Below are 72,089 nucleotides of genomic sequence, written 5' to 3' on the forward strand. Positions count from 1 at the left end.
GAATATTGTCCGGGTCGTGGTATATGTGCGTGCCCAGATATGGGAGGCACCTATCTTCCCAGGTCACCCCCTCCGCCGACTGCGGGCCAGTTCTGCCCTTTTTTGCAGGAAACAGGCTGCCCAGTTTACTTTTAACCCTGCGATTCTGCTAAGGTCTGGTAGTAGATTTTTTGCCCCCACAAGCGCAGCCCCCGAATCAGCTAGAAATAAGAGTAGGTCGACAGCATATAGCGCAATGTGGTGAATCTGTCCGTGCACATTAAGTCCCCGGTAGTCCTGACCAGTCCGGGCCCTCGTCGTCAGGGACTCCACCGCCAGGACAAACAGCAGGGGGGAGAGTGGACACTCCTGTTGCGTCCCTTTTCTCACTTGGCAAACGTCCGATATAATTTTTCCAGTTCTAACCCTGGCTGTGGAGTCAACGTACAGCAACGCTGTTCAACGCACAAATTCAGTTCCCAGTCCAAAGCGCCGCATCACTTGAAATAGATAGGACCATTCCAGGCTATCAAAGGCCTTCTCTATATCAACTGCAAAGATTGTCTCTACACTGTAGGTGTCTGCTTCTAAAATCCGCAGAAGTCGCCAAATGTTGCGCGCTGTGTTTCTGGTGGGAATGAACCCAGACTGGTCTGTGTGTACCAGGGTGGTCATGTGGGGGAGCAGGCGCGTAGCCAAAATCCTACAAAGGATTTTGTAATCTAGGTTGAGAGTGGGCGGTAGGCCGTCTTGTCCCACGGCGGCTTCCCCGGTTTAAGCAGCAGTATGATGATCGCTTCTCTAGTGGTGGCAGGTAGGTAGCCAACCTGTTTGGCATCATTATACAGCTGCACCAGCGTGGGGGCTAGTATATCAAGGTATGTCGAATAGAATTCAATTGGGAGGCCGTCTGTGCCCGGGGTTTTTCTCCGGGCCATGGCCTTTACAGCCCCCCTCACTTCTCCAAGCTCGATAGTGCATCCTAAGTCGTCTGCAGTGCTTTCATCTAGCGTCAGCAATTCTACGTCCCACATAAAGTCTAATAAGTCCACTTCCGTGTCAGTGATGTCATCAGTGATGTCATTTGAGATGTCATCAGTGATGTCATGAGTGATGTCACTGACCATGTCATGAGTGATGTAATATGTGATGTCATCAGCAGTGGATTGCGGGCGCGCGAGTTATAGTTAGCTGAACTAACTATAACGGGGGAATTTCATTGGTTTTGTCCGAGTGAAATGTCCAGCTAACTATAACGTGTGTGAAACCTATGTTTTTTTCAGTGAATTTGCAAGGTTTTTTAAATGCTAATTCCTAACTATAACGTGTGTGAAACCTATGGTTTTTTCAGTGAATTTGCATGTTTTTTTAAATGCTAATTCCTAACTATAACGTGTGTGAAACCTATGGTTTTTTCAGTGAATTTCGAAGGTTTTTTAAATGCTAATTTATGAATGTAGTATTATTTTTTTTATTTATTTATTTTACAATATGCTACCTATGTATATAATTATAGATTTACTGTATCCTGCAATATGGAATAGCTCACCTTTTTAAATTTTTTTTAGATATAGTTGAACAGCATAGTTAATATCTTCTAGAAACCTCTAAACATTATTTTTTAAGAATTTTTGACCGTGCGTGCTCCGTACGCTTACCGTGCGCGTTCGGTATGGTACGCGTACGGTGCGCGCACGGGGCTTGCATGCATATGTGCTCCGTGTGCGCATGCATACGTGATTTACGTGCTCCTTTCGCGCATGCGCAGGTGCTCCTTTCGCGCATGCACGCGTGCTCCGTACGTGCATGCGCACGTGCGTCGTACGCGCGTGCTCCTTATGCGCATGCGCGCGTCTTACGTACGCGCATGCGTGCTTGTACCATGCGCGCACCGTAAGCGCACGGTGCACGCACGGTAAGTCATGTGATCAAGAAACAACACTTTTTATTGGTTTATAGTAGTTTCAGTTCCAGAAACTTCCAACACCACACCCATTCCCCTCATTATTACTTCTGATTCCCTGGGAGAAGGAGCTGAGCAGCTTTTCTAGTACTTCAGTACTTCAGAATGGCAGAGCAGCACAACGGCTCTTTTTAGAGCCACCTAACATCTAAACACTTATTTTTTTAATTTTATTCTATTTTTATTGTTTTTTTCCCCGCCGTGCGTGCACGGTGCGCGCACGGTGCACGCACCGTAGGATTCACACGCATCTCCAGAGTTACGATTTCTCTTAAACCTGGAGATGTGTCTAATTCTTTGAGTGTTGCGTGGGAACACCCACAACAACACCCATGGAACGCCCCTTCAACGCACAGTGCTGCGTGTGAAGTGGCTGTATTTATGTGGAAAGGAAAAGTCACGCAGGGTGGGTTTTCCTCTCCTTGTAAATATGGAGGAGCTCCCTGCGCCACCAGTACGTTATGAAAAGTGACATAGTGGTGGCGCAGGGGCCTTGTTAATTTTCCCCAGAGATGTTAAGCAAATTAAGGGTAAGACAGACAAAGGGAGAGAGACAGAAACACAGACAGAGAGCACGGAACTGAGAAGGAGTAAGGCAGTTAGAATGACTGAGACACATGGAAACAGGGAGAGATACATGGTTGAAAAAGTAGTGATGGAGGCAGTAAACCTAGGGGAGTAGTATAGAAGTAGTGAGAGAGTTACGAAAGAGCAGTAAAGGAAGAAGAGAGAGAGAAGGGGAATGAGAAAAGCAGAGTGAGAAGTGAAGAAAAGGGAGCATGAAAGTGAAGGGGTGAGAAATACAGATATTTCTAACTTACCTGACTAACAAAATAAATAAATTATAAATAAAAGGGTTTTTTTAATTGCTAGAAAAAAGAATTACATTTCCCAAATTTTCTTTCTCGATCTGAAAAAAAAGAAAAAAAGTAGTAATATTTAACAATACATTTTAGAATACAGTACACATATTTTCATATTTAACAAAGTCATTTTTTGCCCTTTTTTTGCTGTTTCCAGAATATATTGAATTTCACTGCAAATTGTGAAATCAATTGCATTCATCACTTAACAGCGGGCAAAAAAATTAACAATCTGAAAGATTGTTTAAAAAAAGCCCTGAATCTCTACTCAGTAAAACATACCTTGATAGAAATGTAACATATATATTAAAAATATCATCTAAGAACAATAACTATTTGCAATAAATAACGTCTGTAAATTTGGTTGCTTAAGCTCATACACCAAAATAATATCTGTCAAAGAAGTCCACAATAGAAACAGTTACCTTTCCATGAGGCCAAATGGTAATTTTTAAATTCTTTTTTGGTGAAATATCCAATGGAAATCCTATAAAATCGAAATAATGGTTTCTTCAGATGCTGCAATTTGTATCTAAAATTTGGGTTTTAGAAAAATTAGGTAGGAATTTGGTAATTCTGAAGGCAAACGTTGCTTGAAAATCAATTGTGAATCATTACACAGTGTCCAGCCTTTTTCACATTTTAGATAAACTGTGTAATGACCAGAAGTTATAGAAGGTCCATCATGGAAAATTATTGCAACTGCAACAAAAGTATTTCCTGATATTGATAATTGATTTCCTGTAAACTTCTTTATTAAAGTGTCCAATTTTGTTCCATCAGCTCTACAACGTTGCATCATTAAAATTACATACTGTCCATATTTCTTTAAAAATAACGTTGATAACATTTCTGATTTACATTGAGAGCATTCCATGTTGTGATTTGCATCTTTAACTAATTTACTAAAAGTCACTGATTTACTCTCTGGTAATGTTAAATATATGAACCTTTCAGAATCAACATTAGAGCTGCATGTGTTCAAACAGTTTTCACAACTATGTTCCCATTTATAAGAGAGACCAAACTTATTTTCTATTTCTACCCCTTCATCTTCCAGTACCATAAGCATATACATTAAGAATTCCTGTGCATCTTGCTGGGCATTTTGAGTAAATTGTGTACATCCTGAACATACATCTAAAAGATTTCTAACATCAGAAGCCCTTTCTATTTTAGTTTTATCATTACTCAGCGTCTCATAAAGGAAACTCAGCAGAGAACAGAATCTTTTTTCATGATTTAGTATTATCTGCTCTTGCAAACTTTCAAGATAAAATACAACATTCAGCACTACATTAGCGTAGCAGTTGACACCAGAGCTATTTTCAAAGTGACAACTAACAACCTCTTCAACATTGTCCTTTTTCTTTTTGCTTACAATCACATCACTCTCCTTTTGTTTTCTCTTCTGTACATCCTCATTACAGATATTCTCAATTCTCCTTTTCCGACAAACAACACAGGATACTGACCTAAATGAGGAGCATAGCTTCTTCTTAATCTATTATGTTCCTTTACACAGTTTGCATCAGCAATAACTTTTGACTCATCAAAGTCTATCATGAATAAACCAGATATTTGTTTCACGCGTGACAAAGCAACATATGCCATACCTTCTTTAAACACACTAGATCCAACGTTTACAAAAGCACTATCTACAGTTAATCCTTGAAATTTGTGAATAGTTACAGCATATGCTAGAGAAAACGGACACTGCTTCCTACGTACATGTAAGTCTATCACAAGCAAGAAACAAACTGAACAACGACTAATGTCTTTAACCTCTTCAATCTGATCAAATTTTATTTTTAAAAATTCAATTCCATCTTTTTTCTGGTAATTAACAAAACCCACAACTTTACCCATAGCTCCATTCACTAAACCTTTTTCTACATCCAAATTACGTCTTAAAATTACTCGACAGTTCACACATACATAAAGATTCTTTTCTAAACCAGCTGTTTTCGATATGTTTTTCTCTAGAGAATCCAATTTAGTTGTCAATTTGCTTGTCAATATAATAGTTATTCCTTCATGTTGTATTTTATCCACAGCTTCCAGTTTTACAATCTCTACATTTTCCAATTTCAAAAGTTCTTGATTGAATATAGAGCATTCATGTAGTGTTGGCATTAAGCAGATTACAGTATTTTTTCCAGCAGTCTTCTTGTATATTTTCTCTGGAACTATTTGTTCTGTTGGAAACAAATTACATAGCAATCAACTCTGTAAAGCTTTTCTTCCATGTTCTGTGAGTAGTCCAATTCTGATATCTTTGAGAATACTTGCATAATCATCATCATTTGCTTGCCGCATATTGGTAATGAGTTCTTTGTACTGAAAGTATGTCCAAATATTCACATTACCTATACTTCCTAACGACTTTTTTGTGTGTTCATGTGTAAGAGTATGAAATACTGGTTGTCCTTTAACTGGTGTGAGCTGCAGTAGATCCCCAAAAACTATAACATGTTTTCCTCCAAATAGTATGTCATAGTTTGTCTTTAGAATTTGCTGCATTCTTAAATGCACAAAGGCAAGCATTAAGTTTGATACCATGCTTACCTCATCAATAATGAGAACTTTCATTTTTTTCAATACTCTTGAAACTTCAAAACATGCTTCCCCTGTTAGCTTGTGGTATTGTATTTTGTTCTCATGCTCTACTGGTAACATTAGCAAACGATGGAGGGTAATTCCTTTTATGTTATATGCTGCTAACCCAGTTGGAGCAGTAACAACACAAGACAAAGTTGAATCAGTTTTTTTCTGTAGGTAGCTTCTAATTACTTTAATCAAGAAACTTTTTCCAGTTCCAGCTTGTCCACTCACATACATTCTGATTGGTTCAAATGATGTGCATGAGCACTCTTTATTTTCATGTAGTAATCCATGATCAATTTGTTTTGTGACTTCCTCATAAATTTGTTGTTGTTCATCATTCAGTTGCTGTTCCAAATTTGGTAAGTTTATTAAATCTTCCTGAGCTTGATTCATAGCTGTTTCCACTTCAGTCATGGCTATTGCAGCTTAATTTTCTATGATTGGTTGTCCTAGGGGATCTTGACTGAGTGTCCCAGAACTTTGACTGTCTTGAGAACTGTCTCTAGCTACTTCAGCTGCAATTGTTGCTTCTTGTTCAATTTCTTCATTTAACATTTGTACATAAGTTGTGAAAGTACTGCATTCTATGGTATCTTTGCATGCATTAAAGGAATCTTCATAGCTTTGAAAATGTCCAAGTAATTCATCCTCTGAGCGCCATGGTTTAAACAACTGTAAAAGTGCTAAGTGGAAAAATTCCTTCTTGTCAGTAGTGTCGCAACTCAGCTTTCTGTGATTAATCAAACTTCCTTTTGTTTGTTTTACCAAACATCCTTCCTCACCAATGACTTTATATTTTCCAGTGTTGATGTCTTCTGTGGCATTCCGTTTATAAATGTAGTTCTGCAGCACTTCATAGAGACACATGTTCTCAAGATGATGACTTCTCTTTGGGTAATATGTGTCCAACATGTTTGTTCTTGAAATGTCTGTACTTTCAGGTTCGTACTCTGCTAAATATTCAATTTCTCGAATAGATTTCAGTACCCGATTTCGCATTCCTGCAAGGCCTAAACTTACCCAAATTATTCTTCTGGATTTGGAGTACAGACTTGCAGATGATAACCTATCTGAGCATTCGTAGGACCCAATTTCTCGATGCGATAACATCTTTAAACTGAAACTATATAGCTTTTTACTGACAGTCTTCTCGTGAGAAATCTCTTCCCACATTTCTTTCAATTCCGTTTTATAGTGATGTAAGATGTGACATACCGAGCAACAGCAATAGAATTGTCAGCTACATACTGAATATCCATGTTAGCATTCCACATGGATGAAATGACTGGGTTGTAGTCATTTATATATTTTGACTCTTCTTTTCTTCTTAGGTTGTTGGTATTCTTAGGCGATTTTCTTGTAATAGTATGTCGCACAGCTGACATAAAACTGTTTACTCTTCCTTTTGAAAGAACAGGTCGTGGAAATCCAAATCGACATTTTGTGTAGAATTTATCTTTACTCTTGTACTTTCGTCGACAGTATTTTCCACACCGATGACTTTGGAAACGTAAAACTTGCTCTTTTAAGTTTTTTTCTTCTGTGATTTTAGGTATAGCACATGTTGCAGATCCTTCAATGAAAGATAAAACTGCATCATCAGAATCTGTTCCAAATTTTGGGGCATCCTTGATCCACAACAGCATATGAATATGAGGAGCACCTCTTGCTTGGTACTCTTTTCTCCAAAAGAAATCCACAACTTCTCCAAGAGGTGGATTTTTTTAATTGCAGCTGAAGGACATCATAGCCTCAAATCTATGATTGAAATATCTGCAAACATTAACCGGATCCAATGAGCACAATTCTCCTGCTGTCTTGTATTGGATGTTTTCAATATTTGAATTTGCCTCTCGAAGAAAATCCAGTAAATCATCCCAAGCGTACTCTGCACAGCTTAGGGTAAGGAACCATGTAGGAGTTCCTCAATTCCATAACATACATTTCAATTCTCCATGGCGTCGATACCAATATTCATTAGTCCCACGCTGACAAGCCATTAGATTAATCAATTGAGATTCCAAATGATCATCTCGCTGTTGCACTTTGTTCAGAAAATCCTTTGCAGACACATTATGTAGATGTACTCCAGTTTTCAAAAGGTGATTTACTGCATAAGATAGTGCTGATAAGTCACTTTCAAATAAAAGATGGAACAAATAAGGAATACTTTGACGAAATCTTGGATCTTCTGCATATAATCTTGTAGTCCGATACTCAGAAGCAGGAATCTGTACTGGACGTTCATCATATCGTCCACCTTTTCCTGTAGGAAACAGCTGGGGAAAACAACGAGCTTCCAAGCTCTCCTCCTATACACTCACGGGAGTTACTTTTGCTTTTTTCATTTGAAAGAGATCAATAGTGTTTCCAATAACTTCTTTAGAATGAAGAGGATGTATGCTGAAATGTTCATAAATTTCTTCTTCTTTTGACTTATCCACTTTTTCAATTTGCCCAGTTGGTATTCCTGTGTCTGCTAGTAAATCTTCTCCATCTTCATCCATATAAATTGATTCATACAATTTATTATTTCTTTTCAAATATAAATTTGCTCTTTGTACTTTTCGTACATCCACCAGCTCCTGCCAAATTTTCTTATTCTTTGTAGGTACACCATTAACCAGAATAACTAATGGTTCAGTTTCCAAACTATCTGCATCAATTGTTTCAATATTTTTTTTCAAATCTAATGGCAAATAGACAACTCTTCCTTTTAAACCTCTTTGTAAATCTGAAGGAGGTAATTTGCCTGTTTTGGGCTCCATACGAACTATAGTCTGAAACGGATGGACACATTGAATGGGTATAGACTCATACGTATTTAAATCACTAAGGGCCATATGTAGGTAAATTACATTTACCGATTCTTAAATACCGAATTTTACCGATTCGGTATTTATGAATCGGTAAATGTAATGTAGGTAAATAATTACCGATTCGGTATATGTCGGTATTTTAGAATCGGTATTTACCGATTCGGTAATGGCAACTGGCTTCCCATTCATTCCTATGGGCCTGGAGGCCCATAGGAATGAATGGGAAGCCAGTTGCCATTACCGATTCGGTAAATACCGAATCGGTAATGGGGGAGGCATCATCATGGGTGGCAGGGTGTCACATTGATACCTTGTTGCACCCCTGATTCGTCCATGTGTGCACATGTGGCGCACATACATGCCGTAAGGGCATGTATGTCTGCCACATTGCACACTTCAAATGGAAAAAGAATGCTTTTTTCCAGGTATTCGTCATTTACCATCAACTTTTAGTTGGTGGTAAATAACGAATCCCCACACCAACGACACACTCCCCCTACATATCATTTCAGGATTCGGTATTTACTGAATCGGTAAAATTACCGATTCGGTAATTTTACCGATTCGGTAAATTACCGAATCCTGAAATATGCCCCCTACATACCAAAAGCCTAAATACCGGTCAGTAATGGGATATTTACCGAAAATCGGGCGTTACCGACCGGTATTTGCCTTCCTACATATGGCCCTAAGTTCTGCAGGAATATCAACCAATTCTAAATTATTATGTACAGCTCTAGCAGGCATTTTATTTTCTTCTAACTTGTTATAACAATATTTACAAATACGCTGATCTTCACCCAAATCAAAACAATTTTCCAGAAATAAATATGTAGCAAAATCCTTCCACTTAGAATTATTTTCTTTTTCACTTTTTTTATAGAGATCAACATTCCTTGTTTGAGTTTTATAATGGCTTCTCCGGCAACAAATACAAGTAATATTTGGTCTTTCATTAGAGATGATAGTAAATTTTGTCATTTGATCTTCAAATGTTTTACTAACTGTGGGTTCTACATTCTCTTCCACATTTTCTTCAATAACTGTGTCATTTCCTGCACTTTCTTGCTCTGGACCAAAGTAACAAAACTCAATATCCTCACAAACCTTCTTCACATCTGTTACAGATCCACGGAACAGAGCACTATTCAACTCATGTAACTTTAGTGCTGGACTTTTAGCAGAATACAATCTTCTCACAAACTTCCTCATTTCAGTATGATGAACTGCCAGCATCCTAAAATGGTGAAAAACACTTTGACAAACTTTCCTAGAAAGACAAGCCAGAGAATGTCCTTGCAAACCAGTATTCTCTCTCACTCTGCATGGATCTAGTCTTTGAAGCACCTTAATCTTCTGTTTAACCCTTTTTTTACTATATTCTCTTAGAAAGTCACAAAATTTATCAATCGATTCCTGTCGTACAGTACAAATACTACTACAATTCCAAGTGTACACTGGGGCTTTAGGATGTCTCCCCATAACCTCATCAGCTAACACTTCTTCCTCATTTCTTGGAACCATTTTCTCCTTTTCCATTACACAACCATCCTTAACTTCATATGCTCGACCACTGGTGTCAACTGCATGTAGCAAACTATTACTTTGAAGATAACTCTCTTCATTAAAAAATGGTTCAGTACTTGAACTTTGCTTCCATTCTCCTAAGAACACTTTCCAAAAGATTTTTTTTTTTCACTTCTCTTTTTCTTTTTCTTTTTGACTTCATTACATTCACTAATTTATCTAATGTACGGATCCTGTTCAAAATTAAAATGAATTGTTTCCTTTTTAATTCCAAAGCCTTTGCAACAATTGATTCAATATGTTTCTTTTTCTTATAAAATTTGGCTTTCTTCTTATATTTTTTCACATCCTTTAGCAAATTGAACATCACTCTTCTCTGAAACATTTTTCTACAAATGTTTTTAAAATCTATTTTTCTTTTTAAGTCATTCTTTCTTACTTCTGATTGTACATTAGCATTTAGTATATTCTGTCGATTGTCTTGTTGCTTTCTACTTGAAACACTATTTCCAGTGGATATATTTTTTACATTTTTTCTTTGCTTGAGGATATTTTTAAAAAAATCCTTAGTCTGCTTACCAGAAGGCTTTTTCTTTTTTCCAACATGAGGTTCTTCAACTAATTTTTGTTGTCCAGTTGTCTTCAAATATAGATGTTGTTTCTGTTCTTTTCTCTTTCTTGATTTTATAGGCATCTTTAATTTATTTCAGTCTTGTTCAGCAATACCTGAAAGAAACTAAAAAAAAAATACCTTTATGTAATTTATATATATTACTATATTTTTATGAGCTTTTCAAAACCTATCATATGAGCTATCCCTTTCCTACGACTGCAAGTCTTACACAATAAAAGCTACACAAATTAAATCTCTGACAACAATTCCTGTGTGCACACAGACTCATGGTGTGATTCTAGGCAGAAAACAATATTTGATTGGCAATTTCAAAGCACATTTACTACTGTGCTTTTGCAAGTGATAATTATTGTAACAGCCTGACACATTTTCCTTATAGTTTAGAGAGGCAGAAAAGAGCACATGTCCTAACAGCTACTTGAGAGCATGAGCATGTGGAACCTGGGTGAGTGATTAGACTACAGCAAAGGAAATGAGCCTTGGTGATGTTGAATGTGGTAGCGTTACACACTGCTATCTGAAATACCACACAGTGCTGAATAGTAAGCATGGGAGTGCAGGAGAAACAGCTGCCTGTGTGTTAAGAGCGTCCTTCTGGAGACTGTGTATTGTCAGGTGCAAGAGAGATCTGCATAGATGCTTGCAAAACTGCATGAAGGCTGCACAGATGATTCTAAGAGTACATGTGTGGTAAGGGTTAATTGGAGTTTTGAACATGTAGGATCTACCTCACCCATGGCAGGAGTGGAAGGAAAATCTACCCTGTTGTTTTCAAATGTGTTAGCATTTGCCTCTCATCTGTGAGATAGTGATTTCTGCTGAATGCTATCCATCACAGTTCAAGAAAACAAGCTGCCCCTTTCCTACGAGTGCAAGTCTTACAGAACAAGAGCAACACGAATTAAATCTCTGACAATTCCTGTGTGCACACAGACTCATGGTGTGATTCTAGGCAGAAAACGATATTTGATTGGCAATTTCAAAGCACATTTACTACTGTGGTAGAGCAAGTGATAATTACTGTAACAGCCTGACACATTTTCCTTATAGTTTAGAGAGTCAGAAAAGAGCACATGTCCTAACAGCTACTTGAGACCATGAGCATGTGGAACCTGGGTGAGTGATTAGACTTGAGCAAAGGAAATGAGCCTTGGTGATGTTGAATGTGTTAGCGTTACACACTGCTATCTGAAATATCACACAGTGCTGAATAGTAAGCATGGGAGTGCAGGACAAGCAGCTGCCTGTGTGCTAAGAGTGTGTTTCTGGAGACTGTGTATTGTCAGGTGCAAGAGAGATCTGCTTGGACGCTTGAACAACTGCATGAAGACTGCAGAGATGTATGTAAGAGTACATGTGTGGTAAGGGTTAATTGGAGTTTTGAACATGTAGGAACTACCTCACCCATTGCAGGAGTGGAAGGAAAATCTACCCTGTTGTTTTCAAATGTGTTAGCATTTGCCTCTCATTTGTGAGATATTGTTTTGTGCTGAATGCTAGCCATCACAGTTCAAGAAAACAAGCTGCCCCTTTTCTGCGAATGCAAGTCTTACAGAACCAGACCAACACAAATTAAATCTCTGACAACAATTCCTGTGTGCACACAGACTCATGGTGTGATTCTAGGCAGAAAACGATTTTTGAATGGCAATTTCAAAGCACATTTACCACTGTGGTTTTGCAAGTGATAATTACTGTAACAGCCTGACACATTTTCCTTATAGTTTAGAGAGGCAGAAAAGAGCACATGTCCTAACAGCTACTTGAGAGCATGATCATGTGGACCTGGGTGAGTGATTAGACTAGAGCAAAGGAAATGAGCCTTGGTGATGTTGAATGTGGTAGCGTCACACACTACTATCTAAAATACCACACAGTGCTGAATAGTAAGCATGGGAGTGCAGGAGAAGCAGCTGCCTGTGTGTTAAGAGCGTCCTTCTGGAGACTGTGTATTGTCAGGTGCAAGAGAGATCTGCATGGACGCTTGCAGAACTGCATGAAGACTGCAGAGATGTTTGTAAGAGTACATGTGTGGTAAGGGTTAATTGGAGTTTTGAACATGTAGGATCTACCTCACCCATGGCAGGAGTGGAAGGAAAATCTACCCTGTTGTTTTCAAATGTGTTAGCATTTGCCTCTCATTTGTGAGATATTGATTTGTGCTGAATGCTAGCCATCACAGTTCAAGAAAACAAGCTGCCCCTTTCCTGCGAATGCAAGTCTTACAGAACCAGACCAACACGAATTAAATCTCTGACAACAATTCCTGTGTGCACACAGACTCATGGTGTGATTCTAGGCAGAAAACGATTTTTGATTGGCAATTTCAACGCACATTTACCACTGTGGTTTTGCAAGTGATAATTACTGTAACAGCCTGACACATTTTCCTTATTGTTTAGAGAGGCAGAAATGAGCACATGTCCTAACAGCTACTTTAGAGCATGAGCATGTGGAACCTGGGTGAGTGATTAGAATAGAGCAAAGGAAATGAGCCTTGGTGATGTTGAATGTGGTAGCGTTACACACTACTATCTGAAATACCACACAGTGCTGAATACTTAGCATGGGAGTGCAGGAGAAGCTACTGCCTGTGTGTTAAGAGCGTCCTTCTGGAGACTGTGTATTGTCAGGTGCAAGAGAGATCCGCATGGACGCTTGCACAACTGCATGAAGACTGCAGAGATGTATGTAAGAGTACATGTGTGATACGTTTTAATTGCAGTTTGTAAGACATAGGAACTACCTCACCCATTGCAGGAGTGGAAGGAAAATCTACCCTGTTGTTTGCAAATGTGTTAGCATTTCCCTCTCATTTGTGAAATATTGATTTGTGCTGAATGCTAGCCATCACACTTCAACAAAACAAGCTGCCCCTTTCCTACGAATGCATGTCTTACAGAACCAGACCACTACGAATTAAATCTCTGACAACAATTCCTTTGTGCACACAGACTCATGGTGTGATTCTAGGCAGAAAACAATATTCCTGGGTGATACCAGTACACCTTTACTTATGGTGAAGACATACTCCATAATATCTGACAAGCTCAAGGCAGTTAAATATCTTCCAAAACATAAAATGTAAAACACAACTTTAAAACAAGAATCTCATTTCTATTTTTTATATCATAATGCACTTCATACATCCCCTCTCATATTCATAACTCACCTTTAAAAGTAGTTAGTTGAGGAAGAAATGTGGCACTCACACAGCAGATTATCAGAGCCAAAATCTCTGAACTGTACACCTCTCAGCAGAACCAGTAAATGGCAATGTTTCCCTCTCTTTTTTCACACATATACATGTTAACTTCAAATCACAGTGCTTCCCACATTTTTTCAAATGGAAACACACATTTCTATTGGTTGCAAATTCCAACCCTTTCCAAATGATCCCTACCCCCCCACATGACTTCTGCCTCCTACCATAGCAACAGGTCATGGAACACTGGTGTGAGCAGAGAGGTCAGAAGTTCAGCACACAATGTTTCTAATCCAAAGAGCAAGAGTGCTTGACTATTCAAACCTAACAGCATATCCAAAGTAATCTTCTGTGGGAACACATTTTTCTGAACCAATACAAAACATGCTTTTAAAAATTTAAACATACAGCCTAGTTTTTAGTGTAGAATGGTCTGAAACAGCCAATGAGCTCTTTTTATTTAAAAAAAAGTATGTAAGCCTCAATTTTACAACTATCTTTCTTTTCATATTGCCATTCTACTGAAAGACACCTTCTGAGTGCATCCAGATCTCCTTGAAAGATGTTCACAGTGTGGATTATAGGTCATAGCTATGTCTTCTGGAGTGAAAAGTATGCAGAAAAAAGAGGTATTTTGAAAGACCTTGCTTTGCCAAATGTAGACATTAAATGGATTGGTCAGAGAGGGTTAAAGTGGCACCAATTAATGCCTTTGGTGAAATCCTTTCTACATCTCCCACAGCCTAACCTTATAATTGTGCACTGTGGTGGAAATGACCTAGGCACTTTAACTGGGGTAGGTCCGGAAATGCTTGTTAAGGACACCTTTGTGCAATTGATGTCACTTTTTCCACAAACTACCTTTGTATATTCTAATATATGCCAAAGGCAAAAGTGGAACTGGTCCAACCAATATTGTCTGCAGATTGACAAAGCAAGAAAGCACGTCAATAAGTCTGTTTCTGCTTTCCTCAGAGACTATGGTATGGGTTCTATATACCACAACAACTTGCGTTACAACATGCAAGGCATTTATAGAGGAGACGGTGTTCATTTCACAGATGAAGGCAACAGAGTCTTCCTCTTGAACTTTAGACTCTGCATCGGTACTTACTTGTAGGTACAAAAAAACACTCAATGAACACAACGGCTCTTTTTAGAGCCAACCTACATCTAAACACTTAAAGTTGATTTTTAATTCTATTTTTCTATGTTTTTTTTGCCGCCGTGCGCGCACCGTACGCGCACCGTGCGCGCACCCCGCGATATTTTTTATTTTTATTTTTTAGACCTAAGGGGTCTTTCATGGTCCCCCTGAGAAGGCCTAGGGGGTCAGGGACTCTCTACCCTGCCCCCTTTTCACGTTCTCCACCTTTCTTTTTCCCTGTCACACACACAACACACAAAATGGCGGCCGACACTTCCTGATTTCGACCGATTCGAATGTTGACTGTCATGAATCCACCAATCAGAATTACGCTCGCGCACGTTAGGGTGCGCGCACCGTGCGCGTACGGTTCACGCACGGTGCGAGCCTATAGATATTTATGTGCTTTTAACTGCAATTTTCTCAGGAACTACTGAACAGATTGACTCCATATATGCAAAAGGCACATGCCTGACCTGAGGACTACCTCTTTGCCAAATTTCAAGTAATTCTGTTCAGCCGTTCGGGCTGTACCTTCGACTAAAGGTCCTATGGGAAAATGCATGGGGAAAACGCGTTTTGGGACCCCCCTTTTTTCTCAGCTCCCGCTTGACGAATCACCCCGAGACTTTCAGGGTAGGAGCTGAGCGGCGCGCCCCATTAGTTTTGAAAATTTCGCGAGGATTCGTCAACCGGCGCCAAAGTTATTCAAAATAGAATTTTCAGATTTCCTATGGAAACACGGTCCTAACTATAACTATCTACTGGCGACCGCCAGTAGATAATATATAATTAAACAATAAACATGCTTATTAAACAATTTAATAATTATCAATGTAATACATTGTTTATTTATTTATTACTTAATTAACAGCCCACACTATACCCACACAAACCTAGCGGCACACACTTAAATATAACTAAAATAAATAAGCATGACACAGTGTACATGATTGATAATCAAGTAACTAATTAATTAACACTTACAAATATTTGTTAATTAATTACTTAATTAACGTCCCACCCAAAGCCCCTATAAACTTAGAAACCCACAACTAAAATATAACTAAAATAAATCAATATTACATAATGTACATAATTAATTATCAGTTAAATAAGTAATAATAAATATATATTTAATTGGTAATTATTACGTAATTAACTATCCACCCTATATCTCTACAAAACCAACAGCCAATACCTAAAATGGAACTAATGTATAAAGTCATTACCCAATTTTCATAATTAATAATCAATTACATAATTATTGATACATTAATAATTCATTGTTAATTAATTATTACTTAATTTCCCACATTATATGATAAAAAATTTAATTATTACACAATTTACAAAAGTAATAATCAATTAAATATTTAATAACACATTCATAATTAACTATTAATTCATTAAATATGAACTTCCCATCCTATACCCCTACAAACCCAGCAGCCCACACTTAATCTATAACAAAAATATATATAATTATTACATAATTGATAATGAATGCAATAATTAATAATCAATTAATAATTAATTGTTAATTAATTATTACGTAATGAACTTCCCACCCAATACACCTACAAACCCAGCAGGCCGCACCTCATATATAACTAAAAATATATAACTATTACACAATTTGCTTCATTAATATTCAATTAAATGATTAATAATAAATTAATCACTAAATGCTAATTTATTATTATATTTACACATTTCTTGCAAGAAATGCGCATGCGCGGGCGCGCGTGCATGCGCAGTTTACACCAGGATTTCCAATACGGCGAGGAAGATGAGGACTGCAGCCCGGGGACGCCGCAGTATGTAGGTAAGTGGTTTTAAATGTATTTTTACTTAATGTTTACTTACTTGTAATAATGGAGGGTCGAGGTCGGTGGCGTAGCGGAGCTCCACGGAGTTCCATGGAGTGTTTGAGACTCCGTGGACCTCTGCTACGCCCACTACGCCCAGGGTTAGTGTGCTGGTTGTGTTTGTGAAGGGCTGTGGGGGAGCGAAGCCTACAACCCCCAGCACGCCCAGCGGGAGGACGCCGCCGAAGCTTATTGAACCCACCAGGAGGCGCTTATAATCCGGCCAGGGCTTCGTAGCCCGGAGCACATTATTCAGCAGTTGTCTGCTGCCTGTGTACGTGTGGGGCCATGGGGAGCGAAGCCTACAACCCCCTGCTCACCCAGCGGGAGGACGCTGCCGACGCTAATTGAACACGCCAGGAGGCGCTTATAATACAACCAGGGCTTCCGCAGCGCAGGATGCGAGCGGGCGTGTCCGGCCCGCGCCCAGGCAAAGCCCGGGCCAAGGGCGGGCCCATCTGCACACGTCCGTGGCAGGACAAGGCTGGGCTGGTCCACCCCCCTTGGTTCTACGGGAGCGGCTTAGTACTGGTAAGGAAAAAAATCATTCTCATTGCCCTTTGTGAACAAACCTAATTGTGGGATAATGGGTAAAAGGAAACTACCCCCAATGCTAGGAAGTTACCTACGAAAGACCCACCCATCACTAAATATTTGAAAAATGCTATACGGTTGATTAATAATGAGATTACTCAAGTTGAGGAGCGATTGGCGGCCACAAAAACGGCACTGGATGCTGCACTAAAAGAGACTGGATCAGAGTGTGGGCCTGAATCACTAGTATTAGTTAGAAGTGGGACTGAAAAGGAATCTGTTACTGAGGCAATAAGTCCCTGCATTAATAAAGAGGTTAATGTTCCAAGAATGGCTAACCCCTGTATTTTAACGACCCCTCTGGATATATCGGTACTATCTAATAACTCAGACATGGTTTCCCCACCAGCCAAAAACTCGAAACAACGATCACATACAGTAGATGATAAAGCTAAGCCAAAGAAAGGAAAAAAAATCCAGGGATGGCAAAAGGCAAGGAGGCCCGCGATACTACGAACCATGTGCAAAATGTGCAAAACTTTGAATTGCTTTTTAAAAAACTGCATGGCAAAATCAATAACATTGAGCGACGCCTGATGTCGGAAATCAAACTAGTGCAAAAGGACGTTACCTATCTAACAGATTTGGTCACAGAACTATTACCATTAAAATCCATGCACAAGGCAACCTCTGCAAGCAAATCAGTTTAGAGGTTAAAGGAGGACTAAGTTCCCCAGTCACCATTGGCAAAATCCATCCGAAGCCGACATTACCATCAAAGGATCCCCCTAACACACAATCTGTGGCAGAATCCAGGGCTACTGAAGTTAGTAACATTAATACCTTAAGGACTGGCAATGCTAATCAAGGGAATAAAGTGAGCCGGATTTCACGATTTACGAACTTTAGTGAGGTCTCACTCCATCTACCATCCCAGGCAACTCCTTACGTCATCGTACTGAAAAAGGTCCAGGAAATTACAGCAGAACATTATAATGGTAAGAAGAGTGAACTGGGTGGGCAGTACTAGAAAATCATGCCAGGGAGACTGCGTGGTTGTGAATTTCCGAAGCAGGGAGTTGGTGGGGTCCTGATGGAAGAACTTTTAAATAAATTTGCTGAGCCTTTTTTCCAAGATGATGAGTCCATAATTGCTGTCCCACTTGGATATTTTATAGGCCTAGAAATTAGTTCATATATTGTAAAGTGAACACATCTCACAGTTACGATCCATTTTCGATCAATCCCTCACATAACAGGTATGCTCCCCTAAGAGGTTGTAGTGAAACCGATTGACAGAGGGAGGATGCTGGTCGATCATTAGTCTATATTAAGGACTACATTCCCACCTGTAACACAAAAAAAGTTGTCGCCGGCCGACAAACACAGGGGCTTTTAAACATCATGTCCTGGAATGTTGCAGGGGTAAAAAATAAGTTAAAAGATGGGGAATGGCTAAAATGATACAGGATTGCTCCATAATTTTGATGCACGCAACCTGGCATACTGAACCTTTCTTTATTAATGGATTCAAAACGATTTGGGCTGGTGATTTTAATTGTGAAAAGTGTAAAGGTTTAGCTGGAGAACAATGTGGATACTGCGACCAATTTGGTGACCCACTCCTTCACTTTCCACATAATACCGACGGGGAAGCAATCAACTCTACATGTTAGAAATACAACTTAGAAATCATGAAGCCGGGTGAACATGATGGAAAGATAATCACTCAAACATACGCAGGGGCGAGATCTTCCTTGAATATCAACCACATTATTGTATCAGGGAATTGCAAGGGCCTAGTGGAAAAGTTTTACATTCATGCAAGCCTGTTTAGCGACCATCACCCGCTAATCATGACCCTGAAGCTAAGCCTGCCACGGCAAGAAAGGGGGAAGGCAGCTGATCCAGATATTGAAAAACAATGTAGGAATGGAGTTTCCATTAAATGGTCAGGCGTAAACCCAACCACATTTATGGAAAACCTAATAGGGAAAAAACTAAAAGATATCAATACCTGTCTGGATAGTTCCTCTTTAAACCCAGATATCGTAAGCTTGTTTTACCATATCACGACTGAAATCGCTGGTGATTTAAAATAGAAAAATATGAAAAATCGAGACCACAATCCCAGATGGTTCAATCAGGAGTGTTCAAAGATAAATAGGGAACTAAAAACAGCCCTAAAAGCTAGACCCCGTGATAGTGAAAGGATCAGCTACTTAAGGAACAATTATAAACATACCCTGAATTTAAGGAAAATAGAAATCTGAGAGAAGGCTTGGGAGAAACTAATTCAAGCTGCAGAGACACGTGATCCAGTCCTATTCTGGAAAACAATAGACCTCCCTTTTTTTAAGGATATAACAGCTGCAAAAATAGATACCCTAGTAACACCTGATAATGCACTTTGAGCGTATTTTTAATCCGGACGTCGTGATTGTCACGAAAAACGATAACAGTAATCTTATTTTAGGGGAAACTGTTAAGATACCACCAATCACTCTGGACGAAATTAAAAACGCCCTAAAAAAAGTGCACATGGTAAAGCTGCAGGGCCAGACGGGGTACCTATTGATGTTTTTAAACATAATATTGATTTTTAGTCACCGATATTATTAAGTGTTTTTAATGCCACCATAGGAGGAGTGTTACCAGCAACGTGGGTAGAAAGCATTATAGTACCCATTTTTAGGAAAGGCTAAGTGCTACCGCCCCATATCCCTTCTTGATTCTACATCCCAATTGATGGGCAGAATCTTGTTGGGAAGACTGGAAAGCTGGGTTACCGAGAACAATATCCTAACTGAGGCTCAGTATGGATTTAGAAGGGGTATTGAGATGGTGTCAGGAATCAGGCTAATGTAGCATCTGTAATTCTGGGAGGGTTGAGGAAACAAAACAAAAGAAGAAGAAGAATTCAAGTTAAGCTCCAAATGATTAATTTATGGCGTGATCTGTAGGTTTCTCTGGATTTATGTCATTTCAAGATGTCCACCATATTTGTCTGAGTTTTCCCATGATCTGAAGTGACTAGCTTAAGAGGAGTGCGCGCACTCACCACCGCGCGCTTCAATTTTGAAATCCTACGGAGAAGTTTGTTTTTTCCGCTCCTCTTCTCAGAGTGGGAGGCGGACTCAGTTTGAAGAAACTTTCTTGTAAGGGACAGTTTTCTCTTCTTCCAGACCCTCAATTATCAGAGTGGCAATAGCGGGGTTCATTCACCGAGTTGGTGAATTCCGCTTCTCAGTACTTCAAGGTACCACAACTTGTGAGGAGTTGTTGCGGTTTGATTCCTGTCAGCGCGGAAGTGTGTCTGCAAATTTGTTCGCCTGTTGGTGAACTTTTTCACTTATCTACTTCGAGCAGAGATTGAAGTTAGTCAGCGCCTTCACCAGAAGTCATTAAAAGCTACCCAGCATTGCGAACTGTATTGCCTTGCCTCTTCCTCACTCGAGCGAGCTTTCCTATCTTTTCCTCCCTGTTTTTCCCTTCTCTGCCTCCTTTTTGCGTGCTCACTTTCAAGAGGCATTTTGGAACAGCGTTTAGGTGAACTCTGCTTTAGCATTTACAGAAAGCCTAAAAGAGACTTGAAACATACAAATAATGTGCATCTGACTCTGCACAAGAGAACAGTTAATGTTACATGTACAATTGTTATACCACGGAAGAGAGGCACTGTCTTCAGGAGATATTGGTAGGAGTTAGCCCAACATTTAAATATAGTTAGAAACTGTTTGAGCAAGTTGCTTTACTGTATTTGATCTCCTCTGTACATTAGGTGATTCCTCATTCTGGGAGCGATACTGGTGGCTGCATTGAAGAAGTTCCCCAGCGAAGGTTCCTTTATCTAGAGGGTTCTCACCATCTTGAAGCAGTCTCTTCTCTGTCCCACTCCCCTTTCCCCCTTGCTGGTGGGCGTTACTATTTTTTACTTAGTGACGGTACCAGTGAGTGGGAATTGGGAACTTCGTGTCCATCCTGCTTATGTGGAGTCTCGGGTACTTCTGTTAAATCTGACAGACGGTGGAACAATGTGTAAACCTTGAGCTATTAATAGGGAAATACACTCTATTTAAGTAAGGTCAGCTACACTTCTGCTTTGTCGACCTTACCAGTGCTTTTGACCTGGTTAGCCATGACAAATCATGGCAAACACTGAAAGGGCTGGGCGCTCCTAATGATATTATTATTTATTTATAGCAGATCTACACTTTTTTAACTACCGGAGTACAGTCTGGCACAAAAGGTGAATGTAGCTCCAATTTCAGGGTCACTCGAGGTATACGACAAGGATGTGTTTTAGTGCCCCTTTTATTCTCCTTATATATTAACAATGTTGATCCATTCTTACAAAACAAGTGTTGATGCCCCTAGAGTAGGCACACGTGCCATCCCAGTACTCCTATATGCAAACGACGCAGTCCTCTTGTCGAGGACTGCGAACGGTCTACAATGTTTAATAGAAAAATTCACGTAATTCATGACCGAAAAAGAATTACTGTTGAATCTTAGCAAAACTTTTGTCATGACTTGTGGGAAAAGTAGAGTGAAGAATAGTCAACAACATGTGGGAGGTGCCCAAATTAACAGCGTCACATCTTTCCCTTACTTGGGAATTCTTTTTAATAGGAATGGTACTTGGGGCGCACATATTGACTTATGTAACTTGACATTTGTGCGATCTTGCTATGGGGCAGCTATATGGGGGAGGACTAACACAACCCTGTTACAAACCCAGTAAAACAAATTCTTAATAAGGGCGTTGGCAGTCCCAAGCTCCACTGCCTCACACATCATCCACAATGAGCTGTGCGCACCATATATTAGCGATTTTATAAGCACAGCAGCACTTACTTTTTGGCATGGAATCTGGACGAAAGACGAGACTAAGTTTACTAAGGACATAATTATGGATTGCCTTGCCCTTGACCATAGTAGGACTATCCCCTGATTAGAATATATTTATAATCTTTTAAAAGATTGTAACATGGACCCTGATTTTCATGAGCCAATTTCCATTCAGGATTATAATAAAAGAGACTTAAAGACAATGCTAGTTACCTCTAGGGAATGTGCAAGAGTTGATTAAGCTAGTTTAAAACAGAGTGTCAAATCTTACTGTGAGCGCCCAATATTGACGGACATTCAACCAACCTTATTTCGGTAAGAAACACCCAGCATAGATGTTATCTAACCAGGCTAAGGTTGGGCTCCTTACACTATTTAATAGCTTTTCCTAGATCGGGAAAGTGGAGTCATAACTTCCAAATTGTCCTTGTGACGGAAAGTCCCCTCAGTCCACGCTGCACTTTATACTTTTTTATAGTTTTAATCGGGACATTCGGAAATTTGTGTTAAAGCTACTGTTTTTAGATAATAAGCTATATTATTATAAACATGCTTTTAATTATATCTGTAGCCTAAAAGCGACAAAATTAGGAATGCAGTCATTGTTTTTATACAAATGGCAATCAGGAGAAGAAAGGACAACTCTCATTTAGAAGCCTTAACGTATGAAAAATATGACGCTTGAACACCTGAAGGACTATTAATTCTCATCCTGATATTAGCCGTTTCTTTGCACTCTTTGCACTTTATGAAAAAGCACCTTTGTTTACATAATCCAAATAAACAAGAAAAATGCAACATGCACTGACCCCAGACCCTGAGTCTTAGTTTTTATAAATGTAGTTTTTAATAGGGAAATGTTGTTTTTAATATTCGTATGGATTAAAATGTTTCTATATGTTAATTTTATTAATGTTTTTATTTCTTAGTTTAGTAATGATCAAATGTCCTTGTATTATTAATAGTTTCTCTGTTATGAGATAGAAATTGTGATCGATATAGGAGTTGAAATTGTAGACGGAATGTCTGTACGTAAGAATAAATCATTTGAGTACAATTTTAATGATTGCCAGGAATGTTACTTTTTATTAGAATGCTTTTATGGTTGTATACTATGAACCGAATAAAGCTTGATTGACCTGACTTGACAGAAAATTAAATCCAAGCAAAAATATTTTGCTGAGAAACCAGCCCTTGATGGGACACCCAAAATGCCTTCCATCACTAGTAATTACAGCACAGGTGCCCAACCTAATCCAACTACCTCGACAGTGGTGAACCTGTAAAAAGTGCCTTCCAGAAGAGATGCCACCCAGCAAAGAATTCCAGAAAGAAAAATGACGTTCATGAGCAATTAGGTAGAGACCGAAGGAGATATTCTGAACACCAAAATGTTAATGCTGGGATAAAAGAAATGTCAAGACATATTGAATAAAAGTAGAAACTTCACCAATATCAGCCTATTTAAAACTGGCAACAGGAGACCTTAGAAGGCCCCAGAAATACATCTTTGCTTTGGATGGAAGAGAAAGTAAATCAGGGCATTTTCTGGGTGGAAGAGGGTGTGCGTTTCATAACTTAGGGCCTTATTACTGTAGGAAGCTGGCTCTTTATGTGACATATGAAAAATCTAATATACTGTGTAAAGTGTCTAGGGGTTCCCTTATAAGTGGACAGGGGCTTGCTACGCAATCCCAAGTGCTCTATTAGGGGGTAGTGTGTGGTTCAGTAGTCGTAGGCGTAATACAGACATTTGCAAGGCATATACAAATACACAAACTGATAAATAAATGACACACACGACTCAAGAAGGAGATTCACACCAATTTATTAAAATACCGATTACCTTTATGTATGTTTAGGCTACAGGGAGAACTTGTTCTGGCAAATGCATGTTTAACTATAAATTCTTTTCACTTTAAAAAGTAGACATTGCAATTACTGAGTTCTGCAATGTTATCCTATGGATAGGGAGAACAAGTTCTGCAAACAGGTATAGTACAGCAACTTACAAAACTGATCTCCAGGAGTTAAGATGAGTGATGCAATGTCCAAGGCAGCACCAGCAGTTCACCACCAGCATCAGGAGGGCCGTTAGGTGCAGGGTGCAAAACAGCATTGGGTGCCCTATGCATTTCAATGGAGATTGGTCACTGCGGAAAGAGGCTGCAGGCTCTGGTGGCCAGGGGGCCATTCGGGCTGAAACCAGCAAGTGGGCTCAGACCGTGCGATGCTCGGGATGGGGGACACCTTTGGTCCACTTCTCCAAGTTCCAGGGGTGACGGGTGCAGAGGTGTCCTTAGGCGTTAAGTTTTTCTTTACCGGAGCAATCGTGCTCAAGGGGGCCTGCATGCAGAGGCTGCAGGCATTGTCAGAGAGTCCAGGAGGGGTGAAACCACAATGGACTCAAGCTCTGGAGGACTAGGGGACCCTGTTGACACCGGTTGCCCACTTCAACTTGGGCCAGAGGCGACGGGTGCACTTGTTGCTTCTGGTGTCAGGTTTTGGAGGATCTGGAGGCCTCAGTCTTCTCTTTTGAAGTTTCTTCAGAACAGGTCTGCTGTTCACCGAAGGTCTTGAGTCTTTATTGAAGGTAGGCAGACCTTCCATGTTTCTGGAGTCAACAGCTGCAGGACAGGTTGACTTTGGTGCAGTTTTCGACAAGGGATGCAGACTGGCCGGCAGGGTTTGTACCAGGTCAGCTGCTTCTTCTCTCCTCTCTGCTGTTGCGGCTACTCAGTGTTGTCTCTCTTCTTAGGTGATCAGAATCTGCTTCTGTGGTGCCAGGGGCTCCATCAAATACTGAATTTAGGAGCATTAGGGGAGTGTAGGGTAGTAGCCAATGGGCTGCTGACCCTTGGGGTCCCTACGCCACCTAAATGACCACTTTCTGTGGGAAGTGGGCATAACCCTGTCACAGAATTCATGCGTATGCCATCACAAAGATGGCTACTTCTGAAAAATTGTGACCATCCCACAGTAGCCCCCCTTAGGGATGGTGCTAGCCTGGAGGTAGCACGCCTACCTGACTAGCTAATTTTTCAGCCTGCCCAGGTGCCAAGGGGGCTCTAGACGGGGGGTGCGGAGGAGCTTCCTCTCCTGTGACGGGAGCCAGATTCACATTCCAAAGGCAGCAGCTCTTTGAAGCGGGTGTTACACCCTCTTCCCGGGCAGGCTTTTGTTCTCTGTCTCCTGAGAGCAAAAGGTTCTCACCCTGGGAGGTCAAAACAGTGTTTTGGTTGGCAGGCTGGCAGAAACCAGTCAGAAAACACACCGGAGGATGGTAGGATTTCAGGAGGCACGTCTAAGGTGCCCTCTGAGTTATGTACTGGTAAATACAACACTGGTATCAGTTTGGGTTTACCAATATGAGATGTTTGATACTTTCAGAGAAGCCATTATGTAGCTGGGGAACTCGCTTTCACCAGTGTCCAGCACATGTTTTAAAATGGCTTTCCTGGTCACTTATACTGGCAGTAATAGGACTGACCAGCACAGAGGCATATCTGCTAAAGCAGGTACGCCCTCACATGTAATATGCAGCACCCTTCCTTATGGCTGTCAGGCCTGCTGCAGGGGTGACTTCTTCTTATTATTATTATTGCAATTTGTAGAGCGCAAACAGCTACCTCCGACGGAGGTGTCCCGGCGCTGACAGCGATTGCGGGGGGAAAAGTACTAGGTGTGGGGGTTTTAAGGCAGGCTAAACAGCCAGGTCTTAAGAGACTTCCTAAAAAGGGGTTCTTAGTTAGCCTTACGCAGGTGCTCCGGCATGGAGTTCCAGACAGCGGCGGTTTTAAAAGCAAATGAGCGACCGCCTAGTCTTGCTTTTTTTAAACCTGGAATAGCTAGGAGTCTCTGATGATTCGATCTCAGAGTTCTGTTTTGGGTATATTTGAGTAGTCTTATTTTTAAGTATTTGGGGCCATTGTCACTGTTGGATCCGTAGGCGAGGGTCAGAGCCTTAAACTGGATCCTATTTTTAACAGGCAGCCAATGTAGGCTGCGCAGATGTGGGGAGATGTGATGGCGAAGTGGAACGTTCCTAATAAGCCTAGCGGCTGCATTTTGAATAAGCTGCAGCTTTCTGATGAGGTAGTCTGGGAGTCCCAAGTAAAGGCTGTTGGTGTAGTCCAGCTGAGAGGTAATCAGTGCGTGTACTACCGTTTTCCTGCATTCAAATGGAAGGAGATGTAGGAATCTTCTTAGGGTTTTCAGCTTCCAGAAGCATGAGGACAAGATATGACCTATCTGGGCTTTTCCTGAGAGGGCGGAGTCAAATTTAAACCCTAAATTTCTCGCTGACGAGACTGGCAGAGGAGGTGGATTCAGTTTCTTTGGCCACCAAAGTTCGGTTTTGGTGGTGATGGCTGGTTAAAAAACAGAACTTCTGTTTTGTCTGTGTTTAATTTTAAACAGTTAGCTGTCATCCATGATGAGATGTTAATCAGGCACTGTTTAAAGTTGGTAAAAACTGTCTCAGAGTGATCTCTGAAAGAAAACACCAGCTGGGTGTCATCAGCGTATGAGATCACTTTGACACCATATTGTTCAATAAGTGAGGCAAGTGGGGCGAGATAAACATTAAAAAGGGTTGGGCTCAGTGCCAAACCCTGAGGGACTCCACAAACAATCGGGCAGACAGTGGATGCATAAGGGCGAAGACAGATTTTCTGGGTACGGCCTTCTAGAAAGGAGTGGAACCAAGTTAGGACAGTGCCTCTCACACCCATCTGCTCAAGCCTCTCCAGAAGGATCAGGTGTGAAACAGTGTCAAATGCTGCGGACAAGTCCAGCAGCACTAACATTGCGTAGTTACCATTGTTTCTCGTATAGTTTCTGCCACTTCCAGTAGAGCAGTCTCTGTACTATAGCCTGCCCTAAACCCAGATTGGGAGTCATGTAGGAGTTTGTTCGATTCAAGGTATGCTGAATGCTGTTTCTGTACTTCCTTTTCCAAGATCTTAGCTGGAGCTGGCAGAAGGGAGATAGGTCTAAAATTCTTTAGTTCGGTAGGGTCAGCATCAACTTTTTTTAGGATGGGCTGTACTAGTGCGGTTTTCCATATAGATGTATAGATGCCAGTATTAAGGAAGAATTCCAGATCTGATTTAATGAAGGGTTCAATATCGGGGCAAGTAAGGTAAAAAACTTAGCCGGACATGGATCGGTTGGGGATCCAGATTTAATTTTGACAAGTTGATTTAAGGAAGCTTCAGAGCTAAGGTGGTGAAATTTACACCAGGTTTCTGAGCAGTGAGGTTTAGGTGAGGGCGGGGTAGGGGTTGTTGTTGGGGTAAATGCAGAATATATTGCCTGTATTTTATTCTGAAAGAATCCGGAAAGGTCCTCACACAAGGTGGCAAAAGGTGCAATAGTGCATTCCAAGGCTTTTGGCTTGATAAATCATTGGACAATTCTAAAAACCTCTTACAAATATTACATGCAGTGATATGGACATGGCACACAGGGATGTGTGACCAGTTGTGTTTTCACTTTAGTGTGCACCAAGACACGCAGCCTGCAATGGCAGTCTTGTATGTGCTTGGTGAGGGGTCCCTCAGGGTGGCTCAATGTGTGCTGCAGCCCTTATGGGCCCTCTTTGGTACCTCAGGCCCTAGATACCTGGGTACCATTTACAAGGGACTTGCAGAGGGTGTTAAAGTTTTGCCAACTGGGGAATTTTTTTTAGGTAACGAACACTGGTACCAGTACACTTCAGTCAAAGTTGCATCAAATACTAGGCAAAAAGTGTGTGTGGGGGTTACTGGAACAGAACCCAGTGTTCTACAATTACGATCTTGGTGGACAGGGTTACTCCTTCATAAATGTGACAAACATTCTGTTTGCCAAATTGCAATTCGATTATGTCCTAGGGAACTTGTAATTTGGCGGACGAGTTATCAGTCCTGTTTGAGATGGAGTATCCCATCCGCCAAGATTGGTATCAGGCCTTAAATTCTAGAAAAGGACAAAATCTTCAGAAAGCCTGTGCCACATCAGGTAAACCAAGAGGTAAAGTTCAATTTTCAACAGCAATGTTGACATTCAACCCCAATAGAGCCAATTCTCGGGAAAAGTGACAGGTATGGTAGAGCGACGTCCCACTTCTATATCTCCTCCACACCCAATAAGGCAAGAACCAAACCTCTTCTGGGTAAAATGTCATTACCTACGCGCTTTTCATCCCACCTGAACTCACCAAATAGTGTCAAGTATCAATATCCCCCTCCTCCCTTCTCATTATAAATGCTACCACTTCAGAAGCACTGCATCTCTAATCCTCAAACATCTTCTTAGCACTGGATCCCCAATCTGAGCACTGCATTTCTAATCCTAAAACATCATCTGAGCACTGCATCCCTAATCTGAGCACTGCATTCCTAATTCTCAGACATCATTTGAGCACTGCATCCCAATCCTAGCACTACATTTCTAATCCTCAAACATCTGAGCACTCCGGCCTAGATGTACGACCATTTTTTGAGGTCGCAAAAGAGAAGTCAACACATTTGCGACCACAAAGAACGGAGGTGGTGTGTACAAATGCTATTTGGTGAGTCACTGACTCGCAAAATAGCATTTGTGTTTGCAAAACACTTGCAGTTTACCACCTACTTCAAGTTGGTGGTAAACCACTCGCAAACGGGAAGGGGTCTCCAGGGGATCGCTTCCCCTTTGTGAATGGATGCAAAAATATTTTTTAAGGGGCACACAATGGTCCCAGGGACCACTGCCTGCCCTTAAAAAATTGATGTTGCAGGCCCTGACTGCTAGGTCGATGCCTGCTTTCTGTTCAGCAGGAGAGCAGGAAAACGGGAACCGGCCAGGAGCTGCGACGCCGCGGGGCCCGGGAAGGTAAGTAATTTTTTTTATTTTATTTAACCCCCCGCGCAAACCCCCAAACCCATTCCCCCCACCCCCATCCACCCGCGAGTCATGCCAGCCATGACTGTCAAATATCCTCTCTACACGAAGCCGGACTGGGAACCAAAAGCAGTCCTGGCAAAGCAGTTCAAACCAGTCACCGATCCCTTCCAGTCTTTTTTCCTTTCTCTTTCTTTACCATTTCTTTCTCTCTGCTAGGCTCTCTCTCTGTTTTTGCTGCATGCTGCTATACCCCTGGGGAGCTGGATACAAAGGCAGAGGCCCTCGACCTTCAAAACCTGACCTCCAATAGCAGCAGCCTCCAACTTCAACGTCATTACACCTCTTTTGGCTGTTAAACTGTTAGGTAGCAGTGTGCATTGTCTCATCTGTTCACTTTACAACATTCATTAATGGATTGTAGCAAGGTTATCCTCTTTTATACACACTACAGTGTTATTTTTGCCTTAAAATGAAACTCTAAAAATAATACAGCAGAATTGGAAGGAATAATGTTATATGAAAATGGAGAACTGCAAAACTGAAAATGTAATTGTATGCTTGAGGATAAAATACTGAATGCAAAAATAAAGAAACACTGTTTTGAGAGAAATATTTTACTATACCTTATATTTGTAGGAGTATAAACTCTATGAACAGTTTTAAAAAATCTTAAATTGTGTGAGAGTGATAGCAATGCCATTCCATTCACACTCTACTAAACCCATCTCCAAACCTCCCGCATTCAACATAAAAAAAATATATTTTTAAATCTCACTAGTATCACTAAAAACCACATCCGCTACACAAAGAACTATCATAGTTGCATGGATGGAATCAAAAATTATCTTGTTTTTTAAATAAAATAGTGGGGGATCCCTGCATCTCACTTGTACCACTAAAAACCACTTAAGCTAAATATTCTTTGAAATGTTTTTTAGTACTTCAAAATAATTTTTAATGCACATGTATGTTAGACTTGTAGAAAATATGAAAACAGTTGGATTTTATTTTAATGAATTTTTAAACATAAGTATAACAACCTAAGGCAGTCAAACCCACCTATGAAGCACTGTTACCAAACCGCGTCTCTCAATCCCACCCTTTTTCCTTAAACCCCCTCCTGCAATCCGTATACCTAGGTGTTTCTACGTCCTCCCTCCAAAGTTATTGATCACTGCCCTCATGTTCCATTCGAACCTTCTGCTTCTCTAGAGTATGTTTATCAGCCTCATGGAGCCCCAGTACCATATGTTGTTTTGGGCAAGTTAGGCATCTATTGCATGTTACTGAAGACCTACTTCAGGTTTAGGGCACCGTATGCCAATTTCTCATTACCTTGGAGTGATCAAGGCTTCTAAAACCAGAGCTGTACTGTCAGGACCAGGTGCTCACCCTACAAAGCTAAGATCACTTACTTCATCGATAGTGAATGTAAAAGGAAAAAACACTTTGCTTTTTAACTTTAAAAATTTTAAATGGTGGAGAGGGTAAGTAAGGGCTGGGCAGTGATACTCAATGTATGGCCCGGGGGCCACATGCGGCCTTCATGACTTTTACATGCAGCACTAAGCTTTAAGTTTTCATGCAGCACTAAGCATTAAGTTTTCACAGCACAGTTTAAACCATAAAGCAGATGAAGTAGTCTTTTAAACACATTCTGCTTAGCCTCTGAGGATGTACTTTGCCTTTTTAACTTTCAAAATTAAACAAAAAAACAGGGGAGGGACTGGGGGATTGCGCCTGCATGCTAAGCACAGTACAAGGGAAACAAGGACACAAATTCAAACAGTCACGGGTGGAAACAAGTGCTGTTTACACAATACAAATTGCATAGAAACCAAGAGTTCTATTTAAACTGTCACAAGTGGGAAAACAGTAGTTTTAAAGTTTCAGAAATTCACAGCACAAGTCGGTGTTCTTACCACCCTCTTGTTGTATGTTCACTGGGTTGTTTAGGGTATAGAGCAGCTGTAGCTACAAGGTGCCTGGCTTGGGGTTCCCTACACAGACCTTAAAGGGCTTCTGGAGTTGTGAGAGGAGGAGGGATCAGGGTTGCTTGGGAGCTAGAAGACCAATCAGTAAGGCACATGCTGATGGCCCAGGGGTAGGAAAGCTGCTCTGTAAGATCATAATCTCCTTGGAGGCAGACCAGCTCATTCCACATTCTGCAGCTCCAGGTTTTAACCCTGCAGGTAAGGCCCAAATCTAAGTCACTTTCTATACTGCTTTTTGCGCAGTTAAACAAATCACTTTTTACTAGCCAAAAACGAGTGTTACATACATGTTCCAAACACAGTTTAAACCACAAATCAGATAAAGCAGTCTTTTAAACCATACTCAGCCTAGCATCTTAGGGTGTATTTTGCCTTTTTAACTTAAAAATCAAAAGATGGTGCTTGTGGTGGTGGTGGGGGAGGGGGGCCAGGGGGGTGCTGGAGGGGCCCTGGGAGCTTGCCCCTGCAGGCCTGAGCACAGTACAGGGGAAACCAAGACACACATTTAAACAGTCACAGGTAGAAAGAAACAGCCGTTTACATAGTACAAATTACGCAGAATCCAAGAGTTCTATTTAAAGAGTCACATGTAGAAAAACAGCAGTTTTGAGTTTCAGAACTTCACAGCACAAGTTTGTGTTCTTACCACCTCCTTTGTTGTTTGTTCACTGGGCTGTTTAGGGCACAGAGAGGCTGGGGCTCCATGATGGAGCGGCCTGTCTTGGGCTTCCCAGCACAGACCTCAAAAAGCTTCAGCAGTTATGAAAGGAGGAAGGATCAGGGTTGCTTGGGAGAGAAAGGGACAATCAGGAAGGCACATGCTGATGGCCCGGGGGCAGGGAAGATGCTCCTGAAGACCAGAATCTCCTTGGAGACAGACAGGCTTATCCCACACTTTGCAGGTTCAAGTTTTAACCCTGCAGGTAAGGCCCAAATCTAAGCCCCTTAATATACTTCTTTTCGTACCCTTCATCAAATCACTTTTTTCCATCCAAAAATTAATAAAACACTGTACTGTCAGAAGGACCAGGTGCTCACCCCACAAAGCTAAGATCACTTACTTCATTGATAGCAAAATGTAAAAGGAAAAAAACTGCAGTTTTCATCAACACAGTGTAAACCATAAAGTAGATGAAGTAGTCTTTTAAACACACTTTGCTTTTTAACTTTAAACATTTTAAATGGGGGAGAGGGTAAGTAAGGGCTGGGCAGTGATACTCAATGTATGGCCCGGGGACCACATGCGGCCTTCATGACTTTTACATGCAGCACTAAGCTTCTATTTACCCGACTCAGCACAAACAAACAAAAAAGATGTTAATTGAACCGGAAATGTATTTAAGGTTAATTGAAGTTAAACAAAGGACATGCCTAGGGAGTCTTGCGCAACTTAACTTTAGGAACACTTTCATTTTTAAAGACATCTTTCAGCAAAATTGTAAAAAAAGATAGTCTCTTTAAAATTCGAACAGTGTATTTCATGAACATGCACAACTGTTTTATGTTAGTATATCAGAATATATCAGTGCATTGAGAAGTATTTTTCCTTTCTTAAAGTGATAGTTTTCAGACGTGAATTTAGAAACATTAATCCCCACCACCTTGAAAGCAATCCCAATTGTGAACCAGCACGCAAGTAAGTTGTAATGTGCACTCTATGGGTGGCCTGGGCTCCTATTATACATTAACAACATTACATCAAACACAGGAGCAGGTTTTGTGAAGCACACATCCTAAATTCAGGTATGTAGAGGCCCTCTTATATGTGATAATGAAGAATAAAAAGGAGGGAAAGTGAAATAAAACTATTACCTTGGATCACACAATTTGGTTAAGTGGGGAAGCCGGAATTAATCCAAGGTTTTCTGGTTTCACAATTTAGCCACTAGATCTATATGCTTTGCATCCCCTACACCTACCTTACCACCATTCCCCCCGATGACCACCCTGCAGACATCAATGCGGCCCTCGGTCACATCACAGACCAAACTTTATCGCCCCCAGGAAAATGTTTGTGAGTATCAATGGGCTAGGGGCTTGTCCCGGCAGGCCTAAGTACAGTACAGGGGAAACTAGAACACACATTCAAACATTTACAGGAGGATAAACCAGCAGTTTTCACAACACAGTTTAAACCATAAATCAGATGAAGTAGTCTTTTAAATACACTCTGGTTAGCCTCTGAGGGTGTACTTTGCCTTTTTAACTTTAAAAATCACAAATATGTGGAAGGGGGGAGTATGGGCTGGGGGCTTACCCCTGCAGGCCTCGGCACAGTACAGGGGAAACTAGGACACAAATTCAAACAGTCTCGGGTAGAAAAAACAGCAGTTTTCACAGTACAAATTGCAAAGAAACCAAGAGTTCTATTTAAACAGTCAAAGGTTAGAAAAACAGGAGTTTTAAAGTTTCAGAAATTCACAGCACAAGTCTGCGTTCTTACCACCTTCTTTGTTGTTTATTCACTGGGCTGTTTAGGGCATAGAGAGGCTGGTCCTACGAGATGGCGGTGCCTGTCTTGGGGTTCCCTACACAGACCTTAAAGGGCTTCTTTTGCTGATGTGAGAGGAGGAGTGCTCAGGGTTGCTTTGGAGCTAGAAGGCCAATCAGTAAGGCACAGGCTGATGACCCTGGGGGCAGGGAAGCTGCTCCTGAAGACTAGAACCTCCTTGGAGACAGACAGACTCAATCCACACTTTGCAGGTCCAGGTTTTAACCCTGCTGATAAGGCCCAAATCTAAGACTTTTAATATACTGCTTTTCACACACTTAAACAAATCAGATTTTTCCTAGCCAAAACGAGTGCTACATACACTTTCCAAACACAGTTTAAACCTTAAAGCATATGACACAGTCTTTCATACACACTCTTCTTAGCCTCTGAGGGTGTACTTTTTCCTTTTAACTTTAGAAATGAAAAAAGGGGGGTGTATGGGTTGGGGGGTTGCTCTTCTACGCCTAAGAACAGTACAGAGGGAAACTAGGACACCAATGTAAACAGTCACAAGTGGAAAAAACAGCAGTTTTCACAACACAGTTTAAACCATAAATCAAATGAGGTAGTCTTTTAAACACATCCTGCTTAGCGTCTGAGGGTGTACTTTGCTTCTTTAACTTTAAATATCAAAATGTGAGGGATATGGACTGGGAGCATGCCCCTGCAGACCTAAGCACAGTATAGGGAAAACAATGACACAAATACGAACAGTCACAGGTGGTAAAAAACAGCAGTTTTCACTGCACAGTTTAAGCAATAAAGCAGGTGAAGTAGTCTTTTAAACTCACTCTGCTTAGCCTCTCAGGGTGTACTTTTCCATTTTATCTTTAACAATCAAAAGATGGAGTGGGTGTATGGACTGGGGGCTTACCACTGCAGGTCTAAGCACAGCACAGTGGAAAATAGGACACAAATTAAAACAATCACCGGTGCTAAAACCGGCAGATTTCATAACATAGTTTAAACCATAAAGCAGATGAAGTAGTCTTTTAAACACACTCTGCTTAGCCTCTGAGGGTGTACTTTGTCTTTTTAACTTTAAAAGTAAAAAACTGTGGGGGTTATACTTGAGGGCTTGCCTCCACAGAACTAAGCACAGCACAGGGGAAATAAAGCCACAAAAATCAAACAGTCACAGGTGGAAAAAACTGCAGTTTTCACTGTACAAATTGCATGAAAAATAAGAGTTCTGTTTAAACAGTCACAAGTAGAAAAGTTTAGGTTTTGAAGTTTCAGAAATTAACAGCACAAGTCTGTGTTCCTATCACCCTCTTTGTTGTTTGTTCAGTGGACTGTTTAGGGCGTAGAGAGGCTGGGGCTCTGGACTCAGGCATTCCCACCCAGAGACCCCCTCTGAACAGAGGCGAAAAACAAGCAATGAAATGTCTGGGTCCTAGTCTCCTTTGGTCCTCCAGTAGGAGGTGGGTTTCATGTATAAAACATACATGTGCCCCTCCAGCATCAAGTCCACGAAAAATGCTCAGTCTCTTAACTAGGCTATTTAAATCCCTGACATGATAGGTGGAAAACGTCAGTGCCATCATTTTGGTTCTGGATGCTGTAACATACTAAGGTCCCATGCCTCCATGTTCACAGGAGTCTCTCTGGAGGACCCTCCTTCGAGGTACATCCCCAGTGACCCAGAACATCTTCCCCTTCACTAACTGATCCCTAACTATTCTTCATCAACAAAACAGGCTTGTCTCCTATCCTCTTTTTAAAGTATATTCTCTCCCCTCCATTTTCTACCTCGCACCCTAAACTTCCAAGTATTGACAACATATACTAAAAAAAAAACATTTTCGTAAATCTTAATGAGTCCAAGATTCTAAGTATATGTCTTAACTCCTAGGGGGTTTAAGGCACTGTCTACAGTAGTCACCCCAAATTCCCGTCCGGACAGCTCGAGACACTGCCCCTCTTTGCTAACACTCATTTTATCTCCTTGTTCCCATTCCATCATTTGTTGTCAGCCTTCCCCCAGTTACCATCCCTCCTCGTTTTTGTCAAAAGGGTCCTGTGCTTCTGTATATGATGTTATGTTAGTCCTTCATAGGTGCTGGAGCACCCCATGCCTGCTAGCCGTCATTTCTGCAGTAATTGGTCATTTCCTGCCACTCCTTCTTGTAACCTAAGGCCATCTTTCTCACATGGATGATCTGACTGGGCTTACAAGAGGTGATATGTGGGGTGGGCAAGAATACTTATTCGACTTCGGTAGTGGGTCCAACTTGGCTTGTGACTCCTCCAGGGAAGTCGTCCCGCACGGTTGGCCACCACACTGGAACATCAAATAGAACTTGTGGACCCAGAAATGTACTGAATTATTAGGTCTTAAAAAGGTCTGTGATTGGTTTGAATACCCGCTGTTTTGCCAAGGTGATCACAGATTCTTCATAGAAGAGTTGAAGTTGTGAACCAATGAAACAAGAGCATCAAATAGATTGAGTACATACTGTTGAAGTGCCCCCCTCAACCTCTTGTGGTACTCCTTGTACGTGCATATTATTGCATAAGGAACATTTTTCAAGGCCTTCTCATTTCCCCTGGAGTATGGGGTGCTGTTCCTCCAGCAGCATAATTTGTGTTTGTAGGTCCACAGTAGCATCCAGTTGGGCTTCCATAGACTTCTCGATCACACTTAGCCCAAGTCTGTGAAATCTTGCCTGATTTCTTTCAAGTCATGCTGCAACTCAGTTTTTACCTCCTTAGCCTCATCCTTTACTTCTTTGAAGTCCTGGGGCTGGCTTGCCTGACATCTTTCTCACTGTCGGGTCTGTAACATGTTCTCTACTGGAATGTCTCCTTAATTTTGGAGTCTTTTTGATTTCTGCCAACAGTAATGCTGCTTGAAAGCATGGTCTGCAAGGAGGCTCTGTACCTGATCCTCTCTCATCTCCCCAGATCTATCTCTCTCCGAGATCTAATTAGGTCTAAATTTCAGCTGATAGGAGCTAGTGGTGCTCCCCTACTCTGGAAGGAGAGTGCTAGTGATAGCAACCCAGGTTTGCATTCACCTGAGTCCAGTGTGCAGCCCAAACAAGACACCAGGTATTAGGGCACACCCATTCCTTTGCTCCTTTGTGTATCTAAGTTCAGGTCCTCACTTCCCTGTAGAGTTATTGAATGTGTCTCAATGCGCAGCCACAACAGGGCTGCGATAGGCCTCCAGACTCCAGCCACTCTCTCCTTCACCATACAGTTTTGTTGTGCCCACACTAATGGCTGCTAGAACCTACACCTCACCATGCACTGCTGATCCAGCATATGAAATAATAGCTTTCAAAACTAGGATGGCACACCTGTGAACAACCAGAATGATTGTTTTGTAGTGGTACGCAGCCATATCCCGATGCCCCCCAGCCACTACCAGGTGGTCTGCTCACTTTTGCATCCCACTGACAAGCTCTTCTGTAGGGAGTGTCCGCTCAGCTTCCACCCTTGCCAGGGGGAGAGAGTCTGCTTGAGACCCACAACCATCCCCTCAGCAGGGGGCTGCCCAGACAACAAGTTTAGGTGGCCGGACTCTAGCCCCTGTCTCGCCACCACAAGAGGATGTTGTCACTCAGGTCCACCACTGATAGTCCCTGGAGCAGTTGTGGCTTTGCTCTTCACCCAGGTGGGAGGGCGATAACTCCTCCTACTGGTCAACCACCTCTCTGCTTCTGGGATGGTGACCATTAAAGCATGTGCTGCTGGCCCTCAGCAGCAGCCATGCTTTTGGTAGCATATGGTCAAGCAGATCTAAGGGCCATCTATGTGGTGGTGGGCTCCACTTCCTCTCCTGTAAAAGGAACAAATGATGGATGGAATGCTGAACAATGCAAACATTCAGCCCCACTCACAAAGATCTGGGTTTAATCCATCCTTCTTTTACTCACCACGCCACCCCAAATTGGACTCAGTCATATGCATATCAGTCTTGACCACTCTCCTCATGACAACAGTCGATCAAGCCAGGTCCTCCCTGGAACAGAAAGAAGCATCCTAGGACTGGTTTTGGGGCATCACCCCTCATCAGCCAGACTAGTTTAAATCACTAGGCGCACTTCATAACCTACCACTTGTCGGTGGGTCATGATGGCACATGCTCACTCTCTCGTTTCACCCTGGAGTTTTACAAAGATGGGGAATGGTGGGCATTGCTACTCCTCCTTTCACTTCCTTTCAGCATCTAGATACCTTCACGGGTGACAAGTAGCGCTCTACAAATCTACTGATTGATTAATTGATTGACTCAATCCCCACCTACACAGGGAAGGGAGGTCAGGGCTTTAAATACAGACAATTATATTCTGTTGTCTTTACTTTTACCTCATGTTTTCCTTCAACGTGTTTTCTGACTTTGTAAGTTCAAATGATTACTTGTCCGGCTGCACCCTTTGCATTATATTTTATTTTTGGCGTTTCCTCTTGAGACTGTGAACAGCACAAATTGTTCTTCCAGTTTTATTTTGCAGTCTCCATGCTTCATATCTTGGGTGTGTAGATAAGTATTTATTGACAGACTCCATTTGGCACAACCTGTTCTGTTTATTTTACAGCATTTTCTGTCACACTCTATCACGTACGTGCAACAGTGTTCCCAGTCACATTGCAACATGCATAGAACATTCTGTCCATGCACATTGTTGCAAATGGGTAGCCATCAGTAACGAGGATGCTTTTCTCCAAGTGAGTTGTGTGACACCGCAGCATGATGCGTATGGTTGCATACACTCGCATAACTGTCAAAGTACTATTTTTAAAAACACAGTAGGCGTTAGGCTTTTGTGCCTTGGATGGGTAGTGGCCTCTTATGATGACGGTAGGAGTCCCGTCATATTCTATGATAAACCTTTCAAGAGCTTAAGGAAAAGGGATGTTTCTTTCTAGTTCACGCCCTTTGCATATTGTATTTTAGGTCTGGTGTTAGCCGAGAGCTTTTCATTTTCACGAAAATTACATGAATAATGTACTTAAAGTACTTCGAAATATTTTGTTCTACCTATCCCATTACAGTACAACAGACAATGGGCAACCCACTTCAACCATTAGCTAACTTCACTATAAGTGGTGGCACACAGCCATTTAAAAAATAACACATCTACATACAAAGTATGTTCTCTGGTTTTTTAACCTCAAAATATTTTTGCTTTTAACCATTTTTTTTCAGCTTGATGAGGGCCTGGCTGATTTCCCGCACATAAAGTTTTGCAAATTCCATGACTAAACAAGCATTGACACAGCCAAAAGGCTGGCTGCCATGCCAGACCTGTTGGCTTTGCCAATGCTTGTTTTGTTGTTGTTAGCGTGCCTTTTTTCTTGTTAAATATTTTTATTTTCGGCCCACTTCAGCTATTCTCTATTTTCAATTAGACAGACATCATTTTGTTAGTGGAAATCACCTAAGTGGTAGTTTGGCCGCGCTTGAGGATTCAAGGCACTTTCAGTTACCAATGACTGCTAGTACCCTAAGTATAAAAGGTTGCGATCAGTCTTCCAAAGCATACAATACATTGACTTAAAGCTGCAGTATTGAGTCCTCATTATAAATCAGCTTTCACATAGTTATTAAGCCTACAGAAAACAAGCACAAATCATTAGAGTAGCAAAATATATGTGCACATTTTAATCTGGAAGCCACATCCCTTCAAATGTATAAAGTATTTTTCAACCACTTGCATCTTGTAACAATTTGAGGCAGTGCAGCTTTGTGAAAGACTTTTCAAGTTGCTGTACTAACTCAAGAGGGACATCTAGTAACAGTTTGCGGCTCTGCTGCTTTAAGAAAGGTGTATCAGTCAGTTGCTTGTGACACAAAAGGGACATCTAGTGGTGTCTTGAGCTACTGCAGCTTGATGAAAGACTTTTGAAGCAGTTGCATCTGAATCAAGAGGGACGTTTAGGTGCAGCTTGTTGTACTTGATGTAGTGAAGGACTTTTCAAGTGCTTGCTTCTGACTGCTGAGGAACATCTAGGGGTGTGCTGATGTACTGCAGCTTTGTGAATATCTTGCATCCTCAGGTTTTCCACCAAGGTATAATTAAAGTTTACATATTTGTAAATAGATATACTTTCAGTCAACCTTCCTCATCTATTGGTCTGTTCAAATATCAGCATTTGGGTACAGCACATGATAGAGCAAGGACTCGTTCATGTGAGACTTGCTCGGATTCAATTCACTCATTTAACTCATTAACATGAATTATTAATTTTGCTTCGTGATTAATCCTTGCACACTTCAGTTACATAAACAAGACAGTGAAGCTTGCCTATGTGTTTACTAACCATTAATACGGATAGCGGACTAAAAGCGCGGCACTAACAGGGAAAACTTTACTGCGCATGCGTCAAATTGCATTTACGTAATGTGACGTGTAATAGCTTTGGAGGGAACTTCTCGCACATGAGCAAAATGCACTAACATAGCATCCTCAAGACCCACATGCATGGCACCTGCTTTGCTATTTAGAAAACGCTTTATTATTAAAAAGCTAATGCAGGGAAAGTATTAATGAATAAAGGGGAATAGAGTAGATGTAGGTGGTATACAGTGAAATCATTTATTTCTTGAATTAATATTCTCTATTTTGACTTTTTATTAGTTCATATTTTGGGCCTTCTTGCCGCAACCCGAGTGATTGATTGAAAACCCTCTGCGCATGGGTGACCTCTACTTCCCCTGGAAGGATGATCCCATGATTGGACCACATCCAAGGCCATCGACTGCTAAACCCTGGGAAACTCGGATGTCAGAAGCGAAGTAGCTGAAGACACATGAATAATATTGTTAAAATTGTTGCAACTGTGAATAAACTCGGGTGGGAATAAAAATAAAATGCATATTAATAAGGGGATGCGTTTGGGAACAAAGAAAAATGCTCTGCCATCATGGTGTGATGACCGAATGCCCTTTTGCCTGCCCAATCAGAAATTCGTATTTTTACGATATTGCAACTTTAGCGGGTGGTAAATGAATCCCAAAAGATATAACTAAGGTAGTTTAGTTAGTTGGGTGTGCATGATCCTGAGAGAATGCTGAGAGGGAAGATGCTGATGGAGTTATTGATGATGCTGAGATGCTGAAGAAGATTCAATAGAAAATTACTGATCTAGAAGTAATCGTTTAGAAAGAAGATCGCAGAAGAATCTGTGTCAGAGACGGGATCTGCGTGTTCGGCGGTATAGAGAGGCTCACTGTCCTGTCCTGAAGTCTTTGTCCCTGATCTTTCCCGGGGACCCTTACCAGCCCTTTGGCCAGGGGGTTGGTCTTCACACCATCTGTGGTAACTATAATTTTGCATATTTTCTATGTACTACTGTCTCTATCCTCTCCTTTCTGAGCAACGTCAATCTTTTGAATTTGTGATAGTATTTGAATTAATTGATTTTTCCTCCCTAATGATTGATGGTGTCCATGGTGTGCAATTGAATGGTTCACTCACATTTAATTTTAGATAAAGGTTTTGAAAACTTCCTAAGTCTGTGTTTATTATTATAGATGAATTGTTTACATTTAGAGGTTATGTGCATAGTCACCATCATCTAGTTCCAACTAATTTTGTCCATCGACCAAATGGAAAGAACTTATTGATTAGTGATAAGAATTTGAAAGGAAATTAATTATTGGAATATTGATCAATAGGTTTTACAAACTTTTCCCTCCCCCCAGCGGCTAACCAAGTGAATTTGAGTGATAAGGTGTATGTGTTTTGATGGGCCCAGGTGAATATGGTATTGGAGTATCTGTTGTTGGTGCGCCGCTGGATCACACATTTGAACACCATCTAAAAAAAGGCTTTAGTGTTAAAATGTTTGAAGCACTTTCTCTTTTCCAATGCCTGGTAAAACCTCTTAGGTCTCATTGCTGTCTTCCATAATATAGAAGCCACTTATTGAAAGTTGCAATGTTAACTAATTGCCAAAAAGCAGCTTTCACATATTAATTTAGCCAATAGAAAACAAACACAAATCATTAGAAATGCAAATTTATATGTTGAAGCCACACCCCTTTAGCTTTGTGAAGGGCTTTTCAAACACTTGCACTAAACTTATAGCACATCTGGCAGGTTTCGTGGAGGACATACAGGGCTGGTTTTTGGCTGCAAGTGCATATGTTTTCTCATACAACATCAAATATGCATTGATTTATGTTGCAGCGTAGAATGCCACATATGAATTCCACAATCCATGGCAAATTGACAAATGATTTTGAGAGTCCAGCCACACTTGTAAATATGGGTGAGTACTGATTATGCTTGCTTGCACAAGAGCTGGTTTGATTACTCTGTCTTGGGACGTTGGACAACTGACTCTTGTTTTTTACAAGGCCCGGATATGAATTACAAACAAAACATCTCTGGGTACATTCTTACTCCTGAGACACTGCTTTATGACTCATAAAAGGGCAGCAACTATAGAGACCAAAGGTAATTTTACTCCTGATGAAACTTTACAACCTGTTTTTTTAAACATGTCCAAATACCTAATTGTGTCCATAAACTCATCAACCTGTTTCTATTTAGTGGTGACCCGCTCTCAATAAAAACATTTGTGCATTTCCAGATACCTTCTGCAATAATCCTTTATGACTGACCATAGACTGTACTTCACTGGGAATCCTGCCTGAGGTGGAAGGATATTATTTGAACGCTCTAGGCACGGCTCTGGAATCATGGTGATAGGTAATGTTGCTTGGTCAGTGTAGGGCATGCCAATGATGAGAAACCTATGGTGATTGGTGATGTGTTACTAAACCCCCTGTTCTGGTGTTGTGGTGTTTACCGTGACACATGCCTTCTTTTTTTATACTTATTTTGAACGAATAATAGGCCTTCACTCTCCAATAAAATATATCTGTTCTCATATAGTCACACTATTGTGAGCCAGTCAACATAGTAATTAGCTTTTCTTTCGTCTTCCATATATATTTAGGGATGTGGCTGGCATTAATGCGATCAAAGGTTCATTTACTTTGTGTGTTGTCCCAGGATTTTCTCTTCTTGTATTGTATGGTATTTGTGGGGGTAAGCCTCATGTTTTCTCATTTCTCTATATGATCACCTTGCAGTATTGAGTTTATTGAAAGTCTTTGCCAGCACTTGAGTCTGACCTGTGAGGGGTGTCAGGAATGACTTCAGGTACTGCAACTTTGTGAAGATGTCAAGAAGTTGCATTTTACTTCTGAAAGGCTTTTCAAGCAGTTGCATCTGATGTGATAGGGCATCTAGAACTGCCTTCTCTTACTGCAGCTTGGTGGAAGACTGTTGGAGCAGTTGCATCAAGCTTGAGAAGCACAACTTGTAGCCACAGCTGTGTGAAAAACTTCAAGCAACTGCATCACACTCTAAAGGGACATCTGGTAAGAGCTTAAGGTACTGCAGCTTTGACAAACCCTTTTCAAGCAGCTGGCTTCAGGAGGACATCATGAAACATTATTTTTTGCTTCAGTTTTGTATAAGATTTTTCAAGCTGATTCATCTGACATGGGGGACATCTAGAACCAGCTTGAGAACTAAAACACGTCAAGCAATAGCATCAGACTCCAGAGGAGCATCTAGTAAAAGCTTCAGCACTGCAGCTTGGAGCAGCACTGATGAAGAAGAATGAATGGCATAACCCTATCTGTAGATGGACAGAGTGTAGTCTGCTATTTATTGCCAATGTTGAGGAAGGTGAGGGGAACCATGACCATCATGACCACTCATGGCTTTGCCCCTTCCGAGCCATGGCCTCTCACCCGTCTCAACAATGGCAATAAGTAGGATATTACACTCTGCATGTCTGCAAGTACTCCAGAAACTGTAGCGAACAATTCGGTTTTGATACAGCCATTCAAGAACTGACAGGAAGGTTTAAAGAAAGAGGGTATGCAGAAGACACAATCCTCAGATCAGTAGGGAAAATAACAAAGAGGAAAAGGGAAGAGATTTTGTTCAAATGAGAAAAGACAAAAAAGCAACAAAACCAGACACAATTTAGATTCATCACTGCATAAAGAACTGAACAAGGAACCATCATTAAAAATTGAGTAAATATTGGTATTTAGCTAAAAGGTTCTTCACTCCCACAAAAACAAGGGTGCACATTTAGAAGAGTCAGATTAATGCGAGATGAGTTGGTCAAGAGTAACCCAAAAGCTGCCACTAAAAATAGTTGGCTTAAAGGTAGCCAAGAATTTTAAAAATGCAGTGGATGCAATGCGTGTGAGTATGGGGTAAATACAACTCCTTACAGAACACCACTGTATCAAACTCCATATACCATCAGAGGGGCATATACATGCAAAGTGAAGTATGCAGTGTATGTATTAGAATGCCTGTGTGGTCTCCCATGTGTTAGCAGCACTGAACATCAAGGCCACAAACAAATATTAAAGTATGTGCAAGCAATAAAGAATAAAAATAAAACCTATCCAGTAGCATGATATTTTGCAGAAATATGCAATCACAATGACAGAGAGCTAAAATTATTTGTTATTGATGCAGTACCTAGGACTATAAGAGGTGGAAATAGAGAAAAAGAGTAAGGTTGGGTGGATTTCACAGAGTTCAAAACACCGCAAAGTGACAAAAAACTCTGACGAGCTACGCGGAGTTCCACGAGTGCGTTACTGGGCGGCGATCGCTCTAATTTTTAACCCCGGGTGTCTGTCCCTCGCTGTAAAATCAGTGCAAACTGCATAATGTGCAGCGCAAGGGAGTGCAGGCTTCTTTCTGCTGCTTGAGTAGAAGATCTACTTGAGTGGCAGCTTTCTCAACCCAAACAGAAGGTTTCTCAAAACGAGTGGTCGTGTTGAGAAATCTCGCTTGGAAGCCGTCTAGCATTGGATTTTCCACGCTCGTGCTTGCCAACTTACTGTTGGGGAGCTCGAGCGGGCAATAAACTCTGCTCCGCATTTCGCAAGCTTCACTGAGTGCGAAAAACTCAGCAAACTCCGTGAACGGAGCACCCAGGTCTAAAAAAGACTTGAGAAAGTTGGAATCAACTTACATAATAATATTGGGTAGCACAAATCCTGTTGGTTCAATATGGAGGAAGAACTCTACACACATTTATGACAATATGACAGTTCCCATTTAATTTGTGCAATGAACTAAAATGATTTCCCGTCTTTTTAGTACTGGTAAAGGAGGGGGCCCATAATCGGGCATAAAATGTTGGACTGTTTAAAATGTAATGACTTATGAGCAAAAAACATTCACAGGATTAATGAGTTGAGATGAATTTATGTTTTTTGTTACAGATTTGAATTTTGCCCACTTGGACTAGATTGATCACCTGGAAATGTGCATATTTAGGACATTGAAATTATATGTTCACGAAGTAGGCCCACTTGAGCTAGATTGGCTAAATTGCCTGGATAAGGTATGCATAGAAGCGAGTATGTAGTTTTAGTAACACCGATGTTTGTATATATAAGTTAGATTTTTGTTAAATTATGAAATCTATTAATGTTCATAATGAAATTAGCATGAAATGCAATATTCATATTGAAAATGAAATTAGCATTAAATATATGCTTGTACAAAAGTATCTCTTTAATGTCTATTATGTTGTATAACACGTGAGCACTTAAATATGCTGAATAAAATAGCACAATTGAACTAATGTGATCATGGAAAGTACAGCTGAAACACATTATTGGCGACATTTAAAATAAGCTTTGGCTTTTTTAAAAGATCCTGGAGTGCTGGGTCCTAGTTTCTCTACTTTGCACCTGGATTTTGGTGATATATATTACCTACTGGCAGTCGCCAGTAGGTAGTTATTGTTAGAACCTATAAGAAAAGCTTTTCTTTGACTTGCCATATCTTTGGTGCCGGTTAACAAATCTTCACAAAAGTTTCCAAAATAAGTGTGCTGGTGGGTCTTATTATGCATGGGAAGTTTCGGAATGATCCATCAAACAAGGCCGAGAAAAAATGATTGGTCAAAAAAAGTGCCTTACCCATATTAATTCCCATAGGGATTTTAGCCGTGACTACAGCTAGAGCCAATGTACGGAATCACACCAAATTTGGCAGAAAGCTACCTCTTGGTCCAAAAAGAGTGCTTTTTGTGATTTGGTGTAAATCCGTTCAGTAATTTTTGAGATATTAAAAGAAAAACAAATGTGTATATTTAGAGGCGCAAACCCTCCGCAAACCTTACCGATCTCGTGCTGAGATGTGGTTGACTGCCAACACTTCAACCAGGAAGGCGCTCTCAGCCCATCCACCAAACTCTACAACATCAATGACGCTGCCCACAACCTCAGACGCTGGATCGACGACTGCACCAACACCCTCGCTCCACTGAAGAAACCCTCCTGCAGAGACACCAGCAAGAGGGCCAGCTGGTTCACCCCAGAACTCCTAGCCTTCAAGCGAGCCTACCGGAAACTAAAGAAGAAATGGCACAGTGAGCAGACTCCGGACAGCCACACAACTCACAAGGACGCCACCCGCAACCACCATCACCTCATCAGGACTGCCAAGATGACCCCCTTCAAAGACCGTCTTGACAACAACGCACACAATAGCAAGGAACTCTTCAACATTGTGAAGGAACTTTCCAACACCAACGAAATCCCGCCATCGCAAGCCCTGTGCGACTCCCTCACCGCTTTTTTCCACCGCAATATAGCAGACATCCATGACAGCTTCAACACCCAGACAGCCCCAACAGACATCAACCCAACAGACTCTCCGCACACCATCAACCACGACCCCCTGCTAGCCTGGGCCAACGTGAGCCTCGATGACACCATCAAGACCATGAGCACAATCCACTCCGGCTCCCCGTCAGACCCTTTCCCACACCACATCTTCAAGAAAGCCAGCAGCTCCATCGCACCCCATCTGCACAACGCCATCAATCTCTCCCTCGAGACCTTCCCAGAGAGCTGGAAACACACAGAGATCAACGCCCTACTCAAAAAACCCAAGGCTGACCGAAGAGACCTCAAGAACTTCCGGCCCATCTCCGTGCTTCCGTTCCCGTCCAAGGTCATTGAGAAGATCGTCAACAGACAGCTAACCCGATACCTTGAAGAAAACAGAATCCTGGACCCTTCCCAGTCAGGGTTCCGCAGCAACCACAGCACTGAGACTGCCCTCATCGCCACCACCGACGACATCAGGACCCTGCTGGACAATGGTGAGACCGCGGCCCTCATCCTCCTGGACCTCTCTGCCACCTTCGACACCGTCTGCCATCGCACACTACGCACACGCCTCCACGCCATAGGGATCCGAGACAAGGCTCTGGAATGGACCACCTCCTTCTTCTCCGGCAGAACCCAGAGCGTCTGCCTCGTCCCTTTCCGATCCAAAGCCTCCGAGATCATCTGCGGCGTACCCCAGGGCTCTTCCCTCAGCCCGACACTGTTCAACATCTACATGGCCCCGCTCGCACACGTCGCCCGACAGCACGACCTCAACATAATCTCCTACGCCGACGACACCCAACTGATCCTCTCTCTCACCAAGGACCCCATCACCGCCAAATCCAACCTTCACGAAGGAATGAAGACCATCGCCGACTAGATGAAGATCAGCTGACTGAAGCTGAACACGGACAAGACGGAGGTCCTCATCCTCGGCTCCAGCCCTTCAGCCTGGGACGACTCCTGGTGGCCGACGGCACTGGGGGTAGCCCCGACCCCCACCGACTACGCACGCAACCTGGGAATCATCCTCAACTCAACGCTCTCCATGACCAAGCAAATCAATGCCGTCTCCTTCTCTTGCTTCAACACCCTCCGCATGCTCCGCAAGATCTACAGGTGGATCCCGACAGACACAAGAAGAACAGTCACCCAGGCCCTCAGCAGCAGACTTGACTACAGAAACGCCCTCTACGGAGGAGCCCTGACCAAGCTCATCAAACATCTGCAACGCATCCAAAACGCCTCTGCACGACTGATCCTCGACGTACCACGCCACAGCCACATCACTCTCCACCTGACAAAACCTGCACTGGCTCTCCATCAACAAGAGGATATCCTTCAAGCTCCTCAACCACGCACACAAGGCACTCCACAAGACCGGCCCAGCCTACCTCAACAGATGACTTTCCTTCTACATCCCCAACCGCCAGCTACGCTACGCCTACCTCGCACTCACCACCGCCTCTCGCATCCAGAGAACAACCACCGGCAGAAGATCCTTCTCCCACCTCGCCGCCAAGACCTGGAACACCCTCCCACTGAGCCTCCGGCAGACCCATGACCTGCTAACCTTTAGGAGGCTACTCAAGACCTGGCTGTTTGACCAGTAGCGGCCCCCTGCCCCAACCTCCCAGCGCCTTGAGACCCTCGCGGGTATGTAGTGCGATCTACAAATGATTGATTCATTGATTGATTGGTGGCAAATTTGGGACTTGGCCTCAGCCGACTCACAAAAAAATGCAAAACAAAAAAAGGGGGCAGGGTAGGAATACCCTGACCCCTTGCCCAGGTGCTGGGGTCCTGCAGGTACCCAGCCAGGACAAAATAGCATTTTAAAAAAATATTTGCAGCAAAACTGTGAGTATTTGTAAATTCCCTGCAAAATATAAAAGAAAAGTGCGGTCTCCCGCGCTTGTTTAATGCTCAGCCCCCGGGTGGGACAGGGTTCTGGGGCTACTTTATATGTATAAAATGGGGCAGGGGCGTACGTGTCCCTGCTCCCCATAACCAATCTTGGTCCCCTGGGACCCCTGAGGACTGACACCTCCACGAGGCAGACCGATGTAACTTTAAATGGAAGGGGGGCACACAGCCTCACTCCTGTGGCTTTCAAGAGCCCCGGGGACCACCATCTACTCAGGGCTTTATAAAACAAATTGTAGTGGAACCATGCAGACCCCTTTACTTGTGCCTATAAGGACTCCAGGGACCACCACCTCCCTGGGGACACAAATTAAATTTAAATAGGGGCTTTCTACATTTCGTAGAAGTATGGGGGCCACATGGCCACCCCTCCGGTGCTGTCACTGGGGCAGGCCCTTAAAAAAACAAAAGAAGGGGGCAGCATGGCCCCCCTTTTAGAGCCATTGATTGCTCTGGGGACCGCAACCCCCATGGCCCAGTCCCTATGTCCCCGGGTGCCTACCCCGAGGACATCTATGTGGCCCCCCTTGCTAGACTAGTAAAATCGCAGGGGATGGAGGTGGTGTCTTACGCCGACGACACCCAGATTATGGTGTCACTGGCTCATTCCTCTGTCCATACATCTGCCATTAGCTTTAGGTCCTGTATGCAGCTGGTAGCAGACTGGATGATCATCAACTCCCTAAAGCTAAATGGTGATAAAACAGAGGTCCTGGTCTTTGGGAAAGACCGAGACGTTTGGTCGGGTGAATGGTGGCCCTCATCCCTCGGCATTTGCCCCACCCCCTCCCAATCAGCCAGAAATCTCGGCGTGGTTTTTGACACCTCACTCTCTATGATGCCCCAAGTAAATAGGACAATGGCCACCTGCTGGGGTGTTATCAGGATTCTGAATAGGATCCGGGATTATCTCTCACCTCATGCTCGTAAGCAGATTGCAGTCGCCCTTGTAGGCTCCAGGCTTGATTATTGTAACTCTTTATATGTGGAGTCCAACAAAGGCCTTATCCATCGACTACAAATTGTGCAGAATGCTGCAGCACGTTTTGTTTTGGCCCTTCCTTTGGCATCTTCAGCCACGACTGCTAGGAGAGATCTTCACTGGCTCCCTGTTCAGTATAGAATCTTTTTTAAGATTCTCTGTCTTACATACAGAGCCCTCGTGGCTGGCCCTGAGGATGCACTCGGGTCTTTGCTTACTCGCTACATCCCCACCAGATCTCTTCGATCTGCTAGTTTATCTCAATTGGTAGTGCCTCGCACAAGACTAGCCAGATGGGGAGCGAGAGCTTTTTCTGTTGCTGCCCCTAAGCTCTGGAATTCTCTTCCAATTGAGTTTAAAATCCTCCCCTCAATTGATTTGTTTAAAAAGGCCCTTAAGACGTGGTATTTTACCAAGGCTTACCATTAAGAGATTACTGATCTGATCTGCGAGCTGCATTATTTGATTTAGGCGCCTTGACGCCCATTGGGCTAAGTCCGCGCATGATAAGACTCACTTCATTCATTCATAGCTGTTTGCTCTCGCTTGGTGGGAGCTTTGACAGCCCCCACCAAGCAAGAGCAAACAGTAAGTTCACTTCCAGCAGGCGTGAGCAGGAAAACTGACAGCGGGTAGGAAAAAGATGATAGAATTGCTCCTGCTTGCAGGGAGCAGTATATTCTGCTGCTCCCTACGTACCGGATTAATGCCGGGTCTAACTGGAGGCGGGGAGCTGGCAGGGACCGAGAGGGCATTTGGGCTCCCCCAAAGTCCCCCACATAGCACACTGGGTGCCCTGGTTGGGCTACAGGCCACATAGGAGGATGGGGTGGCCCCGGGTGATGGGGTCCCTAGGGTCAAAATTGCCCCCAGGAGGATGGCCACGATGGCCCCCTCCACCAATAATTTTTCACTGGGCCGTGTGGGTATAGGGTTTCTGGAGCTGAAATTGGCCTGGGGATGGGGACTGCACAGCATCCCTCCCCTTTGAATAATTGGCAGGGCCCCAGAGGATGGTGTCCCGGGGCTGAAGTTGGCCTGGGAAGGGGGGCTGCGTGGCCCCTCTCCCCCATTAATTCTTGTCTGGGTACCGGGGGATTGGGTCCCTGGAGCCGAGATTGGGGCGGTGGGCCACGTGGCCCCCCCTTCTACAAAGGGCCCTTCTCCACTTTTATACAGCACTTCCTGGACTTGGCGAAGGCAAAGCAAGTGTGTTTTCTCTGCGATTCCACATTGAAAGATGATCTGAAATGCTTCGTGGAGGTGAATATATGGTTGATCTAATGGAGCACAGTCTATAGTGACTGTGATGAGTGGGTCCCTTTTTTTCCTTCCCTGGTAAGAGTCCATGGTTCTCCCTTTAATTACTACTAGTATTCAAATGTACAAATCACTTCGAAGTTTCAACCATTTGGCCCCACCCATCTTTCATTCGGCCGGCCACACCCTGGACATCATTCTCACCAATTCGTCCCGCATATCTGCAGAACCCCCTTGCACAGTGATCTGGTCAGATCACTCTGATCTATTTTCAGATTCATGGCTTTCTACTGAGTAGCACCCCCTCCGACCCTCCACGTAGCCCGAGAAGACAATGGCATAAGATTACGTTAAATTCCTTTGGAAAAATGTTCATATCCCCCTCATTTGAGGAATCTATGGATATGGAGACTAGACTCAGGGTTTTCCATGAGGCCATTACTTCAGTCACAGATACACTAGCACCATTCAAACAGCAGCATGCTAATGTTCAAAAGAAACATGCTGCTTGATATACCCCTGATCTTCGAAGAGAAAAGTCTAAATTGTAAAGAATTTGAAAAAATATGGCGTAAAACTCAAATGGGGAAGGATAAATCTATTTATAAAGCTGCCCTCGCATGCTTCCACAAGAACATTAAAATTGCACGGAAAGCCCACATCATCTTAAGTCTAAATCAGGCTGGCAACTCTACTAAGGTACTTTAAAAAGTTCTCAACTCTTTTACTAATCCCATTGCCTGTACCCATCAGATTCCCCCCTCTCAGGTGCTCTGTGATAAAATAGCTAATTATTTTGAAGGAAAAATCAATTTAATATAAGATCAATTTGCCAACGATCCTAAACCCCTGGATAACCCTCACCTGCCGCCAACATCTCTGAGAATGAAGTTTGCCTGCCTAGAACATTTTCCCGCTCTGCAGATATCTCAAGTTAAAGCAATGCTGAGAACAGCTAAATCTGGTTCACCCCTTGACATCATGCCAGCCTATCTCTTTGCCTCACTAGCCTCGCTATTAGCCCCCTCCATCTGCACCATCTCAAATGCCTCTATGAGTGAAGGGATATTTCCACTTGAATGGAAGGCGGCACTAGTGCTACCAATCCGGTAAAAAGGCACAGTTACCTGCTGAAATGTTGGCCAACCACCATCCTATCTTGCTCCTCCACTCATGAGTAAACTGCTGGAAGTGTACATCAACACTAAGCTTATGTGATATCTTGAACCTCAAGGCAATCTTGATCCCTCTCAAACTGGTTTCAGACTTAATCATTCTACTGAAACCACTCTTATAGGTGTCACAGACTACATCAAACTGGCCCTGGATAACAACAAGGCAGTGCTGCTGGTGTTGCTGGATTTGACAGCTGCCTTTGATACTGTCTCTCATCAGATGCTAATCCACAGAATGAGTGAGATTGGTATACAGGGACAGGCGCTAAAGTGGCTTGCAAGCTTTCTTGACCAGCGCACTCAAACTGTCAACTTGGATCCCTTTCGGTCTCGCACCCTGAAGCTCACCAAAGGGATTCCCCAGGGCTCCTGCCTTAATCCTACCCTGTTTAATGTGTATGTACCCCCCCTTGCTAAAATGATCCGAGAACATGGGTTCACTCCCTATTCCTATGCAGAAGATACCCAACTTCTCTTATCTTTCCATAACGAAAAAGTATTGACCAAACGTCTCTTCGCTGAGGGCATGCTAGCAATATCTAGTTGGATGACGGAACATTTCCTCCAGCTAAATGCTGCCAAATCTGAGATTCTGCTATTCGCAGTGCTTAAACCAATTGGTACCCGGACTGGTGGCCTGCTGCACTGGACCCAGCTCCCATCCCGAAGTACTCCACTTGGGTACATATTTTGTGCAAAACTGTGGATTCTTGTTGGAGAAATGGACAGGTGCTGCTCCAGTGTGGCCCAGTCACTCACACAGCTACTGATACAGACACTTAGACACCCACTCACAAACTCAGGCACTCACATACCCACTAATAGACTCACTCAGACACTCACACACCCACTCACAGACACACTCACATACTCACTCATAGACTCACTCAGAAACTCATGAACCCACTCACAGGTGCACTCAGACACTCTTACATCCTCTCACAAACCCACTCAGGCACTCATGCACCCACTCACAGAACCACTCACACACTCTCACAGCCACTCACAGACCCAGTCAGACGCTCATGTGCCCACTCACATACCCAATCAGACATGTACACCCACTCACAGAATAATTCATACTCTCTCACACCCATTCACAGACCTACTCAGAGACTTAATTCAATTAAAATTAGGCTTTATTCGATTTCTTCATAGGAGACCATAAAAGCATATACAAAAAAATTAAAAATAAAAAGAATATATATTCCATACAAAAAATACAAACAGTTTTATATCACCATAAAATGTTCCTATTAAAAATGTCTTTCTGCATCTAATCACACTCTTTGAAAAACCTTACCATAGGTACAAATATTTTTATAGCACCATAAAATAATCATATTAAAATGGTCTTTCTACGTCTAATCACACTCTTTAAAAACCTTGCCATAGAGAAACGTATGTACTCATTAGGTAGGGAATGTAAACATAAGAATGCAGATCGACATTGTCTAAACCCATAGGCCCTCGGTATCAGTAAAACACAACTTTTTCTCTGTTCATTATAGAAGTTACAGAATAATACAGTGTGAATTGTTTACTGCAGTGACATGTCCTCACAAGGGCATTTACAAAGACATTGCAACCAATCATTTCTCTCTGGGAAACTGGTCAACATGAAATAGACCCAATCTAAAACGCGTTAGAACAAAACTATCTTGTGTCCTCTAAATGTATTTTAAACATGGTTGCATGTCAGAAGTGACCATGATCCTTTGGTTATTAAGGACACTCGGCTTCATCAATTCCGAAGATAGTCTTAAACCCTCCAGTAATGATAAACACTCACTTTAAAATTTCTTTCTATCGATGTGTTCTAAACATTCTGCCTGATCATAACATTTGGGTTGGCCCAGATCACTCCTAAAATGTTTAATATATTTCAGCCATGGTATGTGGAGAACAAAATGAGATTTGAGACAATTCCTAATAATGTCGCGATTGAAGGTGGTTTTTACAGTGGACCAGATTTTATGCCACAAAAGAAATGGCTGGATCTTAATTAGATTGATTAAGAAGACTAGTCCCAACTCAGCATGGCATACATAGGAGGAGCAGATGCCTGGTACTGCTAGAAGAAATCTCAAAAAAGCATTCTCCACCACTTGCAAAGGTGGACAGTCAGTATACCCCCATACACCTGCCCCGTATACAGCTGGTGATACACATTTTGAATTATAAATAAGAATTTTTGGGGCAGTTTTCTACCTAACTTCCTCTAAAAATTGAAAAATGCTGTGGTGGCTTTAAAAAACAATAACATTTCAGCATTATTAGCCTGTCTCCACGTACCATCCTGATCAAACAAAATACCCAGGTAGGTCTTTGTGAAACTAATCTTCTCATCTTCAATGAAGAAATCCCTACATTTTAAATTCCTTTTCCCACACTTCATTATAAAAGTCTGGTCTTTATTAACTAAGTTCTGTAAGTAATTAGTAAAGCTTGTTAATAAGTGTTGGAACCCCACTGGAGTTTGTGCCATAAGCACAGCGTCATCAGCGTAGAGGAGGGCAGGAATTGGATGGCATCCGATTTGTGGTAAATCACAACAATGTTTGGTCAGTATGCATCCCAAACTGTTGATATACAATGTAAAAAGAAAGGGTGCCAATATGCATCCCTGGGTTACCCCTCTCTCTACACTGAATGATGTAGTACACTCTCCCTCAGTACCATGCCGCACTGTTGCTCTGGACCTAGAATATAGTTGCCTGATGAAGTTTAATAGAGATGGGTCAACACCTAGATCAGACATTTTGTTCCACAATTTTTCGTGTGCCACACAATCAAAGGCTGAGGATAGATCTACAAATGCTAAAAACAATCTTCCCTGCTTGGCCAAAGTAAATTTCCCAATTAAAAGCTTCAAATTGTGTCCCAGCTCGACTGTTCCTAGTCCTGTTCGAAAACCGAACTGCAGGTAAGATAACATTTTATTAGATTCAGGACAATCCTGAAGTCTATTCTGTACAATACGTCCTACTTCCTTAACCAGTGAGTCCCGTAATGAAATTGGCCAGTAGCAGGCAGGATTCAGTCGTTCACCTTTTTAATAGATTAGTACTATAAGTGATTCAGACTAGGTTGCTAAAAAACCTACACTACAGCAAGCTTCTAAAACCAGCGTCAATAAGAGGGCTCAAAGTGCAAGCGTGGCTTTAAAGAGGTCAACTGGTATACCATTGAGGCCGGGTGCTTTTCCCCCTTTACTCACTATTAGAGCTTGAGAGACCTCTTCCAGCGTGAACGAGAGGTTGAGGGACGTTTTGAAAGGAGAATAGATGGGAGGCAAAGCCAATAAGGCGACCAGGCACATGGTTTCTCCTTTGACTTGTTATAGATGTTGGAAAAATGGGTTGCCCATTCCATTTCGCTAATCGCGATCTCTATTTGTGGGCCAACCATAGGTCTCAAGAAAGGGGCATTTATCGCACGCCAAAACGCAGTGTTGTCCTTAACTTTGCTTGTATCATGCAGGGCCTCCCATGCCTCCTCTCTCAACCCCTTTTTTGTAGGGCTTGTTCATCTGCATACCTTTGTTTCATGCCTGTACTCCTGTGATTTATTTAGGGCATTCTTCAGTTATGCTGTAGTGCATCTCGTGTCAAACCACCCATGCTTATGATTTTCTGTTTTTCTGTTTAGTACAGATAAGCCCTCCTTAATCCCTGTTGTAATCAATTGGAAAGCTTCTAAAACTTTAGCATGACCCAAAGTGTCATTCAGACAATCTATAAAGGCTTTATTGTATGTGTTCACTAAGTGTTTGATGAATTTATCTGGATCGATTTTGGACAAACGCAGGGAGTAGCCTTTATTTCTATCAAGTGTGATGTCATCAATCAAATATCAGTAATTATCTCTCGTTTTGATTACTTCATCAAACAATGGCAGACATACACTCTGGGGGAAATGATTGCATAAAGCGTTACTATGTGTGATGAAACCCTTAACCCTGGTTGAGTGCCTAGTTGTTATTAATACATAATCTATCACAGTATTTGCTCCTCTCCCTTTGAAGGTACAGCCAAATGGAACCAGTGGAGTACATAATTAATTTCTAAATGCTAAATCAAACATAAATAGTAGATAATTGAGGCTGTCCCTATAAGGGGTGTGTGGAGAATTAGTATAATCAATGTTTTCATTTGATGCTAAGCCAGAGACTCACACACCCACTCAGAGACTCACACACCGACTCACAACCTCATTCAGATACTCATGCACTTACTCACAGACTGACTCACACACTCATGGAGACACTCGCAAACCCAAATAGACACTCTCACACTCACTCGCATACCCACTCAGACACTCATGCACCCACTCAGACACCCACTCAGACACTTACGCACCCATCACAGACCAACTCATGCACCCACTCACACACCCACTCACACATCCAATGAGACAATTCACACATTCCCAGACCCACTCAGACACACACACCCACTCACACACCCATTGAGACACTCACACTCACACACTCACTGAGACACTCGTACACTCACTCACACTCTCAAAGGTTACAGATTACAGTTAGAAAATGAAATTTAAAAAACATAAAAATTCACAAAAAATCTAAAGGTTACAGGGATGTTATAGTTAACACTGATGACGTCACTCATGACATCATCAGTGACAACGCTGATAACATCATTGATGATATCTCAAATGATATCACTCATGACATCATCCATAGAACCACTCACACACCCACTCACACCCCCACTCAACCTATCATATACCCACTGACACACCCATATAATCACTGACATACCCACTTACTTATTCACAGAGCCACTCACACACCCACTCACTTACACACACAGCAACTCACACAGTCACTCACTTACCCATACACCTACTCACACACCAACTCTCACCTATACAGGCACCCCTATAATCACTCACAAAGCCACTCACTTCCCCATACAACCACTCACACAGCCATTTACTCACCGATATAACAACTCACACACCCAGTCAGTCACCCATACAGGATCTCAAGAAAGCCATTCACATACCCACACAACTACTTACTTACCCATTCATGCATTCAAACAAGCACACACATGTCTACTCACTCACCTACTCACTCACCCATACAGCCACTCATACAGTCACTCTCATATACAGCCAGTCCCACACCGACTCAGTTAACCAAACACCCATTCAAATAGCCACTCACTCACCTATACAGCCATTTATATACCATCACTCACCCATACAGCCACTCACACAGTCACTCACTCACCTAAACAGCTACTCGCACACCTACTTATTCACCCACACAGCTACTCATACACCTACTTATTCACCCACACAGCTACTCACATATCAACGTATTCACTCACCCCCCACAAACACTCACACCCATACAACTATTCACAAACCCATACAACCACTCTCACACCCACTCATACACCCACACAGCTACTCAAACACCTACGCATAGACCCATATACTCACTCACATACTCCCATACACCCACTGATCCACCCATGCAACCACTCAGACACCCATACAACCACTCACATGCCCATTCAACCACTCACGCACCAAGAAAACCAACCACAAACCCATTCATAAACCCATACTGCCACTCACATACCAACTAACAGATCCATACAGCCCCTCACAAACCCATATAGACACCCAGACACCCGCTCCCACACTGATACACAGTCATTCAGATGACATGTTAGAAATAGTATCACTCATTAATATTACAGAAAGAATAGTAATTTAACTTATGCAGTAGCTTAGTATAATTCTTTAAGTCTCAGAAATGTTTATGAAACACACTCACTGGATGATGTAATCAGTGATGTCATCAGTGATGTCATTTGAGATGCCATCATTGATGTCACTGACCATGTCATGAGTGATGTGATATGTGAGGTCATAAGCAGTGCATTGCAGGGACATTAAGTTATAGTTAACTCAGGTAACTATAACTGCTGAATTTCAATGGTTTTCCACAAGTGAAATCTGTGCCTAAATATAACGCCTCTGTATCCTTAGTTTTTTTCATTGAATTTCTAAGGTTTAAAAAAAATGTTATTTCCTAACTATAACATTCCTGTAACTTTTGTTTTCTTCAGTGATTTTCTAGTTTTTTTTAATGTAAAGTATAAATTGATCACCATACCTTAATCCAACCGCCCTGGGGGGTTGTCCACAGGGCCTGGTGTTGCAGCCTTTCGTCGTGCGTGGTGGGGGGTAGCTGCAGGGCCTGACCTGTGGCCAGGCCATGCGGCCAATCCCTTGCATACAGCCAACTCCATATCATGCAGAGCCAAGGGGTATGGCTGGAGGGCTTGGCCTGAGGCCACAAAGGTCGCCAACCCACAGTCCCCTTACCCAAGCTGCTTTTAGTCCCATGGACCCAAAACCTGGGGTCCAGTGCATTTGTTAGGGTGAGGAGGTACGGGCCCCCTCCCCTGACAGCTTTTGGCCCTGGGATCCCATCTCCCGGGGCCCAGCAACATATTTCAAGGGAATGGGGGCACATATTCCCCTCCCCAGGATGGTTTCAGCCCCAGGGTCCCTATACCCCAAAGCCTGGGACCATATTTATGGGAAGGGGGGCACGAGGCCCCCATCCCTTGCCGATTTTGGCCCTGAGGACCCCATACCCTGGGTCTTGCACATTGTTTTAGTGGAGGGGTTATGCAGCTCCACTCCCAGGGCTGTTTTTGGCCCTGGGGACACTATCCCCTGGGGCCCACCACTATATTTATGGCAGAGAGGGCAATAAAGGCTCCCGACCCAGCTGGCTCCCTGCCTGTCACGAGAGCTGGCATTACTCCTGCATGCAAGGAGCAGCTAAAAATGTTGCTCCCTGCCGGTGGGAGCAATCTTTTCATCTGTCTCCCCACCCTCTTCAGTGAAGGCAGGGAAACCAATAAAAAGTCCTTTCCCAGTGGGAGGGCAGGGAAACTGCTATGTCCTGATGGTGGGCACCTTGGGCCATAGCAAGACCCTGCCCGGGGGATGGGGTCCACAGGGCCATTTATGGATCAGGGGGAAGGCCGAGCAGCCCCCCTCCGCTTTGTACTTGCAGCTGAGCCCTGGGTAATGGGCTCCCTGAGGCCAAAATTGCACCTGGGAGGGGGGACGCATGCCTCCTCTCACTTGTGCCATAAGACCAGGCTCCAGGACATGGGGTCCCCATGGCAGAAATTAACCTGGGGAGGGGGTCCAGGTGCACTCTCCTCCCCAAATATATATCAATGTTTCCACCAGGACCTTGCCCACCCAGGGAGGGGGCTTAAAAAAGCAAGGGCGACAGACCGCATTTGTTTTTAAAAAATATTTTGCTGTGCATCCACGGATCCTCTCTGAATTTGCAGCAAATTTTTTAAAAACATGAGGTCCCTCTCCTCCTTCATTTAAATATCGGCCCCGGGAACCAACTACAATCCCATCTGGTAGCTGTGCCATAATAGATGAGAGCTTGATGGGTTAAGCTCCATGGCTCCAAAAAGAGGTTTTTTTTGTTAGACTTCTATCTTGGTCAATTAAAGTAAAACACTTGGGTTTTCTACTGCTTGTAGACATTTCCCTACATCTCCTAGACAATGAGCCTATGAAAGTCTATATTACTCCAAGTGTGCCACATTATACCTTACCTTGTGGATTGTCACAAATCTAATGAGCTTGCAATTGCTTTGGCCTTCCAATGATTGTTATACAATGTTTTCAGGAGTCGTGACAAGTAGAAATCACTAGCTGTAACCCCCTAAGGATTCTACTGTACTGCTAGCTCCTGGTGAAAAGGAATGGCACCCCCTAACCAACACTAGGAAAGCCCTACACTTGAACCCACTATCTCAAGTTCAAATGTGTATGACTTTGGTACCTGTCTGCTTTAAATAATACTCTTCCCTCTTGTTTACACACTCAGGGAATCAGTAGCCACTACATCAGACTGCGTAGTGTTCCACCATTTAAAGTGAACTTTTAATAAGACAAAGGGAATCCATCAACTGTCTTTGCCTCAGGAGTTCAGAAAGGTATCGCTGGTAATAATGGACATCTAAGATTTGACATGACATTACGCTGCCACGAGCAATTCGAATACGGTGCACCCTGAGCTCTGTCCAGCGCCAGCACTAAAACAGCAGCCATGCGCCAACGCAGACACCCTTGTGCCATGGTGCAAGGGTGCCTGCTTTGCAGGGATGATTGTTGCTGTGCAGGAAGGGACGCCTTTCTGTGCAAAAACAATCCCGAATGGCGTTTTTCTCCTTCTATGTGTGCTGCAGAACGCAGCACACATGGAAAGGGCAAAAAACGAGGTAAATAAAAGCATTTCTCCTCGTTACGCCACATTAAGGTCTCCTTTTGAAAGGCATTCATTTTTGGCACTGCCTCAGATTTTCAGATCATTGTAAATCTGGGGCAGTGTAAAAAAGCAATAGGTGTTGCGTGGCTATGCCCACAGCAACACCCATTGCACGCCCCTTTGCCGCAGAAAACTGCAGTGGGTCATATTTACAAGACGGCATTAAGGCACGCAAAGTGGCTTAGCGCCGCCTTGTAAATGTGGGGCAGAGCACAGCGTCACCAGAGCTTCGGAAAAAGTGATGCTCCGGGGTGCAATCCCCTTGTAAATCAGACAATGTAGATAAGTATATTCACTTGCCACTTAGCAGTTATGGTCCAGCCGCACTATCCATTGAAATAGCATTTTGTGATTGCCCTATAGCCTCCATTGATGGATCTGCACCAAATTCGACAACTGTGACACTCAGCATTGTCAACTCAGGTCCATCATGCCGAGTTTTGTGCAGTTCCATCCAGGGAAAAACAGTTAAGAGGAGGTTTTCCATTTTTGTTTGCATAGAACATTTTGCTTATGCCTACAGTCAAAACCACTCAACATATTTATACCAAAATGGACAAGATAATAGAACTTTTTCCAGAAAGTATGCTTCTATTGTTTTGGTGAAAATCTGATCAGTATGCTTTAAAGATTTTAGCATTTAACAAAAGGTACCAGGATTAACACTTCTATGCATCTTTTCAGAAGAAAATTAATTTGTTGATTTGCTTAGAATGTGGTACCATTTGACGAATATACATTACATTTAGCAGACAGTATGCTGAGACTACTCTTGGTACTTTCAAATGTGGCCTGCTAAGTCAAGGGGGAGGGGCATTTAAATGGATGAGCCAAACAAGTGTTCATTGGCTATTATGCTTAATACTTTATGATGCATTTGCACAAGCTTTATTAGATACCCTTCAATTGCAGTGTCCCCACTTGCCTGAGGGGGTGACCCCATGTATACAAATCCCTCAAGTTAACATATTTCTCCACATACACTTTCAAAGCTGGGAGCCTGGAGACCACAGATCCCCTGTTGTATCATGTGCCATCTGCTCTTGCAGTCCCTTGCAGTTTCAGCAAAGGACACAAGGCCAAACGGTAAGTAAGACTACTTTGCTATCCCCCCTTCCACGAGGGTGGACCAGAGGGGATTCTGCATCTAAGGAATGGGTCTATGTTTGAGGTGCGGTTCCCCAGAGATATCCAGAGTCTGCCCCAGATAGAACCAAGGCCAGTGCAAGCAATTTATAAACAAGGCATTTGCATGGACTGTGGCTTCAGTATCCTGGTAGGACACAGTAGATCACAGCAGTGCGGCCACGTCATTTTCTTGTGTTTTTAGTTATTTGCTTTTCCAGTGTGTGCCATATGCAAGCACCGGATCAGGAAGCCTCCACCGGAAGCTAGACTTACTGAGCCATAATCCTTCTGCCATAAACGTGTGAGATGTCACAAAACCAGCCTGTGTATATCACCCACCTGCTAAGTTACTGCCAGTGGCGGATGGTGATATTTGAAAGTGGTCGGGCGTAAAAGTTGGGTGTGACTTTTATGTAACAAGCAAGCTTAATGGGCAAACGTGGATTTCTGACATATGCCTTCTAACTGTAAACCAAGAAGGGGTACAGCTCTAATTTGTCACAGAAAAAAAAATGTTTAGGGCCATTTAATTTCCCCAACAAAGCAAAATGTGCAGTTTAGGTATGAATGTTTAAAAAACACTAAAACAGGAGTCTCTGGTGCAGTGCAAACTAAGCCCCCCTCCCACATCTGGGCCCCGATGTCACTGCACCAGCCGCCCCATTGGTAGCTACACCCCTGACATGCTTGTATTTCAACCTGTGTGAACTCCAGTGTTACTGATTTGTTAAACACTGGAGGATTAGAACCACCACAAAAGGTCATGAACTCTCCAGAGCACCCGTCCTTGACTTGGAGTCCGCAACGCCTTATTAACTTATTTAAAAACAAAATGTAACAAGCATTTGCAATGCAATAGGTCTTGCATTTTTGAGTTATTGGTATTGTAAATGACAATATCTTTTATTGGTGTTCTAAAAAGCAGCACGCGGTGCGTAAACACCCACTTAGTACTAGTTGTCCTTGTTTACTACAGGCTGGCAGTAAAACAGTCACGGTTACTGCCAGCCTTGCTTCTGGTAAGCAACAACTATATGTACAAAGTGCGTGTTTACACACAACTTGCAGCTTTTCAAAATACATAAATAAAAGGCATGGTCATTTACAATGCCAATAGCTCAAGCGAGAAACCTATTCGTTTTCAAATGCTTGTTAAAACGTATGCCCAATGTACCACGCATGTCTGGTGTGATTAGGGTGACCAACCGTCCGTAAATTTCACGGACAGCCTGTAATTTCGGCCGTCTGTCCGTTGTCCGTGAAGGATTCTTTAACGGACGCCATTTGTCCGTAATTTTAACCGGGCACCGGTCGCATCACCCTAAGCCGGCATAGCTTCCACCCACCTCCCTGCTTGACTCCGATGCAGTACCAAAGCTCAGATCCTCAGCAGCATTGGAGAGGCACAGCAGGATGGCTACCCTCACACCTTCAGCCCTTGATGAGCTGTCAAGAGGTGCTTGAAGGTGACTGAGAGGGAGGGGCTGCAGCTTCAGGAGCAGGGGCATCTATTCAGATGCAAACAGCCCTGAATGCATCATGTCTCTGCAATTTAGCGGGACTTCACACATTCCCTTTCTGTCCAGGGCCCCAACACCCTAGAACCGGCCCTGATTACACCAGGCAGCACGTGGTTCTCTTCACAGAGCTTAATTACTGTCACTAAATTGTAAGCAAACCTCGGTTCTTCAAACGTGCAGTCTATAATGTAATAAAATAAAGAAACGGCACAATCGCACCCACGCTGATTAACAAAGTATGGAGGACAATCAGTTAAATCAGTTCTCTTGGAGTAACTCCTTTAAGTACTGTACATCACAGTGGGGGATGGCAAAACTAACATTTTAGAAAGAGAGCCTGTCGTCTCGTGGTCTTGTCCAAGAGGGGGTGAGGAGCCCTACCCCACCCTGGAAGAGACCAAGATGACCTAGAATACTGCATGCCCACCCCTGTGCCCACCCTGGTGGATCCTGTTCCCCCTCTTGTGATGGCTCCTGCCCCCCCCCCCCAGTGATGGCTCCTGTCCCCCATGTGGTGGCTCCTGCCCCCCCCCTGTGATGGCTCCTGTCCCGCCCCCCCTGTAGTGGATCCTATCTCCACCCTGGGTGGCTTCTGCCCCAGTCCTGGAATGGCTCCTGCAGCGAGGGTGAAGTTCTTGATGGGCCTCTTCTCAAAAAGGCTCAGCTCAAAATGAATATGAAAAGGTGGGCGAGTGAGTAAGTGAAGGGATGGGTGGATGGCTGGATGAATTAGTGAAAGGGTGAATGGATGAATGAACGATTGAATAGATGGATAATGAGAGAGGATGGATGGATTGATGAGTGAGTGGAAGGATGGATGAAAGAAAAGGTAAATAGCTGGATGTATGGGTGGAAGGGTAGCTGGATGGGTAAAAGGGTGGATGGATGAGTGAAAGGATGGATGAGTGAAAAGGTGGATGATGAGTGAGTGAGTGGGTGGATGGATGAGTGAAATGATGGATGGATTGAAGAATTGATAAGTGCAAGGGTGAATGGATGGACGGATGAGTAAAAGGGTGGATGTAAGGATGGATGAGTGAGTGAAAGGGATGGTAGATCGACAAAAGGATGAATAGATGAGTGAAGGAGTGAAAGGATAGATGGATGAGAGAAAGGATGGATGAGTGATAGGTTCAATGGATGGATTCATGAGTGGATGAGTAGATGGATGGGTGGGTGGATGGAACGAAGGATGGCTAAGTGAAAGGATGGCTGGATGGGTGAAAGGGTAAATGGCTGGATGGATGAGTGAATGGATGGATGGGTGGAAGAGTGGATTGATGAGTGTACAGATGGATAGGGTGAAAGGATGGATGGATGAGTGAAAGGATGGATGAAGGGATGGATGAGTGAAATGACAGATGGAAGGATACATGATGGATAGGTTTGCAAATGGTTGAATATGTTTGGATATGACTGGGCCTACTTATATACTATTGTGCGGCCTCCTCTGATGTGTCTGTAAAACTTACCTATTGTCCTGAAGTTTTGTCCTGAATTTTGACCTCCTGTCCTGAATTTGTGTCCTGAATGTTGGCCCTTTGTCCTGAATTTTTGCACTCACTGTCCTGAATTTGCACCAATGCCAGTTGGTCACCCTAGGTGTGATAGCGAGTCTCTGGTAAACTAGGCGATAATTTGCTTCAATAGTTACTGCTGGGATATTATTTGATTGTCTGAGAGATTTCCTTCACGTTACAAAAAGCACTATCTAATTCGAAGTGACTTATAATGGTGACCTTCCCACTGTTACCTGTGTGGGAAGGGGCTCGTCCTGTTCGGCGTTATCATCTCGCAGAGTGTGCGGTTATTGACGAAATTACTTGCACACTTCAACATTTTGTGATAGGTTCGTATAGAGTTTTTCCAACATATTTTGATATGAACCATTGATAGCAGAGATTTCAAAGACCCTCCTCTCTAGCACATCATTTACATGATAGCTCTCCTTCAGGGATCAAACCCAGGGGGGGCGCTGCAGTAGAACGAATAAATGGGCAAGAGGGGCAAAAGGTCACCGAACCCACACACCATCACAAACACCACACAATTAACCCCGGACCAAGCATTGGAAACAGGGTGACGTCGAAATGTCCCGTGTGAATGAGTGTGCTCAGGCAGGGGGCGTCCGGCCATATACAGTGATGCAACAGGAAGCTGCATAGCTTAAAAAGATGGTATGAGACTCGCCTCTGTATTAGATCTCTGACCGCCAGGGAGGAGGCGGATAATCTCCAATAATAACTCACACAGCAGTAAGAAGCAGCCCCTGTGGTTTAATGCATGGAATACATACAGTATCTGGGCAGCTCCTTATTGAGTGAACACAGCTATTCAAAATAACATTGCTTTCACTGAAACCCATAAAGAATGTGGTATTTGCAAACCACGGGAGTCATTTATTTAAACAAAATGGTTATTTTAAATCATAGGAGCAATATTTCCTCTTTACAGAGAAAAATAGCATGTTTTATTACGAGCCCGCGGCGATGAATAAAAGCATCTTCATGCCGTGAAGTCATTCCCTTCCTTTTATTTTTACCTTTCCACTTGTAAGTTCAAAGACAGGAAGGCAAAAAATGCGGCGTCAGTAACAGAAAAGTGACCTAAAGGAAAACAAACGGAAAGCGCCAAGGACGTATAGAATGTGCGGCGCTGAGGCAAGGAAACACGAAGGAAAGTAGTCTCCAAACGAAACAAGCCCGGCGGAGCGTGGCGCGCGCGCTTGGCGGGGGCGGGGGAGCGCATTCCAGGCGGGGGATCGGACCCTTTGAAGTAGGATGCCAAACGGATTGCATGGTGGCACGATGCACGTGATTGTGCGCGTGCTCGCCATGCAATCTGCTTTTGGGAGCACTTTTGGGAGCCCCTTTACTAGAGTCTCGCTGAGCGATCGCTTAAAATTAAGTTGGTAGCCCATTTACCTGGTGCCCCGCAGTTGACGGCCCTGCAGCGGTGGAATTAAAAAAACAAGAACGGAAGACTATCTTTTTCTAAAAAGTCTGCCAGAGTACGCGAACATATGGCGTGCTTGATGTACAATATATCAGAGAAGTCTGTCTCGACTTTGCAGCACTGCACGGTTAACTTTTGCACTCTCTGGACGAGAAAGAGAGGAAGTACAGTAGCTCAAAAATAGCATTATTCACTTGGGGGCATATTATCAAGACAGGCGATAAAATTATCGCCGCTTTAGAGGCAGAAAACTACCGCTAAAACGGCGATGATGGGCTTGATAATATGCTCTACGGAATTCCAATAGAAGCTCAGGTTAGAGGTCCTTCCCATCTAACATGGGCTTCAATTGGAATTCCATGGAGCATGTTATCAAGCCCATTAAGGGCGTTTTAGAGGCAGTTTTCTGCCGCTAAGGTGGCGATATTTTTATCGCCTGTCTTGATAATATGCCCCTTGGTTCTATCAAGGTTGCACTCTGCCAGTTCACTGCCATATCTAGCATTAGGCGTTGTGATATCAACACACAAATGTCCTAGTGAGCACAGTACTGACGTCATTAGCTAACTACAGGGGGAGCTGAGATCACATGCAGACTGTAACACGGAATTGAGGGGCATATTATCAAGCACGGCGTTAAAAATATCGCCGCTTTGGCGGCAGGAAACTGCCGCTTAAACAGCGATAATGGGCTTGATAATATGCCGTAGAGAATTCCAATAGAAGCCCATGTTGACACCAGAACATGGGCTTCTATTGGAATTTTCTGTGGCATATTATCAAGCCCATTATCGCCGTTTTAGCTGCAGTTTCCTGCCGCTAAAGCGGCGATAATTTTAACACCGTTTCTTGATAATATGCCCCTTAGTATGTATGGGTTTTGGACAAGTTATCCATAGCTGTGACTGAAACCCGTCAAACCGTGTTACTCAAAACCAAACAACGTTGCATTCTGGTCCTTGTAGTTTCACTTCGGTAACGACAGTATGAGCTGAAAAATCCCGTCCTTTAAAGTGTGAGCCATGCACAGAGACTGCTGTTTCTGCAAAAAAAACTAATTACAATAAATAGTATATTTACTCACTGCATTTAGGGTAAGAATCTGCCTTGAGCTGGAAAGTGTCCAGTGCCTGGAAGTCTCCGTGCTGCACAGCACGCTGGGGTACAGCACCCCTTTGTAGGTGATTAGCAGCTCTTTCATGGCTAGGAGAATTTTGTTTATTTCTTCAAATTTCTTTAAGTTTGCCATCTTGGTGCAGAGACTGTGCGAGGCGCTGTGCCATTATCAAAGGGAACTCCCTCCTCATGGCTAGAAATTGCTCTTCTGCCTGAATAATTAAAGGGCCGCAGGAACCCCGAACAGACCAAAAAAGTAAGGGTTGTGTGATGGAACCACAAATGCGTTTATAACGCATGCCGGTTTCTGCGAGGTCTTTACAACGCAAGTCTTAACCACAAATATGCCTTTACCACACATACCTTTACAAAGAATTATGCATTGATAAGGCATGAATAGTAAAGACATATCCCTGGTTAAGATGTTACAGGTAAGTCTTAATACCCGACCCCTGCCCTCGACCTGAGTCCTAAAATGACCCCCCTCCCTGCAGAAAACTAACCCACCTCCCCAAGCCCTAAAAACGTTCCTGCCCCCAGTTCTAAAAACTACCCGCCCTTCCCTAAGCCCTAAAAACTACCCCGACCCCCTGGCCCTAACAACTACCCCACCCTCCCCCAAGCCCTAATAGGGCCTGACCCTCCCGGCCCTAAAAACTACTCCCCTCCCCCAAGCCCTAAAAAGTATTACAATCCCTGCTCCCCGCCCTGAGCCCTAAAACGATCTCTAAGCCCCTGCCCTGACACCTAAAACTACCCCCTCCCACCTAAAAAACAACCCCCTCTCCCCAGCCCTGAAAACTACCCCCAGCCCTGAAAAGTACCCTGAACCTCACCCGGGCTCAAAAAACTACCCCGTCCCCCCAACCCTGAAAACTACCCCTCCCCCCCCTGAAAAGTACCCAACCCCCCAGCCCTGAAAAGTACCCTGAACCTCCCCTGGGCCCAAAAAACTACCCCGTCCCCCCAACCCTGAAAACTCCCCCGACCCCCAGCCCTGAAAACTACCCCAAACCGTACAAACTAACCCGCTCCAAAACCCGGCCACAGCCCCACTTGCCTCACCGAGTCGTGTCCTCTCTCGATCCTTCCTGCTTCCGCCAGCCCGCAGCTATACCACGCACTGCCTTAACCACGCCTATGACTGAATAAGGCTTATGCATGGTTAAGGCAAGTGTGTTAGAACATGCGAAGTTGGAACAGGCGTGGCTCTGCCTGCGTTGTTCTGACTGTTTCCCACAGAAAGGGCAACTGGAAATTCAAAATGGGACGTAGACCGAGGGCCTCCAGAACCCACAAGAAGGCAGGTTCAGTTGAGACGCCCTTCCTTTGCCAGTATAAGATCTAGCATGAAGGCACATGCTGCTGGAATAAAGCAAGCTATTAGAGGAGGACAGACAGACACCTGGCATTAGACAATGCAGAAGTACATCAGGCAATTCTTTAGACACAAATCTCCATTACTACTGCATGCAGCAGTAAGATCGTGGAAGGCTTCTGACCTGCCTACTGCCTGCCACCCACTTCCTTGAAAGCGTGGGCACATGCAGTTCATACTTAAAATCTGCATGAGGGCAAACCAGCGATTGGTTGGAGCAGGTGAACACAACGCCCTAAAGGAGGCCATAGAGGCTGTGTTGTGTTCCCCCGGCTCCCAGACAGAGCGCTGCGTTCTAAGCCTGAAGTGCGCATGTCAGATCGAACAGAGTCAGAGTCTTGTCCAACCCTACATGTGCACTGGAAGTCAATGTGATTGGCGTAAGGCCTTCACATCCAATCTCCCACTGCCATTCCCAGCCCCTGCAGGCTTCAGGGAGCCCAGTAATCCTTGGGCATGGTGAATAAAGGAATTAAAATGTATGGCACTAACCCCTAGTGGGGCAACGCTCTTCTGCCCCCGTAGAGAAACCGCTGCTGGTTACAGCATTAATAGTAGCAACAGGATCCACTGAGCTGGGGATCCTGGTGACCCTTCATCTTCGCTATCCTACTGCCGGGAAACAGTTTGTGAAACCTTCACAGAGGAGGGAACGAGGTCTAAGATGATACCTCCATCACCCCACGTCTGCTGCTCGGTGATAACTGTCAAGACAGCACATTCTGCTGTCAGTTAATGCATACTGTCCTGACTAAGGCATCTGGGATATCAGCTGAGCAGACCCAGCAAGTGGCTGTTTAAAAGTATATGGAACTTTAGACTGGTCCATGCTGGTGAGGGATTGAAAGAGGGGGTGAGAGGTCCAATCTGTTTGGGAGTGGGCGAATTATGCTTATTTACAAGCCCCTTGTGCCACCCATATGTTACTTTCTTCCATGTTAAAAGTGACGCACTGGCAGCGCAAGGAGGTTGTAAACTAAGCACCTAGTTTGCCAAACTATTTACACTTCCTCTGCCTACGACTCGGCTCAATAGCACCAAGTCACTACACCTAGAGAGTCAAGGCTCCAGCACTCCTCTGTGCTTATACCCAGACTATTTATGTCTGTTCTAAGTCTTTGACCCTTACTAGAGGAGTCTCCCTTCCTTCTACCTTCTCTCCAAACCACAGTCAACTTGTAGTCAGCCTTATCTGCTGTTCTGTCTCACAACATTTTAACCATTTCTCATTCCTCACTGGGTGGTGGCTGACCGGGCATCTGCAGCATCTCTGGTCCCTGGCTGTGACTTTTTGCTAAAATCAGGACCAGGCTATTCCTCTTACCCAGCACACCTTTTGATGGGCACTCCTTATGACCCCAAAATGTGCAACCTACTTGGATCTACACTACATCTCAAGGACATTATAATTAAGGCTCCCAGTTTTCGTTTTGACTACTTTTTTTTATAGATAAATAAAGAGAACACAATGCTAAAAGAGTAAAATTAGAGAAAATGTAGCTTCTTGTGAGTAAATCTCCATGCTGTCTTTCATGTATTCCAGGCCAACAGCTGAGCAGAGAGATAGAATGATAAGTTATAAAACAGGATGGGATATGTCAACAGATATTTGTTGTATATTGCTAATAGTTACCTGTTGGTGTAATGTTTTATTATATTTGGCTGCTTCATCTGTTAAAACACAACACGCAACAAAGTATGAGTACATGCTTATTTCCACATTTATTTAAAGGAGATACAATTTTACGGCTTAATTTATTCTCAAAACTCAAAATAAATATGGATAAATACTAATAAGATGGGAAAAAAATAAGTATGGATAAATTCAGACAACAATGTTAAAAAAATGAATACCATAAAACCGGGAGCCCCAGTTATACTTTTCAATAGAAGCCCAATCTCTGATCACCAACATGCTGAAACATCTGTGAAGTAAGCACACAATCCTGTGGTCGGCTTGCACATACTTTACTGTACTGTTACGATAACCCGTGCCTCCCCACAGATTGACACAATACATCCTCAAATTCTTTTCCTCTCATCCTCCATTTTGCTGAACCTATTTTTATTGACCTTAGGACTCTGAGCACTTTACCACTGCTAACCAGTGCTAAAGTGCTTTTGCTCCCTCCCCTAAAAAACATAGTTAAATTGGCTTATAAGTAATTGGCATATTTAATTTACTTATAAGTCCCTTGTAGAGTGGTATGGCATATGCCTGTAGCATATTGATGTCATGTGCATGATGACCCTCGTGGTCCTGGGTTGACTTAGAAGAGGAAATACGTAAAATGCGGGGAGATGCATGGGTGTGGTTAAAGTGAAATACTGTAATGCACAGTGTCTGAGTGTGTGCATAAGAATAAAGTAATGCTCGCCAGCAGCTCCTGTGCGGCGTAATTCATCTGCATGCTCCTGGGCTGGATAAGATGCTACAACTGGTGACGAGTAGGAGATATGTGCCTGAGAGGACAAGACTGCGCTCCCTGAGAGTTTGCAATGATACAGCCAACTGATCGTGCATGACACATAAGCCCAGGATCAGTGTAGAGCAGTACGCAACTAGCACATGTGGAATCAAAGTCCTACGTCAGCCCATACACAGCTGCAGAAGAAATCGAAGGCCCTACAGAGGAGCATATTCGAAATGCCCGATGAGGTGGTTTAAAGACGCTGTGCCGCGCTCCCTCCCCCCCCACTACAGAGCAACTAATCCGTCGAAGCCAGAAATAAAGATCATGACAAAAGGGTAGGAGAAACAGAGAACTTATTCACCATCAAGTTCGGTTGAAGCATTCTGTAACCCAGATTGAAACACAAGGCTAGTGCATGCAGAAGTTGTCGGTGCTGCCCTGTATGGCAAAAGCTGTCAGACCAGCACGTGCTCTCAGCGCAAAATTCACTGCAACCCTGTTGCTGAAGCCAACACCGTCTTTCTGTACATTGGTGCCAGGTGGGCTGGGTGGATCGAAACCTTTGATGACTTCATAGATGTGCTAGAGGAGGAAGATGGCAAGAAGATCATCAAATATTTGATAAACCTTGCAGGTGATGGAGTGAAAGTAGTGCTAAAGAAAATCTCACAGACTGATGTAAAATCGACATAAAAAGGTAAAAGAAGCATTGGAGGCCAAGTTCAATCTAATGCTGAATTTCAACTATGAAAGGTATATCTTCAACCAAGCACCACAACAGGTTGGTGAAACAATGGATGAGTTTGTTGAAAGACTTGATGCACTCATTAAGCATTGCAAATTCGGTCACTTCACTGACAAAGAAGCCATGAGCCTCAGAGTCATTGATGGCTGCCTTTTAGATTTGTTTAGAAGGCGCATGCTAAAAGAAACACACTGTCTAGAAAAAATGCTGCTGGCTGCAAGAGCAGGAGAATGAGCAGATCAACAAGCTTTGGAAATGGAAGCAGGAACAGCACCCAATGAATCGCCGTTGATCGTGAAAAGCAAGCATAAACAAGATACACGTAAGTCAATGTCTTCAAGGAAAACAAAGCTATGCTTTCGATGTGGATTTTCGTTTCCCCATGAAGGTGAATGTCCAGACTTAGGACAAGTCTGCAAAGGTAGTGTGAAAGAGAATCATTTCATAGCTGTGTGTCAAGCTAAAGAAAAATCAAGTGCGTCATGATGGCAAGAAAAGACGGACACAAGAATGTTCCAGAAGCACTCTCGCCTCTTCCCTAAAACCAAAAAGCACCATCAGCTACAACAAGTGGAAAGCAGGGAAAATCAATCCTTGTCAAACTCATTGTACAAAGGCTCTTCAACGTCACTATCGAATACCAGTGAAGAAGATGGGTGTGCGCTGATGATATCTACCAAAGGATAGTGTGCACATGTGGGGTTAGCTGCCTATAAAGAAAATCACAGTTCAAAAACAGCTCACCAAATAAAGCGACAAACTTAATTTAGATACTGTTCCAAAATCATATTCAAAGTAACCGATCACACAATAACTTTCATAATAGACGGTGGTAAGTCGATGAATATCAAGCCAGCGGAAAATGTTTAACAACCTATCACCTGTGCCTTGCCTCACTCCGTCAAGCATGAATGTGTATACCTGGGACACTTCTGAGCCATTACAAAGCCGAGGGTCATTCACAGCGACAATTCAACAACAAAAAGACATCGGTGCAAGCCACCATTCATGTGTTACAAGGACCTTTGTTGCATGCCTGCTTGCTCAGCTTTACCACCACTGCAGACATGGGGTTGATATCCCTCAACTAAGACTTCTGTGCTCATTCTGAGATCACAAGCCGATTCCCGTCATTGTTC

Source organism: Triturus cristatus, chromosome 12 (genome assembly GCF_964204655.1).
Source record: "Triturus cristatus chromosome 12, aTriCri1.1, whole genome shotgun sequence".
Taxonomy (NCBI): Eukaryota; Metazoa; Chordata; class Amphibia; order Caudata; family Salamandridae; genus Triturus; species Triturus cristatus.